Raw genomic sequence first — 72,089 nt, forward strand, 5'->3', positions numbered from 1 at the left:
GGTGGCACCATCTCCCCACCTCTTAGATCTGGTCTTGTTGCTTTGTAACCCCACTTTTGGGGCACCCAGCACATGGTGCCAAGAGTGCAGTGCAATCCTTTGAAGGTTGTAGGCTTCTCCTCTTGGGAGATGCTGCCTATTTTGCTTTGTTCCCCAGTGACGGGATCCTGCTTTGAGCAGCAAGAAATCAATTCTCCTCCTGGTATTGAGTCACAACAGAGAGAGCATGGTAGAAGTTGTATGCATCTCAATGTTTTTCTTTAGTCTGAGTGTTTAAAAATTCAATATCATAATTAATACATGTGAGATGGTAGAGAATGCACACAGAAGCTTGGAGAATTTCAGGATTATGGTGATTTATGCATTTCCATGCATGTAGGTATTATGATCTTGGACTACATGGTCACATTTTTTCCCTGACAGTCTGCCTGCCACAACACACAGGCTGGATGCACAAGGGAGACAAATTAAGATTGCATGTGCAGCTGTAAATGTGACATTTGGAAAGTCTGAAATAGAACAGAACTAGCATTATTTTAATGTAGCTTTTTGTATGCATGCAAATAAGCTTGTGGCTTATGTTCATCTCCCAGGTGCTGAATACTTTGATATTTGTTGTATTTAGTGGCTCTGTACTTGTCACTTCTAGAAATGGGGATGTGGAGCACAGTGGTGGAATGAAGATTGCACTGAGGTAAGGTGTGTTTCACTGTATCTCAAGTCAAATTACTCTTGATGTGTAAAACAGATTAATTCATTACAAGTTTGGAAAGACACGTGCTATTGATTGTGTTCTGCCTGAGTAAGAATTTTCCCAGTTTTCTCTCTCCTGTCCTCATCTGTAATGGCCTGAAGATCACTTTTAGGCAGCACTGATGTGAGTCCAGCTGTTTGTAAAATTTGGTTAGTTATTCAAAGAATACCAGATTTTCTTTCATAGAAGAAGAAAACATTTCTTTTTATGGGCTTTTACAAGTCAAATGTCAAAAATAGAGTTTGTTAAGCTGGTTCTGTGTGAGCTCACATTATATGAGAATCTTGGAAGGTGACCAGAGCCACTTAGACATGGTGGCATCCAGCTCCTGTATTTGTCTGTCAATGTCTGGGTTACTGAACACCCTAAACTTGTATGCACAAACCATCCTTGTGCTGAGGGGGTACACACAGATCCCTCATTCTGAATTCTGGGCTTTGAATGATAAAATAACCCACAAGTATTACCTTGTTTTTTGATAATAGTGTCCAAAGTTGGATTAGATCTTAATGTCTTTGAAGTAACAAATTTTGTAATTATTTCTTAGGAAGGCTTTTTAAAAGTCATTATGAAAAGTAAAGTCAAAGCCTTACTAACAATCTGCTTAAGATAACAAGTATAGGAAAAGTGGGGTGGTGGGGTAGTCATGCAAAGTGGTAGGCTTCTAGAAAGGGACATTTTTTGGCTCTGCTATTCTTAAATGAATGCCATTGACTTAAAGGGAAGAAAATGTGTTAAGGAATGACTCCTGGGAAAGCTGAGATATGATCTGCTTTACTCCAAGCCACTGACCCTCAGGTGTTGCAGAGTGTTAGATGAGCTTGGAAGGCATCAGCCTGTCCTGGCCTGGGGAAAGGAGAGATGGAGGAGATGCAGCAGGGATGTGTTTTACTGTGTGCTGGACCAGCCAGGGTCAGGTCTTACAGCTCTTGCTCATTTTCACCTGCACTGCTAAGAAAGCTTTTGCATGTTCTGGAACAGCCATAAATCTGTGCACAACCTGTTTCTGCTTCCTTCAGAACCTGATACTTCCCCTTTCATATCACCCAATGCAAGTTCAATCAATATCCACCTTATTCTATGAAATGGGTTACCAAGGTGTGCATCAAGGCAATTATTTTGTTTTGCTTGCATTAAAAAGCTGCACCTGGAATATCCAAAAAAGATGGAAATATTTTTGCATCCACTATTCTCACAACCATTGCTTAATTCCTTAATGAAGATAAAAATGGCTTATTCCACTACAGAAAGGGAAAAGAAAATTATCTGACCATATGGCGTCATCTCCACACAGAGAGTTTAAAATAGAGAGAAACTGTTTCTCATAGATATGACAAAAAGCAAAGACTACCACAAAGTGATGACTTTTTTGAAGAAGGTGCCCTTTATCCCAGAAACAACATAAGCATGACATGATGTGGCAGTTACCATGGCAACTAATTATTTTTTATTGAACAACAAGAATAAGCACAATAGCTTCACAAACCCAAGCATATCTTGGCAAGCAAGTTAAAATATCCTGGGGCATCATCAACATGTGCAGTTATCAGTTTTCTTTTCTTTCCTGTTTTTTTTTCTTTTCTTTCAGAGGGTTTTAAATTTTTTTTTAATAAAAACAGATATATTAGATCATGAGTCACAAGAGGTGTATTACTTTTTCATCTGACCTCTTCCTTTACCAAAATCCCCTCTTGATATTGTTGTGCTCCTGATGAGTTGTGGCCATTTAAGTTACAATGGGCAGCATCTACCTTGGTTTTGCACTGGAATTGATGATTCCACATTTTCAGAAGATGCCCAAGTAAGGAGTTAAAGATTGACAATTTAGCTGACAGGAGAACGTGACAAGGAAAACGGAACAGATGGGGCCCTTGAAAATACCATTCTTTAGAAGTATGTGGAATCAATTTAATCCTCAACAACAGTACAATGAAGAATCTCATTCTGTAATTATGAGGCTGAAAGAGAGATGGTTTTGATCCAGATATTATTGATTTAGTTGACTGTGGGTAATAAAGTAATTCAGAAATTGTAGTGTCTGATTCAGGCCTGGCTGAAGTCAACTGCACATTCTTCTATTTAGATACCCTTTTAATAAATTGGAATGAACTTTAATGAACATCGCACTCAATATGTGAGTCAAGAGTGATGTATTGATGTTACCAAAGTTGATGGAACTTTTGCTGTGTTTGCACAATGTTGTCCAGATAGAGATGCAAGGAGAAAGTCCATGAGACACTTCTCCATTTAACATCCAGCAGTGTAGGGGTTTGGATAAATTACTTCAAAAAAGACCAAGGTTTTCAATAGCAAATATCAGTGAGTAAACATTCCCACAGGATGGTAGTTTACAGGTATGTAACTCAGTCTGTGTAGTTCTCTATGCCAAATTCATGCTGTCACTCCTGTTATTGCAGACCATCTTGAAGGTAAGTATCATATGAGCCTCAGTAGCAGAATTGCTGCAATCATTTCAATTATGCATGCAGGCTCATCTGAGGACAGATCATGTGTACTGCCAAAGCCAAAACGTTTCAAGAATGTTTCCATCTCCATTTGATAGATCAGAATGAAAGAAGAAAATCTCCATCTCGGTTCTTTCATTCAGGGTGACCTTATGACTGAATATCTCTGGTTTAATTCTAGCCTCAGTTTAGGGGAAAAAAAAGATCTTTCAACCACACATTCAACCTCAAGTTCAATATTTTGGTTTGGTTCTGAGTCAGTTGTGTTAAACCAGTTAAGGTCAGATTAAGTCTGGAGAGGCTGCAAAATTACAGGTTCAAATGACACATGATGTCCCATGGAACTGAATTGCAGTAGAGGTTGCATAAACACCATTAATATTGCTTAACATTGCTGTGGCATCTGAAGCAGTAAGAAATCAGAGTGAGCCTGATGGAGAGTCTTCATGTGTAGTGAAAGTACCTTTGTGTGATGGAGAGCCTTCCAGGAAGGCTCATGTCTCACCAGAGGTGCTGCTCATGGTCAGGGGGTCTTGTTCAACAGCCCAGCCTGGATTAGAGGAAATGGCCTCTGAAAGGGACAGGACAAAATCCCCATTGTCAGGCTGTCACTGTTGGCTCTTTTCACTGAAACACAAAAGAAAGAATTACTTGTTCAGTGCTGTTGAAGATTTAGTGGTTCTGTTTGTAAAGTTGGAAATACTGATTTCAGTGCCCTGCACCACTTCTAATGGAGATTGATTAATTTTGATGGCCCAAAAATGTTCCTGAGAAGTTCTGTCCAGTTGTGCTAGTGAGGGTGCCTAAAATATAACTTACTTATTCTCACTTTGGTTTAGACCAGTATAGCAAGTTACTAATTTTGTTACTTAGTCACTAGAAAGTTGCTACTTGCTTTCTGCTGATGCAAATACAGTGGAGTAACCTCTGGGGAAGGGGAGAGGTGGGATAATTTGTGAGGTGTTAGAAATTCTCATATTCCTGTAGGATGAGACACTAGTTTTGTCAGGCACTTGATTTTCAGTTGGTGAGTATGTGTAGGTAGCACTGGGGTTCTCTCTGCTGCTGCTGAAGAAAATCCTCACATCATCTGTGTGTATGAGACTTGGCTGTGAGATCATCAGGGCAGAAGGTGAGACTGGGAAGTAGTGCTAGCTCAAAAAATAACATGTTGACACCCCCTCCCCAAAGTAATTTCAAAGGAATTTCCATTTACAACTAATTGTGTTTATGTATGGTATCTTGATGAAATACTGCTTATCAAAAAACAAAGGTACTTGGTCCTGTTAATCTGATTTACTGTAGAAAAGCCTGGGGTGTTAAAAACTGTTTTCAGAAAGATTCCTTGTTCCTTCTAAAAGCCATCAGTGGGATGGTGGCCTGTGCACAAATGGGGGTTTCATTCATGAAATGTAGAGCATTTGGCAGGCTGACACAGCAGCCAGGAGAAGTGTCATTCTGGGATGACAGACTATAAAGATAAACAAGCCTTTGTGGGATTTGCAGTGAAAAGGGATCATTTATTAGAAGGATACCTGCTTTCCTAAGCTTTTGCATTTTCTTTCTGGCACTCTGCACAAGGCCCTCCAGACACCACGAACAGAGCAATGCCTGGAGGAGTCTTTGAGAGCTGAGACAGTGGGAGACGGCTGGGATGATCCCTGCCACTCCAGGGATACACACCAGCTGAGAATGCAATCCTAACTGTGGATTGACTTGGTCATAACTCAAAGAGAAATTTATTTTTATCATTGAAATAAAGCCGTGCGGGCAGGAGATGCCGATGAGTTCACATTCCTCATCCAGCACCCATGAGGCTGATCCCTATTCATACATGAAGGCAAGAGAAGTCAACTCTCAGGCAAGTAAGTGCATGTTGTGGGTCAGACTGTCATTGACTTCTCCACTTTCCTAACAGGATTATATTGAATCCAGGAGAGGGATGCTGACAGCGTTTTTTCATTGTTGCTGTTGGAGGACAAGGACAATGGGCAACAAATTAAAAGTTCAGGGCAAATCAGTTATGTTATGTTTAAACATCATTTTGAAATGAAATATAACATGACATAATGTTATAAGGAAACAGATATGATTGCCCAGGCACCTTTATACCCGTGCAGACAGCGATGGCGCTTGGAGGAATAGAATATTATATTATGTTTATGTCCTACTCAATATTCTCTTACAGTATTGCAAGCTTAAAGGTGCTTTTGTTGTCAATGAGAATCACATCCTGAGAATTTTTTTGTTGATGATTTTCTTCAGCATCTTCTGCTCTATTGAATTTCTGGGAATGCAGTATGCAGCTCTGTGCTACATACAGCTGACTTTCTTACAGATTAGTACCTGGCTTTGTATTTACCAGAATGAATACTTGGCTTTATCACACAGGCTTTTGCTGAGAGATTTCATCCTGTAGCTAGGTGACATGAACTTCATATCACTTGCAATTAGCATAAGAAAACATTAAGGGGAAAATAGTGTCTGCCATTTCCTACAGGACCAACAATTACTAAGGCAGAGGTCTATGATATAGTTGGATTTGTCAGATGATAAATATCAAGGCATATAGAAACAGTTATGAAGCTGTGTTCCTAAAAATCTAAGTGCTATGTCGGGAATTACAGCTGGATGGCTAAAAATGGCCTTTTTTCATACTACTCTTTTAACCAGAAATACATCTGAGTGCATACAAAAAAGGAAACTCAACAGGAATAATGTAAGTTGTAAGTAAAATAATAATATAGTACTTCTCAATGATACCTATTCCCTTACCTCTCTCCTCCCAGGCTAGAAATCTTCCTTTACCATAAACTTTTGTGCCATCCAAAGAATTTTAGTTGGGAAGTAGCATTAAAGGCTGTAGCTGAAGTGTGGCAAAAGGCACAGGTGTCAGTTTTGGCAGGTAAAAGTTTACATCTGCTGAGTATCATAGCTCAGACCTGCTCTGCTTAAATCACATTGTGGATAAGTCTATACTGGAGTGTAATGGAAAATACCTGAATTAATGTTAACTAGTTACTCCTATCCCAGCACTCCAGGTATGGAGCCACTTTTCACCAAGTACCTAATGAGCTGGCACTGAGCTCCAAGCTGCTGCAGGCAGAGCACTGTGGAGGCATTACCCACATCACTGAATGTTGATTCACAAAACTGCATCCTTGCAGGAGCAGTGGGGGTTGCAGGCTGTATCTTTTGACAGCCATGTATCTTCTGAAGCAAACCCCTCTCCTGAATAGGGATAGAGGAAACTGTTGATTATCTGTAGAAGAGGCATTTTCTGGCAGGAAAGGAGCTCTTCTTGCTCTCTGACTTAAAAAGTATCTCCACCAAAGCCTTCAGTTTTCTTTAGACATCTATAAAGTAGCCCTTCTGGGCCCATATGTGATGTGAAACCATACTCCCAGTTGTTTCTGATAAAAGAATTGAGTGCCCTGCAGCAAAAGTGTGAATGGGCAGAAAAATCTCATGTTGTTAGCACTTGCTTTAATTTTCAAGAACAATAATTAGGCACTCAGATAGTGGGGCGCTGACTGTTCCAATCTGAATAAAGCAGCACAATGAACTGCCTCAGCAGCATGTTTTGAAGCAGTAGCTTTTCCTCCTACCCTTTGCCTCCTACTCTGAAGTTTGTAGGAGATCCCATGCATATTACAGCAAAAGTCTGGTATGCACTGACTGCACTGGGGGAATTTTCTCTCAGGAGCCAGAGGGTTTTTATTTCCCAAGCACACTTCTGTGGCAACACATGAGGACTATAGTGAAAAGAAATGTTTTGCTTTTTATCTGAACTTCAGCTGGAGTCAAAGCAGTGAAAGATGCTGAGCAGTCTCATGTTAGCTTTGTAGAGCTCTTGACCCTGTGCTTAGGAGGCAAATTTATGTGTAGTCCCTTTGAGAGCAGTGGCACTTGCACATCCACACCTTGCAGCATCTTGGCCAGGGCTCTTCAACCAAACAGGATCAGGCCTTTGGCATGTGACTGCCTCTGCTGCTGCAGAAATAGAGGTAGGAAAACCCACCTCAGCTGGTTCATCTGTCACTGAATGCAGGAATGAGCTGTTCTCTGCAGCAAGGACCTATGACACTGTGGAGGGATGGAATGTAAGAGAATAGTGCAGAAGGTAATCTCACACCTGAGGGGTTGCAGCTGTACTAATCCACCAAAGATTAGGAACAGGCCTGCCCTTAATAGGCCACAGCTGTGTCCAATAAGAAGATGAGTGCTACAAAAGAGAGGGTTAGCTGGGTGAGGAGAGAGTTGGAGTTTGTTGGTTGTGGTGTAGGAGACAAGGAGTCAGTGTGCAAGGAGATGCCCATGAGAAATCACTGAGAAGGTATGGAAATTTTGCAATAAGATGACAACATAACACTGGGCTGTGCGAGTGGTGGCAGAAGCTCAGGGTCTTTCCAGAGGTGACTCATTGACTAACTACCCTCTCTTAATCAACCTCATCATAGCTCAACCTTAATTGCAGTAGCCTTCTTCACACTAGTAGAGTGCAAAATCCTGAGTTACGTACAAGGCTGAAAGGGCCCAAACATTGTTGGCCCATTCGGGCTCCTACAACCTCTAGCAGATGGAGTAAAACTATTTATCAAATACTCACACCTTTAGTCTTTTCCTGCAGAGTCTTCCTGTACTGGACTTTATAAGGGGTAATATTCACATGGAAAGACATCCCCTTTCCATAAGGCTCCTTAAGAACCAGCCCTAGAAGGCTACACCTGATTAATTTAAAAGGTGATTATCTGTAATAATAATCTGTAATACTATAATGCTGTAATACTGTTCTTGGGCTGCAGACATTGCAAGGACAAATGACAGCAGAATTTGACATGAGAACTGTAGTTTACAGATAATATAGTATTAAAGTGAAATGTCATTTATCAGAGAAGACCTCAGAAGGAGCTTCCAAATCACAATATTTGCAGGAGCAGCAGCCAGTCAGGCACAGGCATGTGCTGCACTCTGTGTATGGAGGTGCAGGGCTCGCATGCTCATCACCCTTCTCATCTCTTCATGCCATACTGAGTAGAGTCCCACTGCAATAACCACATTTAAGCATTGACACTCCCCCTCTGGCCTTGTCCCCACACAGCAGTGAGAGGTTGCTCCCCCTGCCCTGTGCTCAGGACTGACTGGTCTGTTGGGTTAGGATGCACATTCCCCCTTTCAGACACACTCTGGAACTGCCCCTTTCTCTGAAAAACACACCAAGCAGCAGTGGGTCCATAAGGAATATTTGAGTCCTTTGCATCTCCTCAGTCTCCTCTGAGCTGAGCAAGAGCACAGAGGGAGTTAATGGACTTGGCTGTGAAGAGCACAAGGTCACACACAGGAGTTGCTGATTTAATGTTCATTTAGTGTTAGTCCTGCAACTCATTAGAGAATACGCAACAGTTGTTGAACGTTTTTCAAAGATATATTTACAAATGCACACATTATACCTTAAGAGGTTACCTGGAACAGAGGCTAGACAGAGTTAAAGGAATAAAGTAGAGATTTATTAAAAGGCCTCCAAAGGATACACCTTGGGCAGCACAAGAGCCTGGCCATAGCTCTGCCCAAGATGGACCTAAGATGGATGACAGGTCATGAGTTTTCACACTTTTATAAATTTTGGTTCATTTCCATATTAGGGTCAATTGTCCAATTACACCTTCAGGTTATGAAGTCCCATCCTCCCAGATTGCTCTCATTAATTCTCTGTTTTTTTTGCTTTTTGGGCCCAAAGCTGCAATGGTGTCCTTGGTTCTCAGTCTGGAAAAGGATTGTTTTGTCTAAGCTGTGAAGAGAACTTAGTGACACTTTATATGAAGTTCAGAGTCACACACTAAGGCAGTACAGAATCTGAAAAATTCGAAAACTAAAACTTAAAGTTGTTGTATTTATTTCATCTAAAAGTATTGAACATTTAGTGCAAAACACTAAAGGAGGTTATGAAAGGAATCATTTGTGTCCTTGTGATGCTGAAGCATTTCTTAGCATCTACTATTTTAAGCATTACAAAGGGTCAAGAGAAGAGCTCAGGATCAGCTGTGTGCTTAGAATTTTTTTGGCAGGATGGAGATGACTGAACACTTTAGCTAAGAATGGAAGATGGGAGGGTCAACATGAAAAATTGGAAATGACATATCTGGGCAACCTTAATGAGACACATGCAGGCATGGGTCAATTCTCTTGATGAGATATCAAGCTCACAATCCCATGAATCCAACCCCGTGTGTATATTGGTGTTGAAGATTGCATGCAAGATGTTTTCCATTACCATCTGTATGGCAGATTACCTTGCCAAGTGAGCAGTTTGCCTTATCTCTCTCTTTGAGAGACCACATTCACACCTCCCTCGGGAGGGGACATTGCTGATAACAGGCTATTGAATATCAGTGCATGACTGATAAGAACTGTAACATCCCATTGTGAGATGTGAGCCCAGAGGGAGGAGCCAAGCATTGCTACCCAGATATACTCTGGGATTTTGGAACACCAGCATGGCTTTTATCCATGGAATTCCCCAGAGGAACAGCAGCTGCCTCTTCCTCCACTGGATCTTCAGAGGAAAGACTACATCCTTCTCTACAGATCCTCCTTGCTCCAACAGAACCACACCTGATACTTCAGGAGGACTGCAGCCACATTTTCAATCGGGCTGCCACCAACACCCTGACCAACAGGGTGCCAGGTTGGGTTCTGACTCTGTCAGTGTTGTTCTAGTGGACTGCATTGTTTATTTTATTCTTTTTTTTTCTTCCCTATTAAAGAACTGTTATTTCCTACTCCCATATCTTTGCCTGAGAGCCCCTTAATTTAAAATTATAGCAATTTGGAGGGGTGGGGAGGGTTTACATTCTCCATTTCAGGGGAGGCTCCTGCCTTCCTTAGCAGACTCCTGTCTTTCCAAACCAAGACAATTGGTTGTGAGTGTGGAGCTTTAGATGAAGTTTAAGTCCAGTTTAGCAACCTTTGGAGGCTTAAAGAATAAGGCAGCTGTTCTTGTTATTCTGTAAAGCTGGAATGGTCTAAAAAATGAGTCAGTAAAGTCAGAAACATGTTAGTGTTTCCATGTATATACAATATGAATGTGTATGGGAATTTGATTTTTTATGTGTACACACACCTATAGCCATGGTTATGTAATCATCTCTCTGCAATATCTACAAGAGTTATTCAATAACATAATTTCATTAGATCAGCTCTGCCTTTCACCGACGTTTTTTTATATTACATGGTACAACAATAACACGTTAAAACAATTTGAGAGCATAAAAATGCAATGATCTGTATAAATTAACAGAAGAAGAAGACATGCTTTTGTCAATTTACTTAAACATTTTTTTCACATTTTGAAGAAATAGGCAAAAGACAGTGAGAACAGAAATGTAAACTCTTGGAGGCTTCAATTGTAGTTACTACCCATGAAATCCTCTCATTTCAGTGCCTAGTAAAATGGTATAGGCTACTATGGTTTTTGTCATCAGTGGATTTTATAGACCCTCTTAATGCTATGCAAACCTTTTGCAATTAATAAGCAATTATCAGCCTGTTAAGGAAGTTGCCCAACACTGCAAACTTTGACAGTTGACCCATTTTGTAGACAAAGATGTTGTCAGCCATTAGGTGTAGCTCCTAGAGAGATTTCTTTGGAGATGACTACAAATCAGTACGTGGAACAGGCAAATTCACCCCATTATTGATGGAGGTTTAAAACCAAACAAACTCTATCAGTGAATTTGTTAAAAGGTGCCGTAAAGCGTGACTGTCATAAAATCGGCCGTAAAGCGCGACTGTTGTGAAAGGTGCTGAAAAACGCGACTGTCGTAAAATCGGCCGTAAAGCGCGACTGTTGTAAAAGGTACCGTAAAGAGCGACTGACGTAAAATCGGCCGTAAAACGCGACTGTCGTAAAAGGCGCCGTAAAGCCCGACTGTCGCAAAGGTGCGTAAAGCGATGTCAAAAATCGCGACTGTCGTAAAAGCGCCCGTAAAGCACGACTGTCGTAAAAAGCGCCGTAGAGCACGACCGTCGCAAAATCGGCCGTAAAGCGCGACTGTCGTAAAATCGACCGTAAAGTGCGACTGTCGCAAAATCGGCCGTAAAGCGTGACTGTCGTAAAAGGTGTCGTAAAGCGCGACTGTCGCAAAATCGGCCATAAAGCGCGACTGTCGTAAAACGTGCCGTAAAGCGCGACTGTCGTAAAAGGTGCCGTAAAGCGCGACTGTCGTAAAACTGCTGTAATACTATATTATATTACGTAAATATAATATAAATTGTATAAGGTATAAGTGAGAGGAGAAACATGTTCCCTGTAGACACAAATTAAGATATTTTACTCTGTCTCTGTGTCACTGTTGTTGTTTTTGTTTTTTACTCGAGCAAGAGACTGTTCTGAATCAGACTTTAATTTGCAAATGTGTTTCCAATTCTCCTGGTGAATGAAGCAGAGTGTGTATAAATAGATTCTTACTATGTAGCAGAATGCCAACATGTTACCCAATTCCTTGCATTTAGTCTTTACATCTCATTTTTAGATATTCACTTTCTCTAGATGTATTTTTCCTTAGTGGAATAACTTCACAGTCCTGCCCAATAATTCTAACTTTAAATAAATTTAAAGAACTTCTCATGTGTGCTGAGTACAGTGGTTCCAGGGAATGACATTTGGATTTGGTTGAAGTTTAATAATACAAAACAATAACTCAGAGCTAAAATATCCTGCAAGTAAAGAAAAATGCAGTACTTTGAAATGTAATTAAAATACTTACAAGTAAAATGCTAGTGCTATGTTACATTACCAAATTAAGTTTACTGGATTTACCAGTATGAACTGGAATTGCATGGCCAGCTTTAGAGGTGGGTAGAGCAGCAATTTAAAGCTCTGGTGGATTAAGTGCAGTGGTTCCAAAAGCTGTCACTCCCATTGTCCCGTTCCTGCCTCTCCAGGTATCCATGTGTCACCCGCGGTGGTTCTAGTCCCCCCTGAGCAATAAACTCTGCCAGCTCAAGCATAACTACATCCCATTAGGCTGACACTAACCTCTGGCAGAAGGATGAGGCAGAGACCTAGAAACACTGTTCATTTAAACTGCCATTGCTCAATGCACCAGGGCTTGACTCACAGAGATCTTTTATCTTCCTCTGCCTTAAGAAGGCATCTAAGCACAGGTGGGATGAGGAGCTGAGCATATGGATGCAGGTCAGACTGAGACTGAACAGATATTATAAAATATGTCAAAGACAAGAGTTTCCTGGATGAAATGTGCAGTAGCTTCCAGAATCTAATGATCCTGATGGACCCTTTTCAACAGATTCCAGTGGTTTTTAAATCTAATCTTGTGAATATATTTTTTTATTCACTATAAAATGCTCTAGAAAGAAAATACAGAATTTTGTGCAAAGCCACCTGCATACATTTGAAGGTGAGTGCATGATTACCCATACTTATTTGTACCATAAGAAGTAGTTAATGCTTCATCAAGGCAAGTATTTGAGCTTATCAGTCTATGAAAATTGTTTTTTTAATCAGGATAAATGGGGTGCATAAATATCTTACTATGAAAAAAGAAAAATTCTTGCCAGAGACTGGTGAAACTATGAATTGTAAGTGTTCAGGGTAACACTTCTGTGAACTAACTGATAAGGAACCTTGAAAAACTCAGAGTCAAGAAAAATAAAAAAATCTATGACTTAATCTGAAAATCGTTTTTGTGTGTTGTTAGAATTAGACCAGATTTTTCTGTGTTTGGCTTTACAGTACTGCCAGCCTTCACACTTTTATAATGAGTGGTGAATATTTGTGGAAGCTCATCCTTTACTTAAAGATCTTAGCTTTTATTTCAGAAAAAAGATCTATAGCTGGATAAAAAATCTTTTAAATATGACCAGTGTTTGTACAAAAAACATAATAAAACTAGACTTCTCTTTTTGGTAATGCACTAATTCATATCAAAAACTTAGTATTAAATGAACAAGACCAAGATACCATCAATTATTCCCAAGGGTTATGTCCAGGTGCTGTAACCATATCATGTTTAATATCTGGAGAAACTGAGTGCGAATTGGGAATCTAAATGTAGCCTGTGCTTTGTAGTCAGGGTGAAGGAGGGGAATGTGGAGATGTTAAAGCACACAGCAACCCAACCAGGTGAGCATTAGATCAAAGTCCACCTGAAGATGAGGAAATAGAAATTCGTGTGAGATACCCAAGCAGTGTGAATGGCAAGAGGAGAATGAGGGCAAGGCCAAAGAGAGATACCCACAACATTCTGAGTTCATCTCGTGATTCTGAGGGGTTTGGTTTGTGATTCTTTGTGGGTGATTTGTGATTTGTGTACATGGCAGTGCTGTACTTATGAGAAAAGTTACATTGTCCTCCAAGTAAATATATGTGTAAATTTTCTTAGGGGATTACACTAAGCACTACACAATAGTTTATTTCATCAACAGCTAGAACAGCTCCCCATCCAGAAACTATTCTCTTAGAACAATGGCCCTTTATTGTATTTGCCTTAGATTGGTTTGGAGACAGTCAGAAATTTCTTTTGTCTAAATATTTTTGTCACTGCTGGTTTTCTGTGTGGTGTAACATGTCTGGAAGATTAATGTTTATCTTCTGAATGTCCATTATCAATTTTAAATCTGAATGGCACATGCACAACAATTTCTCCCTGCCTATGGCAGCAGATTGTCAAACAGAATTATAAAGTATTGCACTGTCTTCCATGGTAAAAGCTATTCTACTGTTTAGGTGGAATTGATTAGTTCAGGAAACTAATAGTTCATAAATAATTTAAGTCTAAACTCAGCCCTTCAATTGGATAAGGTTCAACATCATGAGAAATTGTATATGCTTCAGTTTTGTTGCTGAGGGCTTGAAAATATACTGTGTAGATATCAAAGAGCTGTCAAGCAAGATTTCTAACAGGTTGAGTGCATTGAGAAAAGAGTTAGTTAAAGTGTAAGCATGAGTGATAGTGTTTGCATAGTAAAGCAGAGATTATGGCACTGCTGGACTGTAAGGGGATGACTGATGTTGTGCTGAGCTAATAATGCTTATGAAGCTTGAAAAAATGTACAACACAAATTATTTTTCTCTCTTGAAAATGACATTTGAAATCTACTCAGAGGAACTGAATTGGTTCCCACATGAAGCCCTGCAGGGGAAAAACACATGCCAAAGGCAGACTGGAGGGAAGCATAGTTGTTTGCAAATATGTTACTGCTCCTCAGCTGGGCTTTAGCACACACTGGAGCTGTGAGGATGGGAGGCTGCCCACAGTCCTTCTTGTTCGGTATTCAGGGCATCCATTTGGCATTTCTGATCTGGATTGTGGGGAGAGGTTTCTTGTCACTCTGACATGGGTGTGCTTTGAAAGCCAGTGTGCCCTGGTTAGAAAATTCTGGCTGATTAAGAGAGAAACTCCTAATGAAGACACATGAAACCTGGGATCCTTATATTCTTAGAAAGGTGGCATGAAAAACCATGAGATGGGATGTGGACTGTGTCCCACATATATTTATAATCCAGACATTGTTAGCAAGACTAGAGAAAATATTATATGCAAAGTATTTATGTCACTGAATTGCCAGTGATATGTGGGCATCTATAAAGAAACCACCCAGATGGTGTCATTAGAGAAAAGTTTTGGAATGCCTGGTGTTTTAAGGCCCATCTGGTGTCCTCAGAAGTGCTGATTCCTTGACTTCAGATGCAGAGTGGGTAAGGCATACCTTTGAACCTTGTAGTCTGAAAAGAGAGAAGAGAGAACTTTTCCCTCCTGAATTTTGGTTTTGAAAAGTGTATTTTAAATCAAGAATCCTTCTTTTGGGAGACCACAATATGTGAGAGTCAATATCAGACAATTTGAGTTGGGTGCAGATGTTCTTGGCATGTTCCTAATCTCAGAGCCTTAACTTTATCATGGAGTTGAAGAGTCAGTGTAGGAACTTCCCAGTAATCTGTACCAGAAAATTGATTTCAGATAGACTTGAGTACTCAGTAGGGGTCCAGTTTTAGATAGCCTTAAAACCTGACCTTTAAAAGGTGCTATTCCAGACACCTTCAGTAATTGTGCCTCTGGAAAACTTTATTCCTGCATCTGTACAGTTCTGCAGCTTGTGATCACCTAATTTATTTTGGTGGGATTTGAAGTCTGCTACCATTTGTTTGTGTGGGTTTCTGGTTGTCTGATTTCTGTGGTTTTTTTGGTGAATTCCGCAACACTACATTGCTCTTCCTTACCTCTGAGAGGGTTGCTGTGTTCTCAACAATTGCTCCATAACCATCCTGAAAACAAAGATGTTGTCAAGATACAAGTATTATGCAGGATTTTTTTTTTTTTGTCGTTGGTATTTGTTTTATCTTTGTCTTCTTCTTCGGTAATTTGAAAAATCTCTTAGCTGTATATTTTAGGATCAATTCTATTTTTTCTTTCAATGTCTTCAATTCTTAATTAAAAATGCTAGATGGTGATAATAAATAACAAGGAAAATCAATATCAAGTTGAACTATTTTAAGCTCATTAGTACACATTCAATTAGGTATTCTGTATTATGGGTAAAGAACAAAAATATTTATTTGCAGTAAAGGCACTTCAGTGAAAGGAAGATTTAATTTTTAATATCTCAAAAGAAATATGCACCATTTTCACTTCTATTTCCATTATGCCAAATGTAGGTAATCCAATCTCTTCTGGAGTTAGAACAAGCCATTCCTACTGCCCCTTATTCACTCCCAGATAAAGCAGCAGACAATCAAGTCTTTCCTCCACAGCACATCTAGTGTGCCAAAAATATTGCCTACTTGCAAACACAAGTGTATTCAGAAGGATTATTTCTGAAGGAAAAATGAAATACTGGTGCCTATTAAAACACATTAATGGAAACTGCAAGCGATGGAATAAGACTTAATTTTGTTTTCAAGTTTTGGCCTGGAGCCTCTCTTCTATAATTGCTCTCCTGGATTGTACTTGTAGAAACAGGAATGCAGCAAAGATTTATCCTCACCCTGAGTTTCTTCCTCCTGTTTCAGATGTGAAGGTAAGACCGTCATCACAATGCCAAAGCCTTTGTGTGGTGTGAGAAGGCTGAAATAGGAGATAAAGGCTGTTAAATATCCCATATCTGGTGCCTGGAGCATCGAGTGGGATTTGGTACATGGCTTTAGGGTTGTATGAGAGGAAGGGGAGCAGCTGCAGAGACAAAGCTGGTGCAGCATGGCTGAGACCTCCCTTGGGAGAAGGCATCATCCTCTTACCTGCAGCCTACCCTCACTGAGATCTCCTCCTACCCTGGGAAAGAGAGGCAGCTATGGGGCACTCAGAGGGAATGGTGACAACCAGTATGGTGAAAGTAAAACCTTTCGTTCCCCCAAATGTTGTCATTGAAACCTTATTTAAGCAGACACACTGTTCTGAATGTGTATCAGAACAAATGCAAGTTAGGTAATGCTTTGGAAGGCCTGTCAGCAATTTTGTTTCAGAGCTCTCTGTGTAACTCAGCGGGATCAGATGCTCTTTCTCCATGTGATTGCATACTGCCAGGGTCCAGAGAGGTATTTTTGCCCAGAACTAAGCTGCCAGGAAGTCTGAAGGAGAATACCCTTCCAAATGGTGCAGGATTTTGTTATAAGTTCATGCAGATCTGCACAAAAAATGAACACTGTGTCCTTGTTCTGAGGGCCTGGATTGGGAGTTTTTATAAGAATCAAGTAGCTGATGCATAAATGAAAAATAGACAAGTCTTCATTTGCAAAGGTGTTGGACAAGCATAGTTTACAATAAACAATTAGTTTTTCAGGAACAATAGTAGCAATAGGAAAAGTTGTTGCTCTCTCCATGCACAGTGATGTGAAATATTCTAAATATTCGAAGTGAGCAGGAGGATCTATTCTGCTCTACAAATAGAGAATAGATACCTAAATATATAGAGGAATGGACAAGTATCTCAGAAGGTGGCTTCTGATCACCCATAAAAGCTTTATAACCTGCATAATGCAAGGACTAGCAGTATGGCCCTTAATAGCTGCACTGGGAAGGTGCACACTCACTGCCAAACCCATCTGTGTGCTGCTCCCTGATAGGAAAGATGAATGTCAATGATTTACCCTCTGCACAATCTGATCTGGGCAGGGCTTCAGCCAGCACTGCCAGCCAAGAGCGAGCTGCTCACACCAGTCTGCAGCACTGGAGCCTTTTTTACCATGCAAATAATTACTGTAAATTAATAGAACTATTACCATGTGAAAAATCACTGTGAACCCAAGCTATGGCATTTTACAAAGGCCAGATTTGAATAGCATGCATAATCAGTTTGGCTGATTAATTAGTTAATACTGATATAAAGAATATGATGGACCTGTTTTCCAGTGATACTAAGACCATTTTAGATCAGATTTTTGGCAAGAAATTATTGCTCCAAGTTGTTAGAAAACCAGTCTAAGCGTGTCTGTGTTTTCATACAGGCTGCCATTCTTCAGCATGTTAAGCAAATACTGTAAAAATATCTGCAAATACTGATTCAGGGTCAGGTCCATGTTTTGTGTTGTCTTCCATGAGTGGAATTGAAATGTAAAATCAAGATGCCCATGGAAAGCTCTTGCACACTCAAGTGCTTGTGGAGATGGGGTTGTAAATTTGCACAAATAGTGATGGGGAAAGAATTGTACTTGTGTGCTTGAAGGTGTGCTAAGGTTCCTGTCTTCTTGACAGCAAATTTTCCTGGGTGGATTTTAAGGGTATGATTTCAAAAACCACATGAAAATTTTGTCTTTAAGTTTGCTTTCTGTGAATATAGTATTTGCATTTGAAAACAGACTCTAAAGCTGAGCCAAGTGTATTACAGAGCTCTCCCAGCTGCATGGTATAATAACATCTTGGTTGTTGTAATGGTCAGAGTTAATGAGGGACTTTAAAAAAAGGTTGAAGGTATTAATAAATAACACTTAGATTTATCAGCCTTTGGTTATTTCCAATTCTGAAATAAATGAGTTGCAACGAGTGAGATAAATGCTGGTTTATTTTTGGAATTATCATGTGTTACAATTCAAGATCAGATTAGGGTCAATTTACACTAAGTCTGCTTTGAAACTATTATATAAGTGAGCCAGAGTAGGTCACTATGTCCTGCTCTGCATACAAAAAGCTCCCAGACTCAGTGTCTATAAATAAAGATCAAGCTAAACCAGACAAGCAGCTTGAGTCTAATATTGGGAAGATCATTTTGTGCTACCTTCTGCAAATAATTATGCTGGAGTCCAAGCGAGAAGGGAGAACACACCATCATCTGGTGTGCACCACGCACAGAGAGTGAACAAGATTATGTTTTGGCATTAATATCAGCATTAATAAATAACCATTCCTGGCTCTTGGTAGACTCCAAGACTAAAATATGAGCCAGAAGAGTGGGTGATGTTCAGTTTTTATTTATCCATCCACTTACCTATCATATTTTGTGTTGCAGTGTCAGAAGACAAAATAGCATGGCAGGGTTTACTTGCGAGATGCTGTTGCCCTAGTTACCAGCCTCATATCAGGGTTAAGGTTGACAGTGTGGGCTCATTCCTTAATCTCAGCTCAGGTTGCTCACAAGGGAAGAGGCTTTAATGTTAGCTGAGCCTGTCTTTGGCTTGGGGAGTTAGGCCTTTAACAATGCACCGGGGAGCGTTTCTTCTTTGCGCCTGTCACCGCCTGTCTGGGGAAAGGGGAACCGTGGCGTGGGGGAGGGCAGACCTTGCTGCTTTGAGGCTTATTAAATTATGGAGGAGGGGATTATTGGTGGGAGCAGGGCTGTGGGCTCAGGCAGCACTGGAGGAGCCCTTTGTGCTGCAGGCTGGCAGGGGACAGGTTTTTGTTACATTCCCCTTCCAGGCAGCTCGGATAGGGTTGCTCCATGGTGGGTGCCGTATGGCCCCGGAGGGTTTCACTGCAACTGGAGTAACAGAAGAAGGTGCAGAGTTTGGCTTGGGTTGGCAGGTGTGTGCAAATATACTCTACCTCCTTTGAAAGGAAAGGATGAATTAATGAGCTGGTGCCACTGTCAGCTCTGCCAGCCAGGAATGGTTCAGGCTAAAATTGTCATCCTGGGTAGTCACCTGCTCTTCTGGAATTGACTCTGTAACTCTGGAATTACCTCTCTTAGCTCTCAAGATAGCTCCTTTTTCCGTGCACAGTTCTCTGCAAGACACAGAAATGCTTCCTACATGCCACCCAAAGTCTGGGATCATCCAAGACATTGAAGTGTGTTGTTGAGACTGACATCTGGTCCTCACCTGCCATGAGGTGTTCATCTACGTCTTGTAGGGGCCTTACCTGGATGACTTTCTCAGCGACCATGTACCACTCTGATTTGATCAGCTTTGTCCCAAAATACACTGAAAAATGCTGTTTTGTTTAAAACTTGGCAAGGGTGAGCAGGCGACCGAACACAAACCCTTCTTCTCTCGTGGCAGCCTAGTGATTGAGCTATAGTCAGGCTGCTGGAGCTTGTGTTTGGGTACCTCCTTTGCCTGTGCAAGTTGAGATTTGTGTCTCACTTTCCCTAAGTATTAAAGTTCTTAAACCATACCATGTTGGAGGGACTGTATTGGAATTTAATTGAGAAAGGAAAAAGATGCTAAATTTTAGGGGCAAATGGTCTTACCAGGGAAAGGCATAAGAATGGTTAGAAAGCTTTATTTCCCTGCTGGGCTGGGCTGCCAGGTCTTTCTGCTGCTACAAGGTTTCCTTTGTATTCTCAGCTGTGAAGTCATTAGAGCTCATGGAGCAATAACCTCAATCTGTACCTAATCATATGGGAGACACCAGCCTTTAGGTGGGATTTGCATACCTGAAAGGATCCACAATCATTTTCTCAGCTCATATGAGTGCCTTATTAATTTTTTTTCTTGAGCCATTAATTTTCTTTACCCACTGTTACTTATTTTCAGTCATCCATTATAGGGGGAACAGTCTGGAATATTTGTGTGCTATCATGACAGGTATTTCATACTTCTCACTGCTCTGTAAAGATAATGCCATAAACAAATGACTTGAAGATAAGACCCTCCATGCTCAATATCAGTTAGCCAGAGACCAATACATCATCAGAACAGTAGTTTTTGTAGTATCTTTTCCATGTGCTGGTTTTAACCATGGAGTTGAAGCTGTGTGCAGGGAGCAGGTTGCGGTTGGGGCTGTGTGTGTAAGGAGACAAACCCCTGGCTGAGATCTTAGTGCTCCTTGTTTGCCTTTCCTCATCTCTCTTCATTAGCATATTATTTGAGTTTACACATCAAGATGAGGTTTCTTCTAACTGCCACTCAGGCAGACTTAAACTGGAATCTGATAATGAACTTGTGTTCTGCTTCATACATCAGCAACTGCCATGATCAGTATTGGGGTGAGAATGGGAGCTGTTGCTGCTGCTTTTGCAAATGATGCTTGAGGCCAGACTGGTGCAGAGGGGGTGTCACACAGCTGTATTTGCTCCAGCTGTCCCAGTCCCCCTTTGGCAGTCTGCTTTTGTTGATTAAGGACCTCATCTGCAGGGGATATAAATCATCATAGCTCTATTGAGTTCAATAGAAGATCTTTCTGTTTCTTTCCCATATGTTCATAGGAGAGTTTGCACCCTTTTCCCTCTGTTTCTGTTCTTTCCCTGCAAGAGACCAAAAGCAGGAGGTCCCTTCTGTGTCAGAGCTGTGAGCTGAAGGGGGGTCAGCATGCAGAAACCCTGGATGATGCCACTGGTGCATACAAACCACAGCAGATATTCATCAGCTCTGTTATGCAGTTAATTACTTGTGTGCAGTCACAGTGGCTGGACACAGAACAGCACATACATTTCTTAAGATGTACTCTAAAAATCAATACTTAATGCCTGTCTGGCAAAGAGAGAGCAGCAGCAGGTCCAGGTTGGCAGAGCTGAAGGAACTGAGCAGCCACAGTGGATATGGGGATGAGAGTTGGTTCTGAGGAGCAGACGGATGCATTTGGCCCAGTCTGATTTGCTTTGCATTCTCCTAAATGCACTTTCCAGCCTTTTCCTATCGAGATGATTTATAATTGTTGCAGATGGTGTCTGGGCTAATCCCTGATGAGAACTCTCTTAAGCTTCTGACAAATTTGAATCTGCAGCCATGTATCACATCAGGAGTGTTGAGGCATGTCTCTAACATGCCCCAGAAACCATGGATGGACAAAACAGAATCCATATAAACATGTATCCATTTATTAATACCAAATAATGAGATGTTTCCTATTTTACTTACTAAAAGAAAGCATAATTAATGTCTGGTATTATCTTGCCACCAAACAGAGTTTTCTTACCTAATTGGTGTTAATAGACCATCAGTTAATGGGGTAGACAACAGAAAGGGATGCTACAGAGGAAGGAGTTGTCAAAATGTAATACATAAAATGAGGCAGGTGGTAACAGAAGTAGCCCCTCCCAAAGACCACAGTAAAACCTAGCCACTGACTGACTCAAGCAGAATATCTCTATTTTTACCCAGTGCAAATTCTTATCAGGATAGCACACTGTTTACTGCAGAAAAGATCTGTGGTTTTCCTCTAAAAGAAGGTGGTCATGACCAACCAACTGTAAATATTCTCCCTGGACTCTCTTAAGCAGCAGGAATCAAACAGATGAAATTCTGCCTGCTTCAAGCTTTAATGAATGTCTGAGCAATATTAAGCCAGTAATTGACTTGTACTGTAGGTCAATGAAGAAGTGAAATCTGCAGTTCATATCTCTGAACTGTGTCTTGCTGGAAGCCTGCACCAGGCTAGGATGCTCAGTGGCGGATGTGCTATAGCTGAGCAGCCACCAAAAAGAAACAATTTCATTCATTTTAATATGACTACATTGCTGTGGACATACAAACAACATCTGGCAAATGGTGCCCAAGCAGTTACATGGACGACAGCCCATTTAGTATTCTGTACCTAATAAAACATCGAGAAAATATCTGTATTTTCAGTATTTTTCCTAGTGGGACACATGCTAAATTTAATCTAAGTTCTTGTTAATAGAAGTAAAATGGTGGTTTGGATCTTCTGTTACAAAAGGTGTCAGTTCCTGACTTGATGTACTGTGGATGCTTCTTTCAACCTTAACGACACCAGAATTGTTTGTGGCTCACATCAAGAAGCTTGCTGCTCCATCTAGTAGAAGACATCAGTGACACCATTTTATGGCCAATTCCCATGGCTTATATGTGATACAATAGTTTACATTCAGAGCTGTGTCAAGATAATTTGACCTGTTTTTTGCCTTGGGATTCTGTTCCTTTCACTGCTTCCTTTCCACAGTCCTTTTGCTCCCGTTGCCACTTTCTGTTCTGTCCTCTATCTAGGCAAGAGAAATAGTGGACATTAGGAAATTGTTCCTACGTGTTACTTGTTCAGTGCTGCACTTGTGGCTCAAATTAGACCTCTGAGACCTTGGCTTCAGGGAATTAGAGTAACAGGGACCTTTCTTCCTAATGCTGCAGTGGCAACAGGCCTTGTACTGAACTCAGGCAGAATGTATGTTTTGCATTCAAATGCACGTTAAAGTCTGACCTCTATTTTAATTGCAGTAATTCTGAGAAGCACCTCTGAGGAATTCTGGTTTCCTACAGATCCTCACAGAGCAGAAGTTCTCTCTCTATTCAGAAACTTTCTAATCTCCTTTGTGCTGTAGTAAATTCAGAGCAGTGGTGGAAGATGGGTTTATAGAGGAGCATCTGTGACGAGATTCTGGCTCATCGAATGCTTAAAACTCTTGCAATATTTGGATGTTGTCTGCATAAGCAAAGAGTTTTTGAAAGCTCCACATCTGGAACACACCTGTTTTTGCCAAGCTGGCTAAATCTCTTTCCCAGGGATTTTGTACTGGCATTTCAGCTGACAATTTGCCTGTATTTCAGTCACTTCATTTTCTGCCTCATGCTTGTGGAGGCGGGATTCTGTAATTTCAGTTCACCTTCTTTTCTGATCTCTGAAAATGAGTTTCCCAAACCAATTGTCCCTGGATGCAGGGGATCGTGATGCTGCTTCCGTATTATCCTGGCCATCTGTCTCTCCTCTGTGACACTTTTCCAGGCAGGAAGATGCTCTTTCTACATATCCATGGAGCAGAAGAATCCTGACACAGGAGGGAATCACGAGACTTGTGCCTGATGGGCACATTTCATGGTCAGAGCTGAGGGCTCATGGCACTAACTCTGATTTGTTCACATGACAATGTCTGAGTGATTTTGCAAGCGTGATAATTGCATACACAAGCAAAGAATTGGATGTGTGTTCCTGACCAGATATCAAGTTATTAATGCCCAGCTTATAAATTTTAAATATTTGCAACTAACAGCTTCCAAGTAACTACAGATCAAGAACTATCTATAGGAGGTATTTGGGAAATCATATTAAATAATGAATACTGCTAAGATGATCATGATCTACTTGCCAATGACACTTGCAGACAAGCGTAACTGCTATGAATTATTCAGCCAATTCTATTCAAAATTATATATTTTTCTCAGAACTATAATTAATGATCCATAACAGTAAGTATGAGACATACTAACAAAGGTCTATTCTGTGCTACTTATGAAAGATTAAAATGAAAAGCAGTTAGTTTGGAAACCACAGACCTTGTTTCAGAGTTGTCGTCTGCTCTGTTTACTGGCAGTGACTTTTGCTGCTTGTTTACTGCAATTTACTTAGTTACAGCATAAGTTACACATGATTATCTTCTAAATATGATGCTAAGCTGACATCTGTCAAGTTTAAAAGTCATAATGGGTGCTATTAGTCATTGAGATGATCCAAAGGCATAAGGATTGGTACGACAACAAACCTGCATAGTCTTTTTTAAAGCTGTAACAGATTATAAGGAGAATTTTGGGTGGATTCTACCTGCTCATAAGTGAGATGATTTTAGTGCCTAAAAGGCTGGCAGAAACAGAAGCCAGGCAGAAGTGTACAGCTGGTGGTCATGGAAACAATTATCAGAATAATATCAATTAACCAAGCAAAATGCATTGCTTATGTCCTCCTTTGTTTGCTGCAAAGGAGCAGTAAGTTTAAGCTTTCTGCTATTTGTGTCAGAAACCTCATTTCTAATGGGCTTATAAAGCAGTTTCAAGCCATACCAAGCTGCTATTGACTTGCAAGTCCTCATCTCTAATGCTAATTAATATTCCTCTAACTTCCTTTTCATTTTTAAAAGCAGTTCAAAATAAAATTTCTTGGTTGTCTCGGATGCTTTTTAAATTTTAATTTAAGGAAAAAGCAGATGCTTAAAAGCCTTGTTTTCAAGCCATTAAGGCTTGAGGCAACTCCTAATGAAGTCAGAGACCAAATATTGTCTGAGTTTAATGAGTAGATGTCAGCAAGCCACCGACTTGCCCTTGGTGCCGTGGACATCTGTGGGCCAGGAGGGAGTCTCAGCAGTTCCATTTGAAGCACAGTGTCTGCCCACAGCTTTTGAGGTGTGGTCAGCCACTCTCCTCACACCTGGCTTTGCTTAGTGACATCCTCTGTGCAACCTCTGTGACCACATGGGTGGCTTCACTTTCAGGGGAACCTTCTGCAGATGCAGAAGGCTGCACATTGTTTCTGAAGATAAGGCAAAGGCAGTGACTTTTCATGATGGAAGGAACTGTGTGCTAGAGTTTTATTCTTAATGGATATGAATGGCTTTATTTTTGAAGTTTGTGATAAAGGAATTTGTTGAAAAGGTTTTAGTTGAGGTACTGACAAAACCTGTTCTATACTTACTGTGTATTCCTGTGTGGAGATTTTTTATCTTAATTTTCCCTTTTCTCATACTCTGCTATGTGGCTAAACCTGGGAATAGGTGAAGTCAGATACTCTAAAAAAGCCAGAATGTATATGTGAATGAAATGCACCAAAGTACTCTAGCAAGAAAAAAAAATAATGTAATAATGAGAGTGATTAGTCAAGCTAAAATGGTAGAAATTAATAACCCAGCAAATAATTGAGGAAACCATAAATATAGGAAGGGAAATACATCCAGACTGGATGGTGTAGAAAAAAAAGTTGTAAACATTTACTTTAGAACAGTGATTGCAGATTTAATAATTCAGATACATGGGTGAAAACATAGCCAGCATTGGAATGCATATTTTTCTTTGTGGAGTTATAAGAACTCCTCCAGTCCATCATCAAATCATTGTTAAATCAGTAATTTGTAGACTAGAACTAAGAATAATGGCTTTTAAAATGTTTTAACTGAATTTATCCATCATGAGTTCTTTGCATTATTTCACTGAATGTGTAAAACATCATAGAAAAATAATTTAGAGCAATTACTTCCAGTGACAGGCCAATGTGTGTTCTCCTAGGCAGAGAGTGACTATGTGAAGATAATGATACATTAATATCCTGCTGAGATCATTTGTGCCACTGTAAAGGGCAGTATGTACAAAGTTTTTTAAGAGGAGTGGGAACCAAAACACACGTGTAATAATGATGTAGAAGAGTTTTAACACATCCAACTGGGCTAAACTGAAGAGGCACAATTAAACCAGGAATAGTTTTGCCCATAAAATTTCAAGTTCAAAATTTGGTCAGGTTTTCAAAATCTCAGAGAAAAATGCTAAAGCAGATTCAAAAACTTGTGCCTTAAGGGGTTGTATTACAGGTTCCTCTGAACAGTAGAGCACTGACCTGGCATTAGTGAGGGCAATTCAGCAACATGTGCAGTGTGTATTTAACTAAGTTAAAATGTTAGTGCTGCTAAATAATGAGGTATTAAAATATAATCTTGGTGTACAGTTCAAGGAACCAAGGGTAGGAGTAAGAGTCTAGTGAGGTAGAGGTAATGTGGTGCAAGAGTTAGGTCTGGAAATCTGGGATATGGGATTGCCAAGGAGATAAGGCCCAAGCACAGTGTGATATTTGTAGATGATCACATCTACAATATGTACTGCTCATGTTTAGTCATTCTGCAGTGAACAATAACCTGCATTGTTGCAATTTTCTGTGGTAACTTATGTTGGGATGTGTTTTGGCACTCATAGTTTATGCTATGAGTAAACTGGATTTATACCGTAGTCATGGGAACTCTCAGTCTTCAAGCACTTTGTGTAATGAATAATATATTACGAGAATATTCACAAAGATTTCTTGTGTGCTGTAATATTAACAATTTCCCACATGTGGGATTCATATTTATCCCTCTGTATATTGAAGGATAGCATAAGTAGATGATATCTATTGTGCAGCAAACACACATAGTCTTATGTAGTATTTGTTAAAATTATTTCCAGAGCATGTGGAATACAAGCCATAAAAAAACCCTCCTAATCTCCTAACATTAATGAAATAAAGTAGTGTTATTCATTATCCACCAGGAGAATTTATAAGCAAACTCCACATTTAATTCCATAATGGCAGCACATGGAATTCTGAACCCAGAGGCTGCCAGGGGTGTGTGCCAAGATTGGCCATGGTGTTCCTTGTGCTGTGTTTGGAGAGCACGGTGCAAGAAGCTTTGAACTGCAGTCAGGCCCCAAAATATCCTGTAGACAGCACTAGGCACTAGCAGCTGCAGTCTGCTTCTTGGGCACATTTTCAAATCCCAGCTTGCCAAGTATTAATTTCTGATCAAGATAATATAGTGCACAGCCCTTGAGTTTAATATGCAGAAGTAATTGTTTCTGCAGCAGACAGCAGAATCCCCAGCTCATTGACTGAGTGGGTGTGCAAGGGGGCAAGGTGCATCTGACATGTGGTTCCATGCTGAGGGAGGGAAGAGGTCTGGGTTAACTTCAAATCCAGACCCTCGAGGTGTTGAATCGGGAGCAGTGTCTCTTCCTTGAGCCGTGCTTGAGGATGGAGCTGGTGTGGTAACCAAGCAGGGCACACAAGTGAAGGACCCTTGCAAACCAGCTGGCTGTCAGCTGATGCCATGGGTGCTGGAATATGAAATGACTTCTCCAGTTGTTAAAAGGGCAATACAGGATCTATTCACCTCTCACTTCTTAACACAGGCCCTCTTCAATTTATCACCCCTACAGGGCCCTTATGGGGAAGGGCTGCCTTTGCAGAGCACTGGGCACAGTGAACCAACCCACACCTTTTTGAATAATAGAATTCTGAGAAGTAAGAATGCAAGAGCATAACTGGAGAAAGAGTCTTTTGCAAGGTGTTATACTGGGCTTTTCCTCATACAATTTTAGAGTAGTTTTTATGCCTTTTATGTTACTTGAAGCATGCCCCTCTGTGCTTCGGGTAACAGCATATAAATATTAATTTCTTTCTCTGAATTTAGGATGATCTTAAAGGGTCCTGGACTTTTTAAGAAAATCTTTTGGAAGTTTATTGTTGGACAGGATACGACTCATGAATGACTAACAGATTATGTTGATGTCTGTTGATAATAACTTTTGTAGATCTGTAAATCACTATGACTTTTATAATGCCTCCTACCTCTGTTGTAAATTTGTTTCTGTAGATACTTTACCCTGTCTGCATTTTCAAAAGCTGGCATTGCTTTCAGTGCTTTCCTGAAGGAATAGAATCCATGCAGTGTGTGCAGGTGCATGTGTTTGCATTATCTTTACTCTAAAATGTCCCACAGATGAAGATTCCTATTAACTTACACTTGTCTGTGCCTCATACTGACATTATTCAAACATATCATGAAGCTGGGCTGCAGAAAAAGCCACACAAACCTCACCTGATTGTTTTACAGCAGCTTCTGTGGATGCAGGACTTCCACGTAGAGGCTGTTGGTGAAAGACTCTGCAAGAATGGTTTTTTTGATTGGGCCATTTAAATAAGAGAGAAGCTATAAGTAATGAAAATCGATATGAAACTCTATTTCCACAGCTCATATTGGGATATGGGAACCTCTGCTGTTGATGCACATGTTCACAGCTCTGTCACCACGGAGAAAGTCACACCACCAGTCACACCTCATTCAAATTACACTGGTTGGAACTTTCCTGGTTTTAATGTGGCAGAGGGGAGCATTTTTCCATTAATGGTTTGGCATTCTTTGAAGATTAACAATGCAATTACACCACAAAATGGATTTTCATATGGGGCTGTCTGAAGAGCAGGAATGGATTGCATTTGTAAGACATGTTTCCGTGCACAGATCTGTTTCTGTGCATTACAAATGTGCTCCTGATGTCAGCAGTTGTGCGTAGATGATATCACTGCCTTATGAAAAACAAGGTCTGTTTGGCACAGGTAGATAAATGCCCTTGCAAATATTGCAGTGCTGATCCAAAGAGGAGGCTCTGAGCACACAGCTGTACTCCCTTGCTTAAACAGCTCTTTACCAGGAGAGCAACGTCAGGCATTTTCTGTACTGTTAAGAAATCTTACCACGGGGAAATCAGTCATAGTTCAGATGAGACCAATTACTTCATTGCAGAGATTAATCCTGAGTGTACAAATGGTGGGGAATGGAGGGTGTGATGATGCTTTCTGCTTAAAGTTGAGTGCAACTGACTGTCAGGGATAGGGGAAGGAATGGCAGATTTGTGGTTTTATTGCAGGGTTTGGGTTGCTGCAATGTGCTGTTTGGGAGTCAAAAGAAGGAAAGAAACTTTGAAGGCTTTTGGGATGCTGCGTATATCACAGTGGATGGCAAGTGAGCTCATTTAGAGAGCAGCAGCATTTTCCTGCTGATTTCCTGATGTGAAGGACACGGAGCACAGCGAAGGCCGTTCAGCTGCCTGCCATCTAATGGCCAGAGCAGAGAGCAAACCAGCCTGGCTTCAGCTGGGTGCTCCCTGTCGCTGGGGATCCTTGAGCTAAATACATGGAAAATTCAAAGGAAATGCAAGCTTTTGCTCACACGTTTACATGTGTTACACTGGGGTTTTTGTTACCATCAAAAATGGTGTGATGCCACAGTAGAAAACTGCTGAGAACTAAGAAAGAAATTCCACCTTTGCCTGCAATATATTGTTTATAAGCATTGTATATCTGACAGCAAATATCAGTCTGTATATGAATGAAAATGCGTAATTTGAGACCTTTTTAATTTTCCTTCATTTACTTACTGAGCAATAATTCTGATTTTTTTTTTTCTCATATTCTCCCTTCCACTGACACTCTCAACCCCCATTCTTTTATTATAATGAGCAATATATAAGATCCCTCACTGCTGGGGAGGGTTAACACACCAATGCCTCTTCCTCCTGGGCAGACCATGGTGGCACCTGCAATAACTGACACCAGCTCCCCAGCACAGAGAAAGTGCTCGAGGTAAATCTCTGCTGGAATAACAAAGAAGAGATGGGAGATGTTTCACTTTAATATCCGCTCCATCTTTCTTATCTATATTAGAAACGTCTGTCAATAAGGGTGTCTGAGTAGAGATGAAATTATGAAGCACCTTCTAGATTCCTTTATCTCCTGGAGAAACATTAATACTTATAAGTATTAAAGCACGCTGGGTGAAGGAAAGACCAGAATTTGTCTGAGCTGGGGTGTTTGTTTAGGAAATATGACTTTTAATTTCTTAATATTATTTGAAATGCCTTCCTCTGCTGTAAGAAAACATCCACTTTTGTTGTTATTTGTGAAACAGAAGCTGAAGATTGCAAGCTTACTCACAAAAGCCCTGATTTGAATATGCTAATGTTTATTCAAGCAGTTGCCAAATTTTCCTGTAAGGATATTTTTTGCAGTATGAACATTTAATATTTGTATGTCCATTATTCCCTGTGCTTATCTGATCGACAGGCACTGAGTAAATGTTGTCTTTGACTTGATCTACAGAAGTCAAAAAAGACACTAAAATAAAACTCCTAAATAAAATAAGTAAAATAGAACTCCTCAATATGGTTCTCATTTTTTCCTCTGCCTTTCTCTAGAAATTACTGGAAGCTACTTCCACACACAGGGCTCTTAAGAATTTTTTGGGAGGGGTTTGATTCTTTCAATCTAAGAACCACAAATCAGAGCAATTTCTAACATGGAATCTGGTGGAAGTAATGAGGTGTGTGAATAAATTCCTCTCCCCTTGTAGCTCTGCGTGTTTTGAATGCAAATGGTGCAAGTAAACATTACCTCCTTCAGCAGGAAATGGTGATCAGTGGAACATTTAAAAATAAATTTCTGAGTAATAAAACTGTGACAATAGGAAAAAATTCATGCCTTATCTTACAGAACATCAGTAGGGGAGGGAAAATGGGTGAAAAGCTTGACTAGAAGTTGCTGAAAACAAGATCTGATGTCTTTAAAATGTGCTTTCTGATGTTCTAACCCAAAGCAGAAGGTGAAATGTGCTGAGACACTGTGGGTGGGAGGTACACATAAACCTGGTAAAACATCCCCATTTTGCAAAGAGAAATCTATCCATTAGCTACCTAGAGCTGACTTCACTGAGGATGCAATGTATGAAATTTCACAAATAATTGGTATATCAGTAGTGCTCAGTGTTTTCAGCAGTCCAGTGGCTTCACAGCTGCCCTTTCTAAAACCCACAACCTTTTTCAAATCCTATCTGTAAAATGAACCTACAGCTAAGCAGGAATTTCTTGTATTACTGCATCAGCATGGGCACCTCTGCAGCAAATTAGGGAAACTCATACTGCAGATAGGCAAGGGAGAGGTACAGAGCTCTTATTAATGGACTGCAGTCAGGTAAATAAGTAGAAATTGTCTGTAGTTGCTTTGTTTCCTCAAGGACAAGACTAAAACTGATTGAAAAAATGCACTCTTATTTTGTAGGTACTAAATTTTCCTGACTATAACTTCTCCTGTTTTGTGGTTTGCTGAACCATGAGACTTTCTTTTATTTCTGAAATTCTTCCAAAGTGGAACACACAAGGGGAAAATAAATCATGTATGTATGCAGAATAATTTCATTTAGTGGAAGGAAGAAAACTGGCCTTGCAGACTGTCAGCCCCTAAGGCCAAGGATGGGTTTGTCATGTGAGATGGACTATGGCAAGATATTGGGAATGCTCCTGGAATGCCACACTGGGAAAGGCCCCTTAGAATAGTCTACAGTTACCAAAAATCTGGAATTGTAAAGATAGTGGAAATTGGAAAAAAAATCAGACTCTTTTTTAAAATCTGGATTAGTGTTTAGCTCACTTTCACGAATTAAAATAAAACAACAAAATCTTTGCTTAACCAGCAGCAATTTCCCCTTTTCCATCTATCTCCATTCTTTCACTTGCTTAGAGATAAAAGCTTTTCCAGTTTCTTCTCCAAGTTGTGACACATGTGCTGGCAACCCTGAAGTTGGCCAATATTGGGCTGTGGACTTACAGCTGTGGGATTTTTTGTGGAGAAAAATAATTCTACTGATGGGCATTCTCACTTATAAATCACTCTCTGGCATATTAGAAGGAAACTCACAGCTTTTCTCACCTGAAAGTAAAACTTCCTTACAGAAATGGTACAGCTTTGTTATTAATTTAAATGTCTTATTATTATTTATTATCTCTATTTGACTTTACTGCTCTGGGGTTTAGCCTGAACAGACAGTGAAATACTTCAAGCCACTCATAGCTCAGAAATCCTCATTAGGGGGTGGCCATGAGGTTTCCAGCCTATTTTAGTAGAAGAATATGTTTAAATACTTAGTTCAGCAGGAAGAGTTGCACAGTAGGAACTGTGATTTAATGTGGAAGAAGCAGACACAACTCTTGGGACAAGAATGTGAGGTAGCCTTGGGCAAAATTAGCAACAGGTTTGACAAACAGATGGGTTTGTCCAATAAATACATGCTCCCCTTGGGACAAGGGGAGGAAGGAATAATTTACTGGATTCTAGAGTTTTCCTTCTGTGTTTGAAAAGTCACTTTTACATAGTTTCAGTGGTGCTAATGGATGCATCCCTTGCCCTTCTTTGCAGTCATCTTCATTGATTGAGTTGTGGAGTTTGTATAGAAATATATAAATACCAAAGAAAGCTGAACCTTTGCTTCTCTTTCTGTGACATCTGAGATGCTTCAGTACAACGTTCTTCCCTTTATTCCTACAGTGCTTTGAAAATGCAAAGTGCCATTAAAAATTATTAATTATATTACAGTAAACCTTCTTAGCCTGGACCTCTACCTCACCTACTTTGCTGGTTTCAGTCATGGCCTTTGAACAATCCTTTCTAAATCCTATTGCCACCTGGTAACTCGTGCTGGGTGCCCATCTTCCCCAAGTGGTCCACTGCAATTGTTTTGCACAGCATCTTTTAAAACAAGGCAGTGGAGGGATGTCAGGATGTTATTCCTGAACCAGCTGGCTTAGACTCAAGGTGATATATCTTTCCTGCATTATTTTAATTGCTTTAGATAGAAACCATTTCACTGAAATCAATGGTGCAGATGATTGCAGGGCAACGAGAAGGGTGCTCAGGTCAAAGGAAGGCATACAATTTTAGAAAAGAAGGAGAATATTCCTTACCACAGCAGCACCCAAAACAAGCTGCAGAGCTGAGAGCTGCAGCTGTCTGAAGCAGGAATGGGCAAGTACAATCCACAAACCCCCTCTTGTTATTCATTCACTTTGGAGAATTTTAACTTTAATCAGTGATGTTCTTAAAAATAGTGTATCCCAGTCAATGTGACTGTTGAAAGCTCTTTAAAAAAAGTACATTCAGAGTGCTTTCTTTATCATTTAAGGATGATTTGCACAGATGGCAAAAACTGAGTGTGTTTGGACTGGCTGATTTTCTGCTCAGTTGCATCCTGAAGGAGAATTAACCTTTTTTATTCTCAAATTGTCTGCAAAGTTCAAGGAATCATCTGATCTCCCTGTGGTCTTTATTTTCCTGCTTGTTGCTGCATTTTTTATAGGGTCTGTTTCTAGTCCCACTGTTTCCCCAAAGGTGAATGTCCTGAAGTTCAGAGAGTTTCAAATCAGTGCCACGATCTGAACAAATACATGATGTATCTCTGCTGTTATGCTTAATTAACTTAGGACATGCTAGGATTTCTCTCCAAGCATCAGTCTTCCTTTCTCCCATGGATACTGTGAAGTCCTGCAGTGAAGCTTGTTGTTATGATCTAATTTTTCTCCAAATGGAGAGATTTAATTTGTTCAGGTGCCAGGCAAAAAGAACACAAACTTGGAATTCTCCTGGCTGTGCTAATTTAGCTGCCAGAGAACTGAAAAAAAATCAATAGGGTAATTATCTTCCTAGATAATCTCTAGATTATAACTTATAAAAAGGAAAACATAATTAAAGGGATGACGTGAGTCTATTCAGGAAAACTGTGGCTTTTTCAGTGAGTCCAGCCTAGAACTTGAATCCTGCTGAGTTGAGATAGTGAAGCTGGGGTTGATTGCTCTACCTAGAGAAACCCTCTAGTTTTTAAAGTGCTGCTGCCACTGTTTATTACCTAAATTAATGAAATATGTCTTAAAAATAAGATTAATTCCTAACTGCATTTTCAGTAGTTTTTGATATTTTATCAATCTGCCCTTTTAAAGTCCATTATTATTAAGACTTACCATCAGGTATTTTCTTCAGAGAAACCAGTGGGATCCAACAAATCTCTCAGGAAGTTAGCAATAATCTGTTTTATATACAGATATACAACTATATATGCCCATCATACAGGTAATACTGCTGTCTGCAAAGCCTTGTGTCATCAGTAAACCTGAGGAACTTCTCACTGAAATTGTGTTGGCAAGTACACTTAATATATGACAAAGTACACAGACTGATGGATGATTCATTCATTGGCAGTAGGGGAATTTTATATTTAACATCTTAATTCTTCCTAGATTAACTGTGAACATCCTTAATGACTACAGTCCACTTGAGTCCATTTTGACTTAATAGTTTAATACCACCTTTCTCACCATTACATTCTCTTCTAAGGTTTCTGTCATAAGAATGCCCTTCCCAAACTGACAAAATACAAATGTAGAGACAAAATATAAATTTCTGCACATCTGCTCAAGTGAAAAATAATTAGCAGTTCATGATCTGACCAATGCTTTATTGCTTGCAGAGTTTATGAATCACTCTTATTGTATTCCATTGTTACTTCAGTTAAATGATGTGCAAACTTAAGACCACAGATCTACATAAATCTTTAAAGTATATCTGGAAAAGACACCATTTGATACTTCTATATGCATTGTGTGAAGTGGATTAAATGATGACCGTATGTCTAAAAATCCAAACATGTTCATAGAAGACCAAGTGCAGTGAATGTGTGCATTAATTGAAATATTTAAAAATATTTAACTGGCAGATGAGGAAAATACAACGAGAAAGAGCAACTGCCTTGACTGAATCAGCTGTCATTCCATGAGGGACTGTGCACTTTGAAAAATATGTTAAGGAAAGTCCAAGATGCTTTATTTCTAAAGCTCTCCATGAACTTTCTGTTGTAGGTTTTTTTTTGAGGACCCTAAACGCATGACAGTGGCATTATTTATTCCTTGGCAGGTTGCCTTACTGACATGTTCCAGCTCAACCCAGGCACTGCTGTTCAATGAACAACAGCCATTCCTGACATTCTCAACATTCCCTTGATAAAATGTTCATCTATGAAAATAATCTCTTTCATGCTACATTTTCCTCAATGTCCCCCCAGTTAATTGTTAGCTATTAAAGTCTCTGCTGGTTCACAGAAATGACAGCTTAAATGACTTGGTGTAACACTTTAATGGGGTTCAAATAACTTACAAATTTATTTCCCTGTATTTTGTCTGGACAATCCCATTCCTTTTCAGGGGGTCACCTTTGTTCAGATCGATGTGCTGAGTAAGGGTTTCCACTGGGACTATTAGAGACTTGACTATTGTTACTTCCATTTTCCACTGAAAGACCTAAATGAGAAGTTTACACGTGTTCAGCTTGCTTTTGCTAACAGAGAATAGGAACAAATTACCAGGGAATGAAATGGAGTATTTCAATTTCTGCTCCCTAGTGAAGATGTTGCCAAAATTGTATAATGCTGCAGTGCTTTCAAGGAAACTAGAGCTGGCCCTGCAAGAGGATCTGGCAGCAGCACAGCCGAGCCCATGTGTTTGCAGAGCCTTTGTTGCCACACACATCATTATAAAGGGGCCAAACTTTGCCCTCTTATCTGCATCTACACCTCTCATAGGAACAGGGAAAGAAACTCATTTGTGAGCAGTGTTTGGCCCTTGGAGAGCTACACGCATTTGCTTAAGGCCATTTTGCCACATAAAGACCACTTTTCAGTAAGATTGATTTAACATGTGTTTAATTTTAATGATCTGGCTAAAGAGTCTTTTTGAGGGCTTTATCAAGCTACAGCAATCATCAGCTGCTTAATAAATATTGGATTAAAGTCTGTAAAGGGAACAAACACATGTATCAGACATAGAAAAATGAAAGGACATTGTCAGATACCAAGCTTTTCTCTTTGCAAGGCACTACTGTGTTCTTGGGGCTGAAGGACATTTTTCAGTGATTCTGGAAATTGCAACAGCAATATTATTTTTGACAACAGAAAAGTGGAACAGGGACTGTAATTCTGCCAGTTTTCTGAACTTACACAGTGAAACCTCCACTGAATTGAACGCTGCTAGAAAAAAAATCACAGAAACAAAACCATTAGGCCCAAATACACGTTAATAATAGCTGGAATTCAGCAGCAGTTTTGGGTATGTGCTAGAATGAAAAATCTGGGCTTTGAATTGGTAGGCGTTTGATGTGCCAGGATATTAGTAGGATAAATGAATGCATCATAGTGCAGGTTGAATTTTTTAAATTATCACAATAGAAGCAGAGAAGATAACAAATAAATCTTATTTTTGAAAAATGTTGCCTCGTGCCAATATATTGCTTCATTGCAAACAGCTCAAAATGGTTATTTTCCAGTGCAAAATTAAAACTCCCTCCAGTGGTGAGGAAATTCTTCTGGTAGAACCATGACTGCAGTAAGTGCTACTGTGTCTTGTTGATTTACATATCTTTAAAATTCTGGCTAGTCCAGCCCAGCTGGATTGCTGGGCTGGATTTCCATCACACTGGGCCCTTGGCCTTGGGTTCCTCTCACTCTGCAGTGGTGCTGAACCTTCTGTGGTCCACACTGGAATTTGTCTGCCAGCCTTTGAGATCTCAATGCTCAGGAACCTGCAGCTCCCAGGAGCAGGACCAGCTCTCCCAGACTGTCCAGTGAAATGCAGCTTTTCCAAACTGCTCTGCTGAGCCAAAGCAAACACTCAGATTTAAAAAAAAAATACCACCAGGCTTTGCTACTCACCTTTGTGTAAGTTTTGAGTGATACATAACACGGTCCTAATAGGAGATTGCTGACTCTGTCTCCACCGAGACTTGCAGTGATTTATCAGTTTCATAGCCCAGCCACAATTCATGTGATGTACAGAAGAGCTCCCTGAGCAGTATGCAACAGATTCATTTTTCCTTTCATCCTCATAGCCACCTCACATATTTGTTCTTCCTTCCTATATGTGGTAAAAAAACCCCTTCTTGCAAAGAACTGAAGGCAATCTGAAGCTTTAAAGTAATTGATAAAATTTATATATAATCTGCATAGCCTGAGATGATTTGTAGAACAAGTATAACTGGATGTCTTTTTCAAGCACAGGGTCAGATCCTGCTCTGCACTTTGACACTCTTTCTGCCCATCCTCAGATGCAAAGTTCATATCCAGTCCATCATTACTGCCATGAATGTCACTTGTGTTCTTTGCTTTGTGTAATTGTTGTTGCTGCGGTTCATAGGGACACAGTTAGAGGTGTGTGTATACACATGATCTACAACTTCCCAGGAGCATTGACTTTTCCTCTAACAAATGTAAGAACTGAATTGTAAAGGGGATTATTTAATTCAAGAATAGCTTGAATATCCATTAAAGAGAATTAAAAGCATTTTGCTTTTCTATTGCTTTTCTGGATATCAAGATACACAAATAATATTTGCATATAAGCATTAGGATTTTCTCTAACACAAACTGATACTACCACAACTGGGAGCTCTACATTAGAAACATTTCAGTCATGACAGTTACAATTTATGTAAATTAGAGTTGTGTTTGATGTTAGATATCAACATGTAATATTGGCTCAACAACTAGAACCACATCACTGTCTCTAAAGATATTACCATAGCAGGACGAATCACATATGTTCTGACAAACAGGAACTATGTCTTAGCTGGAAAAAAATATAAAAATGTTTACTTAAAATATTTTATCTTACTTCCTGATCAATAATCTTTATTCATCTACTCCTCTCAAACTTTTTATTTGTTTATAAAACAAAAACAAAAGCAATGGCATTTGTATCAATCTATATATCTACAAATATATATATATGCATATCTCAAACAGAAAATGTAAGCTCTTTGTATAAAACCTGAGATTACAGATAAAAAATCTGTATAAAGCCTAACTATACTATATTTAAACTCTTTTAGTAAGTAGCTGATTTGCTTTTAAGAATCTATAATGATATTCAAACCAGATGAAAAAAAGTCACAAGAGAAGCACCTGGAAACCAGCGCTTGATACAATAAAAAACTTTTGACATCTGCAGCCACTTCTGCAGGTGCAGAGAACTTCTTTCAGTTCACTAACTAGTTTATTCAAAATGGAGAACCCCATTTAGACACTAAAAAAGCAGAAAAGATTTGAATAGACTTCTACTATGAATAAATTCTAAGCATGCCAGATTTCGCCTACTAATTCTAAAAGCCTGGGGAAGTTTTGGAAACAATTCAGTTGGAAGCTATTTCACATTATCTATTTTAAATGAAACATTTCATGAAACTATCCAGTGAATTTAGAAGGGGCATATCTGCTTTGGAGAGTTAAGAAGCTGCACTCCTGTATTGTCATTTTTATCCAAAAGCCACTTAATATAAATCACAGGTGGTTCATTTGCCACCTTCTAGTAAGTAAAATACAATTGAGCCTTTGAACAACTGATCTCCCTTTAGCAAAAAGGCTTCACATTTTACACCACTTATATTCAGGTCAGTGTGCTTTAATCATTACTAGTCAAAAAGTCACCTCTAAAAATAAGTGAAGGGCAAATGCAAAATGAGAACCAAGTGCATCTGTTCAAATGAATGAGCAAAAACCATGATATAAAAAAATGCATTAGGTTTATACTCCAGAAGAGAAACTAAACCAAAAAATTAACCTTGGTTTCAGCTGCTGACTAATGTTAACATTTAAGGACAGTGCCAGACTTCTGTCACACACACTGGTTTCATAGCAACATGATAGATAATTCCAGGGAGGGGAGGTGCCACACGCCTACTGCAGCACCTCTGCTCTGGGATCAGGACTTTGGGAGGTGAGGAGATCCCCAGAGCTTCCTCTCTGTTCTGTTTGCCTTCTGTGCATACCACTGGTATCGCAACCTGCTGGTGCAGACTTTGGGTTCTCAGGCCAAACCAGTCACTTCCACTTTGCCTGATCCACCTTGTACTGGCCACAGCTTCACCATGGTTCATCCCCCACCTTGTTTCCTGTTTTAGAGACACAACTAAAAATTTAACATTTGTTTGTATTTAACAGCAATGAGAAATATGTTGTTTTAAGGAAAGTAATTGCAGTTACCATGCAGTGATAATACCGTACATCTGTGACCCACATCCCACGCAGGATGAGGAAACCATGAGAGCACACCAAAGAAAAATAATGATAGTAAAAAAAAGAGTTGTTTTTCATCTCTTTGGAGCTAAAATGGATTTGCACATTTCACTACTTGAGATGTATATTTGTCTTGTTTTCCTTTGTGAGAACCCATGGAAACCAGAGCATTATTCAGATCTAGACTTGTTTGGTTGTCTCCAAGCTTGAATACTCTAAACTCTCTATTGTTAAAATCCAGACATGTGGTGAATATATCGTTATATTTTCATCTACTTATTTTCAAAATGCATTTTCTGTGGTAGATGTGTTTCTGAAGAATGAAAGTAACTCTAAAGGACATACAATTCTTCTGTTGTTCTAACAGAAATATTGACTGGAGTAACCATAATTTTGTTTTTCTTTGATCTGATCCTAAGACAGGTTAGATCATTTTGAGGATCAATACCTTCTTCTGTGCTCCTTGCTTTCATGGGGAGCTAATGAAGAACATCTGAATACTAAACTGTTGTAGACTTATCAAGTGCTGTATTTATTGAAATACCTGCAAACAAATAATTTTCTAATAATCATTCAGTTAAGCTGAATATTCTTCATATACAGCAGATCCTAAGTGGGAAATCAACTCTATGTTTTTTCCTGTTTTGTAGCAGAAAGGAGTTGTGTTGATGTCAGGTATCTATATGTTTTACAGTATAATTTATATGAATCAGTGGAAATTAGACATTGAATGCCTTAATGAAACTTCTGAAAGATCCTAATCAGGCTCTTAAATCCTGTGAAATTCCATTCTGCAGTACTTAACCAGTTCAGGTGCTTCACCATTTGAAACATGGTGAGTTTGTAGCTTGGCTGCAAGAATCTAACCCACACTTTCACTGTAGCATTTGGCACATGTAGGGATAGAAATTACACATTCCAGGGAAATACCAAGACCAATCAAAGGGCAGACATGGTGTGTTTGCACTTGGCAAGGAAAACCACCCTTGGAACAATCCCTTCCAATCAGTGGCCAAATATTGACAATTGGTGGTACACAGTGTATTGATCCCGGCTATTAAAATATGACCCCATAAGTCAAGATTAATTCATGATGATTTAATGAGTTACTGTTTATCGATGATTTGTCTAATCATCTTTTTATATTAATAGGCTACTGGGTGAAACTAAAACCAGGCTTCACAGAAATCCTACAAGTGTAAAACTGTTTAGCATTAATAAGCTTGTTTCACTAATAAAAAATTTATTTGACCTAGTAACAAAGACAATAGATTACAAGCTGGCAAGGCGGTTTTCTCTTTGCATACATTTGTATTGTGTCTTCCAGATGGACAGGACAGGAATACAAAAACAGAATAATATGACTTAAATTGAAGAGTCTGATTATGAAAAGAGAACCAACATGTAAAAATAGGGAATGCCAGGTAAAGAATTAGAGGCAAAGGAGTAAAAGAAATAAAAGAACCACCTGAGATTAGACTATTCAATAACTTCCCACATTATTTGAATTATGTAAAATCTGTGTCACCACTTGAAAAATAATTCTGCATTGTATAGTGTAGGGAAGTGCACAGAATGACCCACTAGATCCTTTGTGTCTTGTGTTTATTACACTGAGATTGAAACTGATGTTTTATGGAAACAAACAGGTGTTCCCAAGCACTGCATTAGCATAAGAATATCTATATAATCACAGCATTAAACAGTGAGTCACTTAAAAGCAGCGATGAATTAGTGTCAAGTTTATATGACCTTGTGTCTAAATGATTGCTTCAACAAATATACATAGCACTTTCAATGAAAATGGTAAATGTTAAATGATCCTCCAAGGTTTAATAATTACATGAAAATGAGTTGACACTTGTGACATCCTTAGATTAAAGCTGAGTTATGCTTACTTTAGGACAAATTCTCTTTGCGATTGCCACCCAAATTAGAGAAAGGCAAATAAATCCTTCATTAGAAATGCTGTGTTGTGATCCTTCTCAACTGAGGGAGACAGCAGCATTTTATGAGATTTTCTGAATAAACAAGTTACACTGAGCAGAGTGTTTCAATGAACAAACCTACTTTGAGCATTAAACCAAATACCAGGCAATGTTTGTATCAGGAATCTTTCGTTTGCTTGTTCACCTGAACAGTATTACACCGACACTATTACAAAAAAATCTTAGTAAAAGACAGCTGTTAATGTTAGTGTAGAACAGAAGGTCTCATCTATTCAGGGAGCCTAACCAGCATAAGAAACCTCACTTCTGCACCACTGGTTGGACTATTTTTGCTGTGATTAAAACTTGTTTGAAAGGTTTCACACAGAAATGAAATGAAATTTTCTACAGAAAGGCTTGAAGTAATTAGCTGGACCAGTGCTACTTATGTTTATTTTGAGATCTAACAAAAACTTTTGACTACACACTTCGAGGTTTTGTTTGTGGAATCCAGCTCCTTGGTACCTTGAATACAACCTCACAGACACTCTTGTATTCACATCTGGCATCTGATGTTGAAATATTTCCAAATGATCAACTAAACCCAAAATTCCTGCACTGGTCCTGTCCATTGGCTCCACTTGGGCCACATGTTTTACAGTTTTGAGGATGGTGAAGTTTAGACAGGACATGGGGGCACCTGATGCCTTGCTGTGAACAGTCTAATGTGTGAAAAAGTGGAATGTATTTCCTACATTGCGAATGAAAATTGAGACAGAGAGAATCCAAACCAGCCTTTGTAAGCAGCACATTACTGTCTTATCTCTGCACAGCTGCACCTGAGCTTTGCCTCAGTAAAATAGCACAATCCCAGGTAAAGATGGACTGCAGCTCTATACTTGAGTGGGAAGGCACACATGACCAATACTGTGCCAAGAAGGAAACAGTTCCAAGTAACAGAACATAAGAAACTAGGGTTATTTTTTCTGTTAAATTACAGTGGTGATTTTGCCTTGAGAAATGTATCAGTCCACAAACTCAAAAAAGATCATTTGTATTATCTAAGTGCTGGATTTTGTTCACTTCTCAGCTGCAGCTTATTCCAAGTGTTCATTGGATCAAGACATTCTATTTACTGCAGCAGAATACAGAAATGGCTGAAACTGTGCTCATTCTGAAACCAAACTGCATTTCATCTTACTGAACAGCCATATCTTGACATGAGCAAGTGCAGGCACAAAGCAGCTTTTCAGTTTCCATTTGCCAGGGTGCATGCTTCCCTCTTGATCTGCATCATCTATTCCATGAACAAAGGACATTTTACTTAAAATGCCCAGACATAGAAATGAAATTTTTCACAATTTCTAAAGACTAAATAACATTTAGGTTTTCTTCTCGGTGTTGTTGCCTCCCATTGCTAAACTGCTGCTGGTGCAATAGATTTTTTGGGGTTTGTAAAAGTGAAGGAGGTCAACTAAATTATGGGCAAGGTGAATGACACAAAGCTGTCTCATTTGTAAAGGAAAGATTAAAAGAGATTAACCTGTGAAACCTGACTTCTGAAAACGGATTCTGTGACCAGTTTCACTTTTGGCTGACAATCAGTGGGATCTAAGCCAAAGCTGGCCTGATGGGAAACTTGGTCTTCCTCCTACAGCAACAACGCACAATGACACAATTTAAATAAGTTGGGGAATGGCTCCCACAGTAGAAGATCAACACTATTTAGTAGATATTATTGTCTGGTGTTTTTGTTCCATCATAACTTTTCAGAGGAAGAGGTGGGAGTGAATCGCTAGTGATTGTTTTTGTGTATATGAAGAATTTTGGACAAAGAGTGCCTGTAAAAGCAATGGCTCAGTGCCACACATTTTCCCTCTTTATAATGAGATGTTCAAGATCTGGTTCTGAGGTAAATGGCTTAGTTAAACAAGGGGGATAGGTAACAGTATGGAACTCCTTCAGTTACATGAAGATTATGAGACTTGTACTTATTTCTTCAGTGAATACTTACGTCAAGGCTCTGCTTTCCTGTGTTCCTGCTTTCCATTAACTTGAATGAAAAACTACATCACATGGAGAGCTCCAAGGAATGGCCACAAACCAAATGTTTGTATCTGCAGATGACACAGGTGTGGAAATTCACAGCACCTTCATGCATGGTAGTGGTGGATGTGTTAGGAGTTCACACTGTGCAGTGTTGTGCTCAGGAGATACTACACTCATTGCTGCTACCAAGGGGGATCCTTGGAGAGGGCAAAGGATGTTTTACCCCTGGTGCTCATAACAACCAGTGTGACAACCCCACCATGGGGTTTTGTGAGGAGCGGGGACACAAGAGGACACCACAGTGTCCTGCAAGGATGCCCAATGGCCCTGTGAGGGGGCTTCAGAGTTGCCATGCTCAAGAGCAGCCCTGAGGCTCTGCCTTCTGCCCTGCATGACCCCATTCCCTGTCCCATTGTTGGGTGGACCCATCTCCACTGCCATGTCCTGGCTGCTGCTGCTCTGTCCTTGCTGTGGAGCAGCACAAGTGACACCCTGGGACCAACAACTCATGGCCAGGAGCAGCCAGGACAGACCCTGAGGGGTAGCAGGGCCCAGCAGAGCCCAGAGACAGGGGCAGCCCACCTGAGACCGGGCTGGGCTGGGCTGGGTTGGGCTTGGTTCGGTTGGGTTGGGTTGGGCCAGGCTGGGCTGGGCTGGGTTGGCCTCGGTTGGGCCGGGCTGGGCTGGGCTGGGCTGGGCTGGGCTGGGCTGGGCCGTGTTGGGCCGGGCTGGGCTGGGCTGGGTTGGCCTCGGTTGGGCCGGGCTGGGCTGGGCTGGGCTGGGCTGGGCTGGGCTGGGCTGGGCTGGGCCAGGCTGGGTTATTATTAATTAGTGCCCTTGAGGGGCCCAGGGCCCTTGGTGTGGTTTTGGCTGGGGTCAGTCTGTGGCTGAGCTCTGCTGAGGGACTCTGAGGTAAGACCAACCCAAGCTGCCTTAGTTGTCCTGGCAGAGGGGTTTTCCAGCTAGTATATGTAAAGCTGAGGCTGATACTGACTAAATCCCAAAGATACCAGTTGAGATACTGTTGTTAGCAATAAGCCTCTGTCTTTTCCCTGCACGTAAGTGTTTCCTGCTCTGCTGTCTGTTTGCCCCCAGGTGTTACGCGCTGTGTGGGTGTGCAGAGCACAGCTTTCAGCAGCAGCAGCAGCTTTCCAGTCTTGCTGGACTGTGATCATTGTGTAAATCATCTTCAGAAGAAATCTAGACTTTTTCTGTTGGTGCAGTTCACTTTTATGATGCTGTGGTGTAAATAATTTACCCACGTGTTTATGTTCTCTTTCACCAAAACAGTAAGGGAACAAATTTTGTGTGCAAAACATGAAGAACTCTTTCTCTATTCTCAGTAAATAGTACTGATGTGTTCAAAAGACCATTGTTTGTCTTTTTAAGAGAAGGTGATTAGTTTTATTGAAGTTGTATGTGAAGCTTCTTGGGTTTTTGTCCTTGAGGTGGATTTTAATTGCTCTGCTTTTGAGTTGGCAAATTTGGGAAGCCACCAAGCCATCTTTTTTTTTCTTTCTTTTAGGTAGATATTTTAAGAGTAAGTTAACAAGCTAGTTGTGTATCTGCATCTCTTTGAGACACAATTGTATTTGAAACCACAACTGTGTATCAGGACATAATTTAATGCAGTTGATGGCCCTATGTTGGAGAGAAAATAACTTCAGTGTGTGGGATTGCCTTATCTATTGCAACAATATTATTTCAGGCATTTATTAAGTTTCAGACTGGCAGGGGCCAGCATAAATCATGTGTTGAAGTTGCCATGTTCAGATAACTGTGCAGCTGAATTGAAAACCTGGTTTATGAGGAAAGGGAGAAATTATCAGGAAAAACAGTATCTTTATTTCAAAAGCTACTATTCTAGGAGTTAATCCAGCTTCCCATGCCATGCTGTGAAAGGCAATCAGGAACCCTCTGCCTAGAGCTGACACTGGCATGTGTGAGTTGTGTGAGTTGTTGCACATGTGGCCAGCTTAGCCAGTGCATTCATTCCTTCACCTGAGCAGCTCAGTTACAGGGAGAGGTCTGGAGGTGAGAATTTTTGGAAATGAGGTAACTTTACTCACAGATAGTTTTTCATTTTTTTGAACAATTGGAAGCACTGGTGTGTGATTATTGAATCTGCCTGGAACATCTGCTGGGCAATTTTGTTTTAATACAGCCTGTAGATGCTCTTAAATGAAAACTTATAGATTATACAATATAAACCTGGTGTTACTGTTGGTGTTAGTGACTTGCTATTTCAGTGCAATTAAAGTCAGCACATACTGTAAGGGATAGTGGTGATCCTATCCTCAATGATTGGACTGGCAATGCCAGGGATTTAGAAAAGTGAAAAGGACAAAATTTTCTATTTACTTTGCTGCACTGTTGCTATTTCTTAATTTTCAAGGCTTATTTCAAGACCACTGCTTTCCCTCATAGATGCAAGATGCCTATATGTCTTTTTAAGACCAATAAAAATATCAGCTCAGCTTTGCAGAAAACACTGAACTGGAGCCAAAATGACAGCTAGCATGATGCAGGATTATTCTTGGAAGCATTATTTATGCTCAGCATGAAAGACTGAAACACACAGACTTTTACAGACGTGCAGATAGGCTTTGTATCAGAGCTAGACACTTAAGAAATTAAAATATTTTCTTGGTTACTTCAAAATGAGCTGAGGATTCAGATTCCAAACAATGTAGTTACTCTTTTAATACAGAGTAGTGAAGCCAGTATTAGGAACAAAGTGATAATGCTTGAGAAAGAGAAATTTCTCTTAGTCTAGGACTGGAATCTTGCAAATGCTTAGCTGTGCAATTAAGTTTAAATATTTGCTGGAAAAGTAAAAAGTGAGAAGCTTAAACAGGTGCCTGCATTTGACTGTTGTTTAAACTGATTTCTGCATTTATAGTAAAGACTGAGGAAAAATCAGTCAACTGAAAGATGGAAAATACTGAAAACTATTAGCTTTTTTTCTTTTTTTCCCCCCTCAAGCTTTGATAGAAGATGTAATTCTCTACATGGAAACTGGGAAGAGGATTTTGCTGGTAAGTACATGAAACTTGCTTTTGTTCCTTGCTGCTTGAACCTGTGTAACAAGGGAGAGGAAGGAAGGGAGTGAAGCACACTGGGGGACACACTGAAGGACTTGAGCTACACTGAAGTGCTATAAACAATCCTTGTTTGCTGCCAGCCATTATGAAATGGCACAGATCAATTCAATTCAGGAAGAACTTTTCTTTTTATAAGGAATAATCTTGATTACAACTAACTGTAAAGGTCTGCCAGCTATTACACAAGCTCCTATGCCAATGCTGCAGGGTATCTCCAGAAGTTTTCAGTTTTGTTGGCCTGTGAAGTGGAATGAACTCATCCATGACCAACTGTAATGCTGCTGATGACCAGACAGCTGGTCTTTCAGTTTTTTTCCTCTATGTTTTTATTTCTATCCCAACAGTCTCCAAGGAAATTGGGTAGAAGCAGATAATGTGGCATAGTAGCTGAAAGCTTAGAATCCATTCTTAGCCCACACTCCTTATAAATATCTAATAGAAATGATTATTTGGTATTACATGATTATTTTGACACAATACTGGCAGATACAAATTGTATTCAGGTGAACAAAAGTTTGAATTTTTAATGTAGAGCTGTCACTGTAAATCAAGCTGCTGGTCAGTCACGTATTCAGCAATGAACAGAAAATACAGTTTGGATTTTTTGTCCACAAACTCTCTGGAGTAGTCACACTGTGAATATTCTCAATTCCCAGTATTTCAGCATCTGAGAAACTAACTCAGAGTTTTATAGAAGCAACAGGGATTGAACTTTGCTATCCTGCTATCCCAGAAGGCTACAGGGGCAAAAGTTCTTTTGTTTCTGCAGCAAAATTAAATTAGTGGGGAAGAGTGTGCCAAGCTGAAAGTACTCCAAGTGATGTTTGGGGTGTCCAGGGGCTCCAGGGCTGTGCCTGTTCATTTCCTCCTCTTTTGATAGTTCTGCACTGAGCAATCAGCTGTCAGCACATCCTTGTATGGAATATAATAAAAACCATTATCTCTGTTATTTTGTTAAAAACATCCTTCCTCTCCCTGTTTGAAATTTGGCTTAACTTTTATTAAGATAAAAGGGTGAAAATGAAAGAAAACTGAAAAAGTTAGTTATTGCTAGGTTATCAACACAACTCTAGGGAAGCACTTGCTTTTCTTCACCTGAAAAACATCTTATAGCAAGCCTGACATGGAGTGGAGGAGATTGGGAAATATCTCTGGCTGTTGATAAGGTTTTGTTATTCTCTTCGGTTACCTCGGTGTGTCTGAATATCATAAATATTTTCTTTGGTGGCTTTTTTCCCCCACGAGTTTTGAGTGCAGTTTCCCATCCTTTCGCCCATGGTGTGAGGAATTTCCAGCTCGAATCCTCTAGATGGTGCCACAGCCCCAGCACACGGAGGTGACTCAACATGAGTTTTGTGTCTTGCTTGTTAAAATCCCACTTCAGTCAGGTACGGTACCACCTGTACCAGGATTAATGATTTGAGCAGAGATACAGTTTGTAGATTTATAAAGGGAGGAATCAGCATAGGTGGGTTACTTATCCTCAGCTAGGTAAAAATAGATTTTGAGGGTTTTTTTAATACAGAATACAGAAACCTTGCAAGGACTGTTGTGTGGTCAAATTGCCCCCTCCTTTCTTGAAGCCACACCTTGAGTGCTGCCAAAGGCAGGGGTGACCAGCTGTGGCCTGTGCTGCTGAGTAAGTGACCCCAATGAGCCTCTTAAAGCTCCCAGCAGATGTTGCTGCTTTTCTATGCTAATGGGAACTTCACAAACCATTTTCTCTTCCTTCTGAGAGCAGATGTAAATACATGAAAATCCCTTTCCTGTATCAAGAGCAAATTGATAATAACATTGGTTCAGTTGTAAGGCAGAAGCTGTGGAGGCACACACTCTATTTGGTAATTGCACAAAGCTTGTACAGAGCTTCATCAAAACTAATTTTTTATGTTTTGCTGGTTTTTCTTTTAAAGTCTGAATTGTGAGCACATTATTACCTGGGCTTTTAAACCATCCACTCAGAGGTTTTTAACTGGTGTGTGAATCTGCTCCAATCCTTGTGCCTTATCACCTCTAAAGTAGCCACTCCCCTGCTGCTCTGGTTGTTCTGGTGGGTGAAGTTTGCTGAGAACAGCCATGTCAGCTCAGCAGCTGTATTCCTGAGCTTTTGGTGACCTAATATGAAGCCTTGTGTGGTCTGCTGTGAGTGTAGGGCACAAAAAGCATCCAGGGGAGGCTGCTGGGCCATATGTGCTGAAGTTCCACAGTCCTGCTTTGACAGGAAATACCCACTGAAGCAGGGAGAGTTTAAAGAGTGACTCTGCTGATGCCTGAATCATATTGAGATTAGGACTTGTTGCTGACAGCAGGGGCTGTGTTTGTGATTAACTTGTATGGAAACAGTGGGCACCAAAAGTGTGGAAACTGAGGCATAACCTGGAAAAGGCACCAACTCTCCAGCCTCAGTTACACTGAGCCTTTTATTTAGCTCATGGGTATAGACTGTGTACTCTGTAAGGACAAGAAAAGACTTTACCATTTTTGTAAGACATCTGTCTGTAAAGGGTTTTATCAGGCAATAATAAAAGAATAAACTGAGCCACAGGACTGCATTTTAAAATTTCATTTCACTTGCATAATTACATCCTTTTTGATGTATGTTGATACCCTGCATTTTAGATTCTTTGCAAGTCTGGAAAAAAAACTAGTCAGAATCTTCCAAATTAAATATTTAAGATGCTCTTTGTGCTTCTGTTTTATGAGATGAAATCCTGGTGTCCTCTTCATTTGACGCTATTAAAATATCTGTGATGTTCTTCATAGAGAGTTTACTAACTGGCCAGATTTGATTTTGGGTAGCAGCAGTCTGTACAAAGGTCAGTTATAGATTCTTTTAGATGCTGCAGTAGTGATTCTGAAGTGACAGCAGCTAAAGTTCAGTTTTTAACTTCCTGTCTTAGATCTATTTGATGATACTTGCCCTCTTTAAAGTACAGCTGTCTTTCTCTCCAAAAGAAGTGGCCACAGCCCAGCTAGAAATTAATTTGGCAACTGCTGCAAAGGCAATAAAAAATGCTTATCTATAAATACATCAGCAACAAAAGGAGAATCTCCTTCCTTTATTGGATGAGGGGGGAAAGAGAGATAAAAGATAAGGGAAAGGCTGAAGTACTTATTGCCTTCTTTGCCTCAGTCTTTACTGGTAACACCAGTTGTTCTCCAGGACCCCAGTCTTGGGGAGCAGAATGTAAACCCCTTAATTCAAAGGGAAATGGTCAGTGAGCTCCTGCAGCATGTAAGTACTCACAGGTCTGTGGGGCTGGATGGGATTCTCCCCAGGGATACTGAGGAAGCTGATGGAAGAGCTCACTGAGTCACTGTCCATCATTTATCAGCAATCCTGGGGAGCTCCCAAGTGACTGGAGGCTGGCAAATGTGATACCCACCTACAAGGATGAGCAGGAGGAAGGATTCAGGAAACTACAAGTGTGTTGAGCTGCTGCAGTGCTGGGGAAGCTCATGGAGCAGCTGATCCCAAGAACCATCACACAGCAGGTACAGGACACCCAGGGGATCAGGCCCAGCCAGCACGTGCTCAGGCCATGTCCTGCTTGCCAGCTGATCCCCTTCTGTGACAGGGTGATCTGTTTAGGGGGTGAGGGAGAGGCTGTGGATGTGTCTGTCTGGATTTTAGGAAAACCTTGGATATCATTCCCTCAGCATTCTCGTGGAAAACTGGTTGTCCATGGCTTGCACAGGTGCACTCTTTGCTGGCTGCATGGTCAGGGCCTGAGAGGGGTGGTGGATTGGGACCAGTTTGGTTTAATGTCTGTGTCAGCCATGTGGACAGAAGAATGAAGTGCACCCTCAGGCAGATGCAGAAGGACACCAAGCTGGGTGGCAGTGCTGATCTGCTGCAGGGCAGGAAGGCTCTGCAGAGGGATCTGGGCAGGCTGGACTGATGGACAGGAGTTCAGCAAAATGAAGTGGTGGGTCCTGCCCTTAAGTCAAAACAACCCCCCCTGCAGGGCTCCAGGCTGGGGGCAGAGTGGCTGCAAAGTGGAAAAAACTCTGAAATAAGTGCTCTACCATAGGATCTGTAAAGTTTGCCAATGTACTTTTTACACTGCTGAGTCATTTCAGCTTGTAAGGACCAAAGACAAAACCACAGGTTTCTGTGACCTCTTCTGGGTATAAGTGTGCATAAGCACTTTCAAAAGTTCAGCAAAGACAACTAGAACTCAGACAGTTCCCTGCCAACCACCAGATAAAGTAAAAATGCTTGGTTTAATACCCTGCGTATCTGTAGTGTAGTGGCAAACCTTGGGATGCTATAGATTCTCATAGAAGGTGGGGTTGAAGCACTTGAGAACAGCCTTTTTCCTCTCTTTGTGGTGTCCAAATGTGAAATACAATATTAGACTGTCCTGGCTGGCTGTAGTTGTCACGTTGGGAACAAGGATTGATGCAGATGGACTCTTGGCAATTTGTGTCTTTATATGTAGTCATTAAAAGCCTGCACTACAAGGGATGGGGAACAAGAGAATTAGGATGAAACTTATTATTGGCATTTTTTGGATGAGAACTGTATTTCTCATTATTCTAATATTCTCTATCATCTTTGATGAAAGAAATTAAACCACTGTCCAAAAATGTAAACTGTAGTTTGATGATGCAATATTCTCTTTTTTTATTTCTTCACCATCGTTTGTCCAGAAGTACAAGTTCCAAAATATCATAAAGAGTCAGTCAAAAGAAGTCTGAAAACACCACAGCAAATGTACATGCATAATTAGATATCATGAGATTTCTTCATCACTACCAATACCACCTCTAGGGTAAGACTGCTTGGAGCAATTTTGGTATTTGGAGTTTTTGGAGTATAAAGAAAGTTTGCAAAGTTAATTGTGAGAGTTCCTAGGACTATTGCTCATAGAACAGTGATGAGGAAAGTAGTTGAAACAGAGTATGAGGCAGAATAAGTTTCAGTTTGCATGCGCAGTTTTTCCAAGAAAATCACAATTCCCGTTTTTTAAAAAAAGTGAGTGCAGTTGTAGAATTTGTTTTACATCAGTAATCTCTTTAGACAACATCTCTTTTTATACATGACACTCCCTAAATGATGCCCCTTGAGTGTGGGAGGGAAAATCTGTAATCAGTAACTCCCAGACCAGATTATCTAAAAGGCAAGGGAAGAGGACCTCCTGGTAGAGACACTTGTTTTGAGATTCACATCCACTGCTTGTCTGACAGAACTCAAGTGGTTGCTGTAAACTTTCAATCCAGTGTGAAAATTGTGGGGGGTTTGTGGTTATTATAATAATTGGAGTTAGTGCAAGCAGAGGCTTGTTCTTTTGCTGTCGTTAATATTAGACTGTGTTTAACTTTGTCTGCATCTCAAGTTTGTCTGTCTGGGTCCAAAACCAGAAATAAATGCAGTAAGAAACCAGGAAATATTGAGAGGTGGTTTGTGGCCATTGTAAAACTCTTCGGAAGGAGTCAGGATTCGCACTGGAGGGAATTGTTCTATAATCCAGTGTTACAGCCTCACCAGTTATGTTCTTCTAGTGTGTGTCCCTGTAACTTAATGAACCTTGAAATACTTCAGTCACCTTATCTAACTCCCTGCCAGTGAGCAGCAAAATGCTATTTTCAGTTGACTCTTCCTACAACTTGAAAGCTTAGAAAGCTCCCAGCAGAGTGGTGGCTCTAAGGGGACACTGCAGTGGCGTCAGAGCAGCTTCCTGTGACGAATTTCTGTAGTGCTCTTGGAACAGGCAAGCTCTCCAGCCAATGTAAATAAGTGACTCTGACATCATAAGAGTGGAACCAGAAGCCAGAGTGAAATATTGTACATGATCTTTCATGTGGTGGAAATGTCTCTGTGAGATTCAAGGTGGATATTAAAATACAGCCACTGGCACGTGGTTTCCAGGTAACCAACACATAAACACGGGTGCACGCTCTCTAAACACAGTGTGCATTGCTCATCAATCATGTTTGGTGGGATTCTGTCTTCTCATTCAAGTGCAGCATCAATAGCACTGATCCATGAGGTGAGGGTAGGAGCTGCTGCCAAGTACCAAATGCTGAAGGCACTTTTCATCTAATCCTTTCCCCTTCCTTTTCCTATAGCATTTATGTTAATTTCTCCATTTCTTGGATTTAAGTTTTCATAAGGGCTTACTGAGTAGGGGAATTTTTTTCCTTTTTGGCAGATCTCATCTCCTTTATAAATTGGTGTTTCCAGAGGTGCTGGTTATGGAGTGCCTGAGTGGATCACAGGCAGGGTTTGTATGTCCTGATACCCCTTGAGCTCGGGGGAAGAAGTGAAATAGGAAACTGAAGCATCAGAAGGTGATGTCCTTCCCTTTATTGTAACATCCTAATATCTTTCCTGGATTTAAGGCAACATCCAACTCTTTTTATTTGAGGCAGGTTTCTCATCTTCCCAGTGGTTGTTTTAAACTTATGTTGCACTTATGTTTTATGTGGCTTTTTCAAATCTGTCTTTTCGCTGCTGTTTACTTTGACCTATTAAATATTTAAGTATTTTTAAGAGACATTATCTCATCTCCTGAAATTGCACATGAATGAAAATTCAAAACTGTTGCCAGCTTCCTTACGTACAGCAGCTATTATAAGAAAGCAGTTCAGTAGCAATTCAGTGTTAAACTGTTATCACAATTTCTAAGTGATAGTGCAGAGTGCTGGTATTTACAGGTTTTCAGGCTGTGATTCTCTTGATCAAAGAAGTGATCTCTGCTGTGTTATGAGTGTGGTGTTTGACAGCATTTGTCATAGTGTCTTCTTCCTTCTCTCTGACAAGTGATTGTGAGCCCCTTCAGCTTGTGTAGCCCAAGGGTTTATACTGAATAAACTCTGCTTGGAGATTCTCATATCCATATAACACCTTAGGTTCTAGACTGAAAATCCTTTAAAAAATAATGCTTGTGATGATTGCCAAACAAATTTTGGAAGGAAACCTGACAGGATCTTTCTTTCATGTCTAAATTTTAATAAATTTTACTGTTGGTGCCAGACTGAGCTCACTGGACATAAGGGGAGTTTTGGTGCAGGTGGGATGCAATTCAGGCAAGTAAAATGTAGCTGTTGGTCAAGACCAGTTTAGTATTTTAAAAATAGAAATTTTAAAAAATCAAGTATATTTTTGGTCTTTAGTTTTGTCAGAGATGTGACTTTATTTAAGATGTCAGCTTTTCAGTCTCTGCTGGCAAGCTCCTTTTCTGATGTTTATTCTGATCTTCTCCTAGGTCTTAATCTAGCGAACTTTATTTTCTTTTCAGCTGTCAGTCTTACAATGCTTTGACTGTGCTGACTTCACTGGTTGTAATTCTGAGTGAGAGAGTGATGGGAATTGGCTTCAAGGGCTGCCAGGTGTGTAGTGGTCCTGGGCTGTGCTGAGTTTCAGCACTTCCATGGTGGATCAGAGTTGTGATTATTCTAGACCAGTGTCTTGTGTCTGAAAGTACTCAGTACATTGTGTTTTTACACACAGGTGAGGGGCTCTTTGCCAGATAAACTTGAAAAGGAAAGTATAATTTTTCTGGGCTAGGAGTTCACCGTGTGTTGGGGATCTTTGGTTCCTTAACCTCATGAAGAACCAGAAGTTCTTGGCCCCTTAATGACGTGTTCTGTGATCTTGAGCAAATCACTTCCTTGTGCCTCTGCCTCCCCTTCCACTCTCTCCTGTCTCTTTTCCAGAGCTCAGACCTTCCCTGTGCTTACTCAGTGTCTGCTACAACAGGGCCCTGATCTCTGCTGGGGCCTCTAAACGCGAGTGCTGTACAAAAGTAAAAATTATCCTTCTCACAAACAGGGATGTGGGCTGGGAATTTCAAAAGGGCAGAAGAACGAGTCAGTTTTCATGGACTCCTTTAAAAGTCAAAGCTTTATGTTCAGAGGCTTAAGGCAATTTTCTGAGACCAGTCCTGTTGCTGTTGGCTTCAGTGATGTAGGACAGCAGAACAGACTCCAGAAATCTTCCATTGTATCTGTCTGCCCTTTTACATGTCACAAGGGAGGTTTTTTAGTGCAAGAGATTGAACCTCAGATAAGATTACATGCTGTAATTATCAGTGGGATTTATTTGTTCAGTTCTTTCACCCCTAAGTGGAAAAATGCACGTACATCCCTTAAGAAAAGGGAAGTGTGTACCATTTTTCCACTCTAAGCTAAGTTGATGCGTAAGCAAGGATAGGCAAAAATAAAGTTATTTATCAAAGGAAGTATTCCTATTTTGTCTGTACCTAATATGAGTATAGAATAGAGTTACAGAATGGCTGTAAAGTTTGGAGGTTTTTTAGCTGTAAATGTAGACTAAATTAAACTGCTAGGTTTGATTAAATTTCAATTGACTGTGGTACTACACCCCCTTAAAAACCACTGGAGAGACTCAAGTTGCATTTTAAATCTAGTATTGTAATTAATGGTATCTACATTTATTATTGTGGTAACTGCACTTTAATGACCGTGTTCAGCACTAAACAAAGCTACAAAATCTAAACAGCTCTTAAGAGCATGTTGATTTCAGCTACATTTTATTCCATTGGTCACCTACTTGGGTGAACTTGGATACTAAAATTAAGCTTTGAAAGCTAATAGGGAGAAAGTGTAAAAGTTATTGCACAAAAATCAGATACTTTCCCTTGAAGTAGGGTGTTCATTTACGTGTTAAATACAAATTTTCAGGTGGAGACTTCTGATCTTACCTCTTGCTCCTGTGTCTTCTGCTGTACTTCCCCTGATAACCAGTGTCCCTTGCAGACTTTAATGTGTGTTTTCATATGGTATCATAGGAAGAGAGAAAAGCATGATTACAGTTAAAATTTTGAATTTTGAGTTCTTGGGTGCAGCATCATTGTTCCATCTGTTGGACTTACTGCGTGACTTCTTTCAGGCCTGTGGGAACTGAACATAAGGGATGGTGGTGGGTTTGTTCTGTATTCTTTAATTTGAGCTAAGATCAAAATAAGGTGAAACATAACTAAAATGTTATTCTTGTCACCACAGACATGTTTATGGTGAGGTTTTTGTTCCTAAAGGGAGTATTATTAGGATCTCCCCGTATTCATGAAGCTCCATCAATGATGTAACCCTGTGGTTACTTTCATTGTTTGAACCTCACTTGGGATTTTCAGGATATGTTTATTCACCTGTGAATGAAAAGCAGGCTTTATTCTGTTTTCCATATCTTTGACTTTTGCAGATTTAGCTTCCTTTTAAGTGAAGGAGGTATTAGCATAAGGAAATGGCAAAAGGCATTATTTTACCTAATTTAGCCAGGAAGACCAGCTTTTCTATGGGAATATTAGATTGGCTGTGGTCTCTGAGCTGAGATTGAATTCCCATATTAATTCTATGGGTTACTTGCAGAGAAAGGACCCTGTCCCAAATGGGAAGTTGAAAAGCATCTAGGCTTCCCGTGTGCTAAGCTACTGGAGAGGTTCTCAGCATGATTTGGTTCCCAGCCAAGCTGCACCCACATCCTGACCCCTCAGTTTGATGCTCTCCTCTTCTTCCAGGTGCAAACCAAGCTGTCACAGGGGCTCAGATGTGCTTTCCCTCAGGATATTCCCTGTGGTTGGAATCAACCCCTTTAGGATTCTCTTTGCTGCCTTGACCTCACTGTGCTCTGTAAAGGGGCTGGGATGGGGGGAGAGGCTCTAACTAAAGGTTTTGGAGTAATTTCTGCAGAACAATATTGATTTCATCTCTATTAAATTCATTGAGTTTTCCCATAAGGGCTTTTTAATTTAACCATTGCTAAAAAATGCTGCACAAATTACCTGGCAGGAATGCAGTGGAGTTATAAGCCCTTTAGGCAGTCCCTTAAAGGCAAAGCAGTAAAGCTGGGTGAACTATTCCCAGCCAAGAGGGTTGGATTTTCTTTATTTATTTATTCAGTGAATTTATCACTCTGTCTGTTCACAGATTACTGACAAACAGCCACTGATTCTTTATGAATTTGTTCATTATCCCAAATTATTCAGTGCCTGGTTTATGCAACACAGTTTTAGCTTATAGGGCTGCTGGCAGGCTGATCCACAAGTATTGTTTGAATACCACTGTTTGTAATTCTTACAGAAAAGCCCAATAAAACTCAATAGAGGCCTGGTGTTTTATTTCTGGGTACATCCATAAAACTTAGCAGAAAATTATATCCTTACCATAAAATTCTACAGCTTGGTTTAAACTAGTTATAATTTTCTACTGATTTCTGTGGTTTTAGTAGCATTTATTTAAAAAAAGCGTTTTGCATTGCTGTTACTCTTGAATTCTTGTAGTTTCTGAGAGCAGAGAGGGTTGATAACATGGATGTAAATCTTTGGGAACTGACCTCTTTTACCCTTGAGTTTGTTTGGTTACATTGCAGTTATACTGATGCCTGTTTTAGCACACACTTTTCTGCTATTGGGGCATAAATGATTATCAGGCCCTACTTGGTTCTACCTCTCGTTGATCCTACAATGAAAGCTGAGGTATATAGAAAAGAACTATCTAATACGCAAGTACATTAGATTTCTCTGTTCTTTGGATGGAATTTAATGCCCATGTTTGTGATAGTTCCTCAAGGAATGAGGCGTCATTAGTATCAGGCCCTACTCAGATTCCAAGAAGTCTCCCAAGTTAAAAAGAGTTTGCTTGGGTCCAGACATGCACATCTGAAGGTGATGATGGATGACTCTGCCAGAGATTGAGCGTTGTTTCCCTGGATAAGTAGCTTTGGCCATTTGCTTAAATTAATTGAAGATATAAAATTCTCTTCTGAAAAGTTGTTTTGGCTTAGATTTGCTATATTTATGTTGGTTTTAAGCATGTTCCCTGCTGGCCTTGTCTGGTGTAACAAGGAAAGGTGGAAGCCCATGGAGAAGGAATTAATCCTCTGATATGTTTGGTAGACTGTTACAAATCTTTAATTTGCAAATGTGCATAAGGAACCAGAGATTTACCTGACAGAATGTGCAATATCTGCTTTTCATGTTGCAGTAGTGTTATCAGGGATCTCATTAACTCCTAGGGCTGTTCAGGGAGTAGTTTAAGGAAACTTCCCTGCAAGGACTGCCCCTGTCACAGGCTGGGTCACACCTGTGTTATTTAACTCGTGGTTTGCAGCCACATGGCTGCTGATGCCCCTGGTGAGAAGGGTGCATTGTAGGTTTTGTGCTCTTTTGGAACTTGCCAGTTTTATCCTCCCTGAAATACTGACTTCCAGTGGCGTATGGAATGGAAGCAGGGTGTTCATTTACCTGTTAACTCCATTATTCTGGAACAAGATGTCTTTAGCTAGTCAGATATAAAAAGATTTAAAACATCTCTAGATGACATTTCTATAATGCGTTGGTGTTTCTGTAAGACATAATAAAATATTCAGTGCTTGAACAGATGGATATAGCCACAATCCTTCTGAAGATGTTATTTTAAGTATGTGGATTATACTGGATTAATAGGCCAGCAGCTTGGCAGAATGCAGCTTTTGGTGTTTCAACTGGTAGAGCTAGTTATAATTTGCAATGAATTAACTGTAAGTTGCACCAGTTAAAAAAGATGAAAATTAACTTTTAAAATATGGATTTTTTTCCTTTAATGAAAATTCTATTTCTAGACAATTCTAAGAACCTTAATTCTTTTAACTGCCAAACTCTTTCCTCTGGGCTAGACTTTGACAGATACTTAGGATTATCAGGTTAACATGCAATGGATAAAAGATGGTGAGAGGCTATGGAAGAGAAAGCTTTTGTTAATGAACATCAGTTTTTAGTTGTGGACTGTGCTTGCTCTATCAGAAGACTTTAAAATCTTGACACATGTCAAAAAAGTATTACTGGCCATGATAAATTTTATGGTCTTTAAATATAATATTTAGCAATGCTGGAATCCTGCTGAAGTTAACAATATTTTGTTCATTGATAAGGAATAAAGGTTAATCTATGACCTCCAGTAACCCATACAGCAACAGATCTTAGTCATGGTGTGTATTTCCTGATTTAGGTTTGGAAACTGGCCCGTGTTGCCATGAGTTCCTCTCCAAAATGAGCCTGAACTTAGCCTTAGACAATTCATTAAAAAGGGACAGGAATCCTCCTGTCCATCAGAATTCTTTTTTATACCTAGCGTGGGGACAACTGCAGGTGGTGTAGAGTGGTCCCACAATCTGTTATAAATGTGCATATGTGGATCCACAGTATCTGAGTGTTCACCAGCTGTAATGTGCAGCTGTGGTGTTTTTTTGGTATTCTGGTATATCAGATATATCATAATAAAATTTATACTAAAAAGGTAGTAAATTTTCTTCTCACATGGTTATGAGAACTTTCCTTAATTCAGATGTAATATTAAAATCTTTTCAGAGATACCAGTTCTGGAAGAGAGTAGACATGGCTCATTTACAGGGTTGTACATAAAATAAAGTTTTACTGTGTAGTTAATGCTTCTCAAGTTTAATCTATATTACCTTGGGAAGACTGGTTAGACACTGAGAGAAAATGCATAAAAAGACTCAATCTCATATATTGGTCTCTTGAGATCAGAATATAATACTGCTGGGTAGTCAAAAGATGGAATGATAAAAATGTTGACATCATTCAAGGAAAAACCATATTTTATCCTGTCAGTTAGCAATGAATTTCCTGAATTTAACTTTTGTCTTTAGGACTGAGTAAATAAACGTATCTGTCTTTTGCTTTCTTTCTTACTTGAAGTGTTTACCGGGACTGGAGTGTTTCACCCTTTATAATTGTGCCATGTGAAAATAGGTAATTGTGTCCCTGACTTGAGCCAACTTTGGTGAAATGTCTGGAAATGAGTTTGTGAGAGAAACTCATATATTGCTGTCAGGGTGATGTTGTATCATTTGTTTCCATAGTATACTTGAAACTGCATCTATGCTACTGAGTGTCTCAGGTATCTCAACTTCAGATGCCATGGATTTTTTTTTTTTTAAGTATTTGAGAAGTGCACCATGTCCTGTTGTTGAGTCAATCTGGCATTATTCAGTGTACATATCCTTCACTGCTCAAGTGGTACTTTAACTGTCCATGATAATGCACTCATTGAAGGATGTTTTGTGTGTTCTCAGCAGAGAGTTCATTCTCCAGTCTATAGGATTGTTCCAGAGCACCAGTTGTTGTTCTTAGCATGCTTTAAATGGGTGCTAGAGTGTATTGCTGTCAAGGGATTATTTGAAGTGAAGAACATGGCAAAACAAAGCATTTGCACTTTTTCCACTGTTGGTTTTTTTTTTCCAAGTCCTTTCATGCTCTATAGTAGCTTTACATGAGTTTTTGAGAATTTTTGTCAAATTAATATGCCTTTTATTATCAAATGGAAGTAGTTTTTGGCCCATAGAGCATGTAAATGTGATGATAATGAGAATCTCTTAGTAAGATAACCATAAAGCATCTGGAGACATTACAATATACATTACTAAAATTTACAATCTTCTGTACTGCCCAACTACCTCCCTTTGTTCCACCTCACTAGCAGGATAAAAAAATAGTGCTTGCAAGCATCATGTAAAAGTATTCCTGAGTTGTGACTGGTGTTGCATAGCAGGAATTCCACCAAGAGCTGCCATTCCATCTGAGCTTTCACAGGAAAAGGCATTAGCACAGACCAAGTCCATCACATTTTAGCAGCATATCTGCAAGAGGGCAACAAAAATTGCTGTCATTGTCTAATTGTTCCTGATGCTTTCCACAAGCACTCCAGCAAGGCTTCTTGGGTTAGAATGTATTGTCTGGAACAGCTTTCACCTGGTGGCTTAGCTTGTGTTGTCTTGCATGAAAACACCACTGCTGCTGCCCATGGGCTCAGCATCACAAAAATGCAGGCTCCAGTGCTGGATCTGCTAAATTCTTCTGGGGATCTCTGCCATGGGAAGGAAGTAGTGCCCAGCTGGCATCTGTGTCTGATTTACATCAGTTGAGCCCACGGCACCTCACTCTTTCTTTTAAGACACACCACCCACCCCCCAAAAAACACCCTCCAAAGCCAGGTAGCCCAAGCTTGGATGTCTCATTCTGCTCTCAGAACTTCTGTGCTCATCTCTGCCTTGGTTTCACTGCATTCCCTCCTGCTGTGTGCTGGGATAAACAGGAAGATCAGGCCCTGTGTGTGTTCATTTGCTTTGTGATCTGATTTATGCTGCTTGCATCTATTGCTGACTTCAGCCTCTCATTGTGAGCCAGCACAGTTTAGGAAATGCTCTCCCTGGCTTCAGCTGGTGGCAAAACAGCAACTGAGAAACAGTTCCCTGCATGAGTCCAGCAGTTGCCTTTCCAGTCTTTATTGGAGACTGAATCCTGCTTCTCCTTTCTTTCGCTCATCCTTTTATGAGATATAAAGGCCAATCTCAGCAAATACTCACCATCATCTTGTCTAAAACCTGAGTTATTTTTGCTGCCTGCTGTACTTTTCCTGTTTTACATGTTTTCTCTGAACTAAATGGGGATGGAATAATGTGTATTTTTCTGAAATTAGGCTATATTCAGCACTTAATTCCTAAATAACCATAACTGATTTATCCTACACCTTTCAGTGTCTTTTGTCTTTGCCTTGTTCTTTACCCAGATGGTTTTCTCTGCTGAGGAAACAAATTCCAAATGAGGAATACTGAACTGATTCTACTGTCAATTTTCCCAACTCCATACTAGTATAATTTCAGTATTTTGCATTAATTATATGTTCAAATATAGTGGTATTTCTGAGGATTTTCTAGAGCAAGAAGCATAAATAACCCTAACTCTGGTACTGATTGCCAAAGGACCCCACAATCTTCATTATGGAAATAATTTGTAAAAAGGGCCATTTTGACATGGGAAGGATTAATTACCTAGTGCTAACAGATATCTGAGATTTCAGCTCTTTTATAACCAACATTTCTGTATCCATCATGTAACAGAATTGTGCTCCTGTTTTTAACAGACTAGAAAATGTGGAAGTATCTGGCAACTAGTAAATGAGTCACACGTTATTTCTATAAGGTATCTGTCTCAGCTGACACCACCTCACTCAGAATAAAGTTCTGATGATGCTTCCTGAAGATGTACTAAGCTTCTGAAAGTGCCTGTTCATAGTGTGTCTTTTGAAGCTCTTTAGAGATATCTTTAGAATTAATTTATGTACTCATGAATTTTGTCCTTTGGCAGTTGCCCTTCCTTCAGAAATCTCAATCATGGAAATATTTGTGAAGTTTGTGTGTCAGCAAAGTTCATACAAATTCACTTAATTGCTGAAGGGAAAGTTCATAGAAGATTTTCAATGGTTACTTCAGTGAGGAAATGCCTGATTTTGTATTTCAGTTCTGTTTAAGGTGAATGTGTCAGACACTGAAGATACATAACCAAGGAAAGCCAAGGAGCTTAAAATCCACGTTACCCTTATTGATGCTTTTCTTTCTTTGATCTTTCTCTTGTCTTTGCTAATGGGATCTACTAAAGATCTGTTACATCCTTAAGGGTGTGAATTAGGATTAGAAAACTTTTCCTTGGTGACCAAAATAATGTTTATCCTTGTATTTATTCTGCTTAAAATATTTCATATTTTCAGAAATTGAAACTCATCTGCTTTGACAGAGCAGTCCTGAGCAATGAGTAATCTTGTCCTCTTAATAACCACTCTGGTTTATTGGTTTTTGCTCATTCTTTCTCTTGAATGTACTATTGAAGGGTTGTTATCATCAAAGAGTTGCTGTTTATCAGCTGATTTCATTTTTCTGGATGTTTTGTGTAAAAAGAGAAATCTCAGCCCTTTCTTCAGAGGGGCTGAAGAAGCTGAGTTCATTGTCAAGGTAACTCTCACTGGATATGTGAGCTCATGGCAGTTAGGAAAAATACTGCTTAGTGTCAGTCACATGAAAGATTCTTCATTTTCTCACCTCTCAGCCTCTCAGGAAACATTCTGACCTTCTCAGACTGAACAAAAAGTTCTTTGGGATACTGGAAAACTCTGTCATGTTTAAAATGAAGTCCCACTGGAGAAGAATCTACCAAACACAAGAGACGTTGTTGAGGCTTGTATTTCTTTAAGGAAGATATTTTGTCATGTGTGGCTTCTCAGGAGAGAAAAACTGCACTTGCTGATTTTTCAGTGGAATTTCCTGTTCTCTTCCTACTTTTTTTTTTGAAATTGACTCTATATTTGGAGAAAAAGGTACAGTCCAAAAAAGATCGAGCTGAGCCCAAATCCTGTGCTTTAGAGTGTGATTAAAGACTTGCATTTCCCCAAACAGCCATGTCACAAGATGCCAAGTGCAGAAGGCATTAATCACCTGCATCTTATCTCCATGAAAAGACATCTTCAAAGCAGAAAGGAGGAGAGTTCTACCCTCTAGAGATAAATGGCATATCGTAAATAGCAAGAGACACTCAGATACTGTGATTATGAGCTCTATAGAAATGCCTATAAATAATACTAGGAAGTGCCCAGATACTACAGCTTACTTATGAAAATAAATAAAGCACATAAAAATCTGACAAGATGCAAGCTTCTCTCCCATATGCGGACACTTCACTTTCCTTTTCCACTTTCTATTCTGAGAGCAGGATCTGCCATGCAGGGACTGGGTCCTCATCCTTAACTTGCACTCTCCTGAGAAGTAATAAAGAAAACCACTATGTAAAATAGCAGAAAAGCATTGAGGTCAGAAAACTTTCAAAGGCATACTTAGCTGTGCATCCTTTCCAAATTTTGAGTTTAGACAAAGAAAAGCGTAGCTGGGCAGAAACTTCTAGAATCTGAAATGTGAGAATATTTGAATGTGGATTCTGATACAATAGAAGCAGATTTTATGTTCACTTCAGTGGGAGTGAGACATAAAGATTTCACAAAGATGCCTGTAGCAATAATGCATTTTCTTCTGGTGAGCTGCACCAGTCACTCACCAAGACCAGTATCTAAAGAAAAAATTGCATTGATCGGAATTGGTTCTTTTTGTCTTGTTTTTTTGGTGTTTTGTTTTTGTTTTTGTTTTTTTTTTTACTAGGCAACTTTGAGCTGTTCTAGTTCTGGTTAGTTTTGCTTTCTCATTAAACTTTTTTATTAGTACTTTTCTCTACAGGTGATTCTTGATATTGTTTAGGTGATTCTTGATATTGTTTATATGATTAGCAGTTCAGAAGCTCTGAAGTTTGTGTTGGTAAGGTCTCTGAATTACCCTGATCTGGGATCAGCAATGTTAGTGAGTGCTGCCAGGGGGAAAATTCGGTTGCAATGTGGATTTTGGAGACCAAAAAAAGTACTGCAGTGAACTGAATAATTTTTAAATCTGAAATATTATTTGAACAGACATTACTGTGTTGGCCTCACTCAGTTTGGTCTGTTTCTGGAGGAGCATATACAAATCACAGGTATCTCTTTGTACAAAGACAAATGCTTTACAGTAAATTGCCACAGATTCTTTTCAGGTCTTAGCAAATCCTTTTATATCTCTCTTCTGATAATCCACTGTTTCATTAAAAAAAAATAATGGTGAATCATCATTTCATATAGGGGATGAAAACTTGCTTTTATATCCTCAAAGTTTTTTATATGGTTGCTTGTAAATGAAAAGCTAAGGAAATGGCCAGTGCACAAATCCAATTTTACTGGTGTTCTTGATTATGTACAGTGCTCCTGGAGCATTTTGTGATGTGGAATTCCTCTTGGATAATGCTCTGGAGCATAATGAGAACATGTGTGTTCCATATAGGTATAAGAATTTTATTTTAAACTCACTGAGTTTTGGTTTTACACTTCCAGCTTCAAAGGCAATGAGTCCCTCAGTCAGGATTTGAAGAAGATGCTGCTGAGAAAATTAAATTTTTCTGTCTGTGGGAAATTATCTAGGCATAAGTTTAAAGTCTGTATGAGGTGTTGTTTCTCTGTGGCAAAATTGCTGCAGGTTTCCTCTTCAGGATGTAGTGCTGAGCCCTGGCCATGTTCTGCACAAAGGAATTGCACACACCAGGCAGTGAAAGGAACTGGGTGCCTGAACTGCTTGGTCCCCTGGTGTAGTCTTGGCATCTCTTTCCCTTGGGGAAAAATTGAACTGAGGTGGAAAAATTTGAGCTTGGCAAGTAGTTAGAACAGGTTTATTTGTACCACTTCTTTTTTTTTCCCCCTAGAGCGATAAAATGAAAGACTCTGGAAAGGTGTTTGATTAAATGCTCTTGAGATTTGCCTAAGTTTTAGCTGTGAAAATTGAAGAAATGTGTGCCTACCCAGGCTGCCTTTGCTGGCTTTTTTTATAAGAACTTGTTTTGGTTGAGGTGTCTGCGTGTCAGTGAAGTGCAAAGTTCATTGAATTCCTGCTGAAGATGCTGTGAGTGATGGGCATGGAAATGTGTCCAAGAGCAGGAGATCAAAGCTAAGATTTGGACCATGACCATCCTCAGTTTTGGAATTCCATTGAGTCCCATCCCACTGATGATATTAAGCTGTGCTTTCAATCTGGGAAAGCTTAGGTGCAAAGCAGCAGTTCATAGCTTTTGCAGAAAGGCATTTTCTCTGGAATTGATTTTGAAAAATTGTAGGCTGGTACACTTCCATAATTCTACAACTGTAAGGAAAAAAACCCAAACAAACTGTACTTTAGAAGCATCTATTGAGTGGTATTAAAAGGAATTGGCAATTCTAGTGTGAGCAGCACACCAGAAACATCCCTGTGCATGGTATTGAATGCCAGGAGCAGTGTGAGGTTACTGATAAACAGAAAACCTTGCAGAAAGAGGAAAATTAACTCTGTGAGAGTATTTAGGCTTGTGGCTCTTGTAAGCTCTTTGGTTCCACTGCTGCAAACATGAAATGGTTTCTAGCACATAGTAAGGACAAATTCTCCACTCACTAATAGTGGTCTCACCCAGCAAGTTGCTGTATCTGGATAATCCAGCATCCACTAGTCTGTGGGCCAAGTACTTTAAAAAAAAAAAGTCTATCTTGATCTCATAACCCAGATGTTTAGGTGGTAATTCACAGTAAACTTCCAGTCCTGCAGAGCTGGTCCATCTCACTGAAATATTAAATATTCTGTTCTTATGAATTGTAAATAAAGGAGACATTAAAATCTTATAGCTTGTTTGTGTATAGATGGATTGAGTAATTGATTATATTTGTTTTAATTATATGTAGAAATGTCAAGCAGCTTGATTAGGTGGTAGCCTAATGTACATTTATTGTGACCAAGTACCTACTTGAAATTGCTTATGGCTTCAGAGCACTCATGTATCTGATGGGGTCATCAGTGCCACAAAACGTTCCTGTCTGTGTGGTGCCAGTGCCTGCTGAGCCTGAGGTTCTCTGCAGCTGTAAATGCTGCTGGGGGACAAGGTCTTCCCTTGGGCCAGCCCTCTAGAACCATGTACTCTCAGCTATGTGCAAACCTGAACAATTATGAACACAGGGAGGACAGATTTGTGCTTCCCAGGAATTTCTGTGCTTCCTAGGAGCTTGAAAATGAAGCTGTTTCTACATTAGCTTTTCCTCTTCTGTGGATGTTTCTGCTTCTTGATTTGTGCTACTTTGAAACTGACCAAGTTCATGAGTTTGTTTAATGACACAGAAGGAATCTCTAGACATATTTTTTGTCTGAATTTTAATTATGTTGATATCTAAACATTGATTTTTTCTTGCTGTACACCTCAGAGAAGAAAAACTTTTGAGTGAGATTATTGCTGCTATCTTTTTTGAAGACCTGAAAACCCCTATTCTTAGGAACTGTTCCCATTGTCAGTAGGTAAGAGTAAGTAAAATTGGAAGAAAAGGGAACGTGGAAGTTTCCAATCTTTAAGTTATTTCACTGCAGACCAGACTGTCAAAGTACCTGATGGATCCAAAACAAAGAGCCATGCTGTGAAAACATGTGAAAGACAAAAAGAGGTTAAAAGATTTTCTTGGATGTCTGCACATTGAATAGTCATCAATTCTGTTACCAGAATGGCTCCTGGAGTTTGTCTGATGTTGCTGGTGAGAACATGGTCTGGCCTATGATTAAATTCTCATCTTTGCCCAAATGTTTGAAAGGGCAACTGTCTTAAACCTTTGAACTTTATTTGTAATACAAAACTTCAATTAGATAAAAGACAATAATTAGCAAATCTTTTATCTTAGGGCATAATTAAATCTTTAAGGCAGGACATCTTAATCAATGACTTGTAATGACAAGTTCATAAATAAATTAATTCTTCCAATGAGTGTCTGACAGAAATCAATGAGTGTTAAAAGAGATTCAGAATGAGGGGACACCACTGTAGAAACACTGTAGCTCAATTACACTTGGTTTAAAGATTCTCATCTATAAAGTATTAGCTTGTTCAAAAGATGATGTATTATTTAAAGACAGATCATTAAAATACTAACATCTAATTTTGTAGAGCCCTTTTTGGAACTTCCATCTTTACATCTATAAGCATTTCACCATTGTTTATGATTATCTTTTTGTATAGGTTCTCTATGAAAATATATAGGCAGTTTGACTGATTTGCTGTCCTTGTTGAGTCCTGGTGATAAGTCTTGTTAGTGAAAGTAAAACTTGTCAGAGCAGGTGTTGTGTAACCTCCATGTCACTGGTAAAGATCTCCCACCCAGGTGAAAACTTGTACAAAAGTGTCTCAAGACCTTAAATCTTCTTACTCAAGAGATTAGTACATTTCTGTTCATTTAACGCCTTATACCACAGCACAGTACATGAACTTTAACTCAAGGGCTGTCTATTGGCATAGGAATGGTAGAATGAGGACACAAAAGAAAGGCCCAGGGGATCTCATTCTGTTTGAGAGCTCCTGTCACCAGTGTTACCTGTGAACTGTTAAGTCCTGGGAGCTGCCTCTTGCTGGATCCAATACAGCAATGGCTACTAATTTCTACAAAGGGATTGGTGGAAATTCCACTTTCCTAATATTACATACTTGTATTTCTTCTAGTTGACTCTACTAAATCCACTGCTCTGCCTCCTGTCTCCCACTTGTTCTGACCACCTGGTCTTCGTTGACCAAAAAGGCAGCAGCTTCATGCTACTTGTGTGAAGCTCTTAATCATGATTCTTTCCTTACTCATTTAAGTATAACAGTAAGTGTTCAAGAAGAAGTAGTGGCAAATATTTCCAGTTGAACTCACATTTATGAAGTTTCTGCTCTGCTTTGCGGCATTTAGAGTATCTCTGACAATAAACACTCAGATTTTAAATGTTTGGTACATGTATGTGGAGAGTAAGTGCTGTAACTCTTGATGAAGTTTTATCATCATTTGGCAAAGGAACTTCAGACTGTCAGCATAGGTGCTAAATCACTTTTGTTGGATTTATGTTGGTTTCTTGAGGTGGCAAGGATTACAGCAAGCATTCCTATGGATTTCTCCTTCTGTATATCAACAGGGCTTCCTGATTAAAAAGTGCAACTGGTCTTGAGCATGCTGAGTTTTTCTATCAAGCCTGGGCTGCTGCTGGCAGCAGGTTGGGAGCTGTTGTCCCCCTGATGCATCTGGCAGGGCTGCAGTAGCTGAAAGGCTGCTCTGGTGTTTGGCTTGCCTGGCAGCCAAGAGGAAGGGCTGTTTGGCCAGTCTGCACAAATAGGTCTGGTCTAGTCCCAGCCAGTTGCACTCCATCTGGAAGATCCACCAAAACTAGACTGAACTTGTGGAGCAGACACTGTGGTGGAGACAAGCTGGGAAAGGGAGCTCAGGGTGTTGCAGTGGAGAAAGATCCAGGACGTGCTGGGGCTTGAGGTGCTGGGGTAGGGGAGGAAGGCAGCGTGAGCAGGAGCAGAGCAGGCTGCATTCAAACCTGAGCATACAAAAGCATGGGAAACTGGGCTATGTTAGTCTGCTACTTTCATCTCTTTTCTAACTCAGGGGATAAAAAACCTCATGAGTTTTATACTGCCCTAACAGCATTAATTAAACAATTATGCTTTTTCCTAGTGTATTAATGAGATGCACTACAAATTTAGTTTGGTTTTGAGTGGTGAAAATTTGCAGCTTCTAGAATGATCAATTCTTTCTGTTGTTGTGTGGGGCACTGAATATCAGATTAAGTCAAAACGTTAGTGATTTCCTATTTGAAACCTGTTAAACAGCACAACAGATGGAAAGTTCTGTTCAGGTTATGCAGATTATGTCCAGATCTGTCACTGATTAAAAAGAGAGGTAGCATGGGCTGGTGGCTGGTGTTGATAGATATCTCTGCAGAACAGTAAGACAGGTCTCACATCCTTGTAACCCAGCAGCTCTGCCCCTGGCAGACAGTGTCTGCTGCCCCTCACACCTTATAAAGATCAGTTGCTATTCATGTGAAACTGGGTTATAGCTCAGAGCATCCTCGGACAGGTTTGTTCACAACCTGAGCGCTTGCTGCTCTTCAGAAGGGTGATAGGAATTTAAACCTCATGCTGCTTTGGATATACTCTCCCTTCAGAGCTGTCATCCAGAGTGTCAAACTTTTCCTTAGCAGGCTTCAGCTTTAAAGGTCCTTTACCCACCATGTAACATTCCTGTCCATCCCATTATGTCCTGTCAGTGAGGGTGTTGGTGTATTTTGTTTGAAGCAGTTTAAGAGTATTTTGCTGAATTCCTTCACGGGAATTTAAATAGCCCTAATGACTATATTACCTTACAGGCTTTTAAATGTTTCCCCAGCTGCTTGATTCAATGCAGTATGAATTGTGAGCCTTTCCACAGTAATCTTGGCATTTCTTTAGGAGTTAAATATTAACAGATTCTTTTGTCTTTCTCTCAGACAGTAGTCTCTGCACCTGCTTAATTTGCTGTAGAGTTTCGTAAAAGCAAATGTTGCTTTCTTTTCAAGTGCTCTGGGTTTTGTTCTCTCTATGTGCTTTCCATGAGGTCAGTTTGAAGAAGCCTTGGGCTAAAACAATTCTGTTGTCTTGCAAACATGATTCTGTCCCAGGTAAAATCTGGGATTGGGAAGAGCTCCCAACTGCACTGATAAACTCGAGTGGTGGATTCGTTGCAAACAGATTAATTCAATGTGATGCCCTGTACAGGGCCTCAAAATTACTTTCAGCATCTTTTCAGCATGCCAGTTCTTTAGCTCATCAGAAGAGAGGAAAAAACCCCAAGAAAAAAGAGAAATTAAAGAAGTCATGTAGATGGGCTAAATATTTGAAGCAATGTGGGTGGCTAAGCCAATACAACAGATGTGTCTTAGGTATTTTTATTTTAAAGACAAAGACAGTCTGCCTCCCACACATTTCAAAATGAATCTCAAATGTATTTTTATAATTTACAATTATTTCCATCAGAGAATAATAGAGGTTTAATGCCTGAGGTAATTAATGTTCTGTGATGTCTATTATAATAGCTATTTTAAGTGTAGGAAATACCCTAATAAGAAACAGTTTGCTAGTTTGCTGATCTAGTTGATTTTTATCATAGCTTTCTCTGTAAAATAACAATTGGAAGATATGACAATAGATATTTTGATTACACACTTAAGCATCTGATAAAACTTGGGCAAACGTAGATCACTTCAAAAAGAACTCTTTTCAAAAAATTAACCCCTCTAAATTTCTGACATTTATTTTTATGCTATCCTGTGTTTTAAAATATTTTGTGACATTTATTAAATATAGTAATTGGTGAATTGCAATGCTTTGAATCCAGTTAAAACCCAGAATATGTTAAATGTCTTCTAATGAAACAAGAATTTGATTAATGAAGACTGTATTTTATAAGGAACATTTAACTGGCTGTAGAGCTACATCTTTTCCAAGTTATGTATTGAAGTAATTACAAACCAGTAAACTTGTTATATCTTCCTCATACTCCTCCTGGTTTCCCCTCTGTAAGGTCTTGAAAAACTGTTTTGTGTTATTGTTTCCTCCCCAGTTTCTTGTTCCTGTAGCTGCAGTGGCTTCTTCTTCTCCCCTACTTATTCAGCACATATAATTTTGTCCTTTGTAGTGTTTGAGGTTCTTTCTTATATCTCTCTTCGTCCTCTACACTCCTGTATTCAGGACCTTGTTAGGCTTGTCTGCTTTCTCATGTAACTTCATTTGGTGCATTACCTTTTTTCCATGTACTTATATTTTCTTGAAGGATTCATTTTATTATACTTTTTTTACAAACTCCAGTTCAGCAGAATTCTCAAAGAATCCAGTGTCATTCTGAATAAAGCTACTAATTTTCAGATTTCTGGCATTCATGAGCATGAGTTATCTTAAAAGGAATTATGTTTTACTTTTTAGGTGCCTTTCATAAGTAAGTTTTCTCTTTGTCAGCCATGTTACCATATTTTTCCTGATTATTTTATTATCTATTATAATTTCTATCTGTATATGTTGGTTCTGGTTGTAGAGTTTGATCTTTATAGTGCTCAGGATGATCTTCTCATCCATTCTTTTTCAGTTCAGCTTTTCTAAAGCAAATGCCACTTTCCTTAAATCTCCAATTCCAACTCTTCTTACTTTAGCTTCCCAATCCCAAAACTCTCATGATGACACTCCCTACTGAAACTGTGACTAAAATTGCAAATTGACTGACAGTATACTTTGATTTTTCCCATTAGGGCAACAAATGTATCACCCTGCTGTAAAAATTCTGACCCTAGCACTTCCAAAGTGCTCTACAAGCTTTAGGCCAGGTACATAGTACAGAATACTTGGTGCAGAGATTTAAATTTTCTGTGTTAAAATAAGTATTTCTGAAAAAGTTTTCATTGACTCCCTGTAAGATTTTTCTCAGATTGTCAGCTCCTGGTATGCTGAAGCTTTGCTGTGTTACTGGAAGGTCAGGCTGTGCTCAAAACTGCAGTTACAGTAAGCTTTGAAGGTGTTATCTGAGCCAGCCCAAAAAACCTCTTTCCTCTTCAAAAAATATTATTCCTTCAATTCTGTTCACTTGCGTTTTCAAAAATTAGAAAAGAGATTTCCAGAAGTGATTTGGTTTAAAGTGACCATTGTAATAACAACACTGGTGAGTTTTCACTGCGTCTTCAGCCATCTGAATAAATGATCTGACAGTTGAGTGACTTGGGGTCTTTAACTCTCAGTCCTTACCTCAGCCTTGAAAGATCTAAATCCTAAGGACTTGGAGCACTCCTTAAGAACTTCTAGGTACTTTGGATTTTGAGGTGGTGGTGCTGTGTTTGTGTGGTGTTTTTTGAAGCATTTTTGATTCCAAAAGACAGGATGCCCAGCTGTGCCTGCGTTCATGTCACTGAGCTGGGGCTGCAGCAGCAGCTCCCTGAATGTCAGGGACTTCCTTCCCTGCCAAGCCTGACCTGAGCACTCAGCTTTCATTTGTGAGCTCAGGGCTCTGGGGCTTCTCAGGGACATTATGTGCTTTCATTTTCATTTGTCCAGGATAGGAAATCAGCTTGGGAAGGGTTGGCATATTTAACATCCCACCCCCAATCGCACTGCTGCCAATATATGGGAGTCAGCTTAAATATATCCTCCTGCTAACTACTGATGGACTGGTGCTAAATGTTTGTTTTGGCTTGAAGGGGCACTGTTGAGATGTAATCACAGGATGATTTTTTTCAGATTTTCCATTGAGTGCATAGTTTTCTGGCTGACTTACTTGGCTGTGTGTTTCAACAGATATATGTATATACATGGTTATCCAGTGGTCTACGTGAAATATAGCAACATTCCCTTTGCACATTGTTAATATGAATTTAGAAATGAATTACTAACTTAAACAGTCCCTTGCAGATGTTATGAAAGTGTTCTGGGTTTAAAAAAAAAAAGAGGGAAAAACTGAATGTACTTGTAGTTATTTGTGGGTTTTGCTTGCCCTTTTTTAGGTTCCTTTCTCGCTTTAAATTCTCTCTCTGGTTTTAGCTCTTTTGCAGTTGTACAGTGGTGCCTATAGACGAGCATGTACAAAGCATCAATAAAGGGCAGTGGCTTCTCTTTCAATAATTACCAAATTGTAAATATTTCTCTAGTAGAGAGCAGCTAGGGCTCAGTGCAATGTGTGACTTTTTGATGTTCTGTAATAGCCCTTGACATTACAACTCCACCTTCTGGCCTTGGAAAGTAAGGGCTGGGTGCATCACTGTCTATGGGAGAAGAATTTTTTCTGCATATTTACAGGAAGGGCAAAAGAGAAGTCAAATTCTCTAGTACTGAGAAGTTGTTTCTCTTGTTGTGAGTTTGCATTCATCTTCAATCTGAGTGTGGCAGTGACCTGGACTAGTCTGTCAATACAGTATTTTCCATGACGAGGTATTAAGATTTGTAAATGGCTTAAAACAAAAGGGTTTGACTTCAGTTCTTGATTTAGGATCTACCATTCCTAGCACTCAATCTCTTCAATATTGAGAACTGAAACAAACAATGTTGAAGCATCCACACCTAAGTCTTTCTGCAGAGCACTATCAGATGGA

The sequence above is a fragment of the Camarhynchus parvulus genome, chromosome 11 (genome assembly GCF_901933205.1).
Source record: "Camarhynchus parvulus chromosome 11, STF_HiC, whole genome shotgun sequence".
Lineage (NCBI taxonomy): Eukaryota > Metazoa > Chordata > Aves > Passeriformes > Thraupidae > Camarhynchus > Camarhynchus parvulus.